Source organism: Oncorhynchus keta, chromosome 33 (genome assembly GCF_023373465.1).
Source record: "Oncorhynchus keta strain PuntledgeMale-10-30-2019 chromosome 33, Oket_V2, whole genome shotgun sequence".
Lineage (NCBI taxonomy): Eukaryota > Metazoa > Chordata > Actinopteri > Salmoniformes > Salmonidae > Oncorhynchus > Oncorhynchus keta.
Window position 1 is genome coordinate 1,519,164 of NC_068453.1, and position 60,948 is coordinate 1,580,111.

Genomic DNA, 60,948 nt, shown 5'->3' on the forward strand with positions numbered 1-60,948 from the left:
GAAAATCGCAAATGAAATTAAATCAATATGCTAGTTCTCAAGCTTAGCCTTTTGTTAACAACACTGTCATCTCAGATTTTCAAAAATATGCTTCTCAACCATACCAAACTCGCATTTAGCGTTAGCATTTAGCGTTTAGCGTTAGCATAGCAGGCAACATTTTCACAAAAACCAGCAAAAACATTCAATAAATCATTTACCTTTGAAGAACTTCGGATGTTTTCAATGAGGAGACTCTCAGTTAGATAGCAAATGTTCAGTTTTCCTGAAAGATTATTTGTGCAGGAGAAATCGGACCATTTTCTGCGTCATGTTTGGCTACCAAAAAAAAACGAAAATTCAGTTATAAAAACGCCGAGCTTTTTCCAAAATAACTCCATAATATCGACTGAAACATGGCAAACATAGTTTAGAATCAATCCTCAAGGTGTTTTTCTACATATGTCTTCAATGATGTATCGTTCCTGGAAGTCTGCTTCTCCCTCTGTATCGTATGGTGAAATGAGTGCCACTGGGAGTTACGCAGAATTTTAGACAAAGGACACCGGACGGCCCCCTGGCAAATGTAGTCTCTTATGGCCAATCTTCCAATGATATGCCTGCAAATACGTCACAATGCTGCAGACATCTTGGACGAACGGCAGAGCGCATAAGCTCGTTCACAGCATATTCACAGCCATATAAGGTGACGATAGTAAAACAGAGCGTCAAAAATCCTGCTCATTTCCTGTTTGAAGTTTCATCTTGGTTTCGCCTGTAAGATCAGTTCTGGGGCACTTACAGATAATATATTTTCTTTCCAAAGCTGGCAATTATATGCATAGTCGAGCATCTTTTCGTGACAAAATATTGCACATTTTTTAATCCAATAATGACATAGCGCCCCCATAGGTTGAAGAGGTTAAACCATGTGAAGTCACCACATATGTGGGAGGTGGAACTAAATGGTGGTTTAAGGCATATTGAGCAGGGCTAGAGGCTCTACAGTGAAATTAGACAGTAATCACTAACCAGGACAGTAATGGACAAGGCATATTGATATTAGATAGAGGCATGCATAGCCGGGTGATCAATAGGGAACCAATTGGCAAAATAGGTATAGTGGCCCAAGAAATTGGCTGATGGATCTATACAACTAACAGTCCAATATGCTCTAGACAGCTAGCGGGCCACGGCTAGTGGGCCGTGGCTAGCAGATGGGCATTCAGGGGATGTTGTGATGTAGAGGCCAGTTGAGTACTCCCTCGTAGTCCAGTCATGAAGGATCAGCGGGGTTCCATGCCCCATACCGGCAGTAGCTGGGGCATGTAGCCCAGGAGTGGCTGATGGGCCTCTTTAGCTAGCCGGGAGAAAGAGCCTAGCATGGGCTAGCTCTAGGCTAATTTGTGCTTGCATCGGGACCGACGTTAACCGGAGTAGTCACTCAGATATCAGCTAGCTAGCTGCTATGATCCAGTGTCACGCCTTGACCTTAGTTATCTTTGTTTTCTTTATTATTTTGGTTAGGTCAGGGTGTGACGAGGGTGATATATGTGTTTTTGTCCTGTCTAGGGTTTTTGTATATTTATGGGTTCCAGTCTAGGTGTTTTTATGTCTATGGTTGCCTAGATTGGTTCCCAATCAGAGGCAACTGTTTATCGTTGTCTCTGATTGGGGACCATATTTAGGTAGCCATATTCCTTGGGTATTTTGTGGGTTATTGTCTATGTGTAGTTGCGTCTGTGTCTTCACTCGTTGTTCATAGCGTCACGTTCGTTTTGTTGTTTTGGTTGGTTAGTTGGTTTAAGTGTTCTTCGTGTTCTTCCTTCATTAAAAGAAGAATGTATTCTAATCACGCTGCACTTTGGTCTCCTCACTATGACGAATGTGACAGAACCCACCAACTAAGGACCAAGCAGCGTGCTAAAAAGGAGTGGACATCTTGGACCTGGGAGAAAGAGGAGTAGAGGACATCCTGGACCTGGGAGGAGGTAATGGCAGGGGACAAGACCCTGCCATGGAAGCAGGTGGAGATAGCACAGGAGGAACGGTGTTGATATGAGGGTACACGGGTGGCACGGAAGCCCGAGAGGCAGCCCCAAGATTTCTTGGGGGGGAAGCACACGAGGAGATTGGCTGAGTCAGGTAGGAGACCTGAGCCAATTCCTCGTGCTTACCGTGGGGAGCGTGTAACTGGTCAGGCACCGTGTTATGCAGAGATGTGCACGGTGTCTCCAGTGCACTATTCTAGCCCGGTGCGCTCTATTCCAGCTCCTCGCATTTGCCTGGCTAGAATGGTCATCCAGCCAGGACGTATTGAGCCAGCTCTATGTTCTGGATCTCCAATGTGTCTCCACGGTCCAGTGTATCCTGTGCCTCTTCCCCGCACTCGCCCTGAGGTGGCAAAATACGCACCAGGCCTACAGTACGTACAGTGCGCCTCCAGGGTTCAGTACGCCCTGCTCCTGCATCTCGCACTCGCCCTTAGGTGCGTGTCCCCAGCCCGGTACCACCAGTGCTGGCACCACGCACCAGGCCTATAGTGCACCTCGGCAGTCCAGTACGCTCTATTCCTGCTCCCCGCACTCGCCCTGAGGTGCGTGTCCCCAACCCGGTACCACCAGTGCTGGCACCACGCACCAGGCCTATAGTGCACCTCGGCAGTCCAGTACGCCCTGTTCCTCCTCCCCACACTCGCCCTAAGGTGCGTGTCACCAGCCCGGTACCACCAGTTCCGGCACCACGCACCAGGCTTCCAGTGCGCCTCCGGGGTCCAGTACGCCCTGTTCCTGCTACTCGCACTCGCCCTGAGATGCAAGTCCCCAGCCCGGGGCCACAGTCCGGAACCTCCAACGACTTGCCACAGTCCGGAACCTCCAACGACGGGCCACAGACCGGGATCTCCAGCGACGGACCACAGCCCGGGGTCTCCAGCGACGGTCCCCAGCCTGGGGTCTCCAGCAACGGTCCCCAGTCCAAAACATCCAGCGATGATACACGCAGCGAGGGTCCCCAGCCCGGGGCCTATGGCGAGGATCTGCAGTCCAGAGTCTTCGACGATAATCCACGGGTCAGTGCTACAAGAGCGGACTCCGAGTAAAGAAGGGGGGCGGTGTCCAGAACCAGAGCCACCACCGAGGTTAGATGCCCACATAGACCTACCCATATAGGTTTAGGTTTGCGGCCGGGAGTCCGCACCTTTGGGGGGTACTGTCGCGCCCTGACCTTAGTTAGCTTTGTTTTCGTTATTATTTTGTTTAGGTCAGGGTGTGACGAGGGTGATACACAATGGGGAGAACAAGTATTTGATACACTGCAGATTTTGCAGGTTTTCCTACTTACAAAGCATGTAGAGGTCTGTCATTTTTATCATATGTACACTTCAACTGTGAGAGACGGAAACCCCCCACACAAAAGATCCAGAAAATCATATTGTATGATTTTTAAGTAATTGATTTGAATTTTATTGCATGACATAAGTATTTGATACATCAGAAAAGCAGAACTTAATATTTGGTTCAGAAACCTTTGTTTGCAATTACAGAGATCATACGTTTCCTGTAGTTCTTGACCACGTTTGCACACAATGCAGCAGGGATTTTGGCCCACACCTCCATACAGACCTTCTCCAGATCCTTCAGGTTTCGGGGCTGTCGCTGGGAAATACAGACTTTCAGCTCCCTCCAAAGATGTTCTATTGGGTTCAGGTCTGGAGACTGGCTAGGCCACTCCAGGACCTTGAGATGCTTCTTACGGAGCCACTCCTTAGTTGTCCTGGCTGTGTGTTTTGGGTCATTGTCACGCTGGAAGACCCAGCCACGACCCATCTTCAATGCTCTTACTGGGGGAAGGAGGTTGTTGGCCAAGATCTCGTGATACATGGCCCCATCCATCCTCCCCTCAATACGGTGCAGTCTTCCTGTCCCATTTGCAGAAAAGCACCCCCAAAGAATGATGTTTCCACCTCCGTGCTTCACGGTTGGGATGGTGTTCTTGGGGTTGTACTCGTCCTTCTTCTTCCTCCAAACACGGCGAGTGTAGTTTAGACCAAAAAGCTCTATTTTTGTCTCATCAGACCACATGACCTTCTCCCATTCCTCCTCTGGATCATCCAGATGGTCATTGGCAAACTTCAGACAGGCCTAGACATGCGCTGGCTTGAGCAGGGGGACCTTGCGCTGCAGGATTTTATTCCATGACGGCGTAGTGTGTTACTAATGGTTTTCTTTGAGACTGTGGTCCCAGCTCTCTTCAGGTCATTGACCAGGTCCTGCCGTGTAGTTCTGGGCTGATTCCTCACCTTCCTCATGATCATTGATGCCCCACGAGGTGAGATCTCGCATGGATCCCCAGACCGAGGGTGATTGACCGTCATCTTGAACTTCTTCCATTTTCTTGGTTCATCCGGACCCTTCCCATCTGTTCGTGGTGGTTTAGGTCGATGCTTCTGATGCCCGGGACCTCAAGCTACATCCCTGCGCCTTCTTCTCTCACTGCCTCACTGCGGAAAATAACTATGATGTGGGGAATCGTGAGCTTCTCACGGTGACGATGGCGGAAGGGAAGCACTGGCTGGAGGGTGTGGAACACCCATTCATCGTGTGGACTGATGCAGAGTTCCACCGCTATAGCCCCACGGGTACCACCCCGGAGCCCGAGATCATCCTTCCCACCTCGCAGAGGTCCCAGCCAAACCTTGGGGGGGCTGATAATCGGATCCTTGTGCCTTACACTGTCCACTCTGTGGTCTTGGAGTGGGTCCATTCCTCCAGGCTTGCATGCCACCCGGGCTCCCGTCGGACCCTGGCCTCCGTGCGACAACACTTTTGGTGACCTATGATGGTTCCGGATGTCGCCGCGTTTGTCTCCGCCTGCTTGGTCTGTGCTCAGAGTAAGACTCGGCAAGCTCTGGCTGGTCTTCTGCATCCACTGCCTGTCCCTCACCGTCCCTGGTCCCACATATCTCTGAATTCCGTCATGGGTCTTCCCCCCCATCTGAGGGCAACACTGCCATCCTGACTGTGGTCAACCAGTTTTCCAAGGCCACTCACTTCATTCCCCTCCCCAAACTAGCCACAGCCAAGGAGACGGCCCAGCTCATGGTGTAGCACTTCTTCCGGAGCCATGGACTGCCCATGGACTTGGTCTCCGACCGGGGGGCTCAGTTCTCGTCCCAGTTCTGTAAGGCATTCTGCACCCTCATTGGGTCGTCAGCCAGCCTGTCCTCTGGGTTCCACCCCCAGTCCAATGGCCAGTCGGAGCCAGCAAACCAGGATCTTGAGACTACTCTGCGCAGCCTGGTCTCTGCCAACCCCACCTCCTGGAACCAGCAGCTGGTGTGGGTCGAGTACGCCCGCAACACCCTTCCCTGTTCTGTCACGGGCCATTCTCTGTCTGAGTGTTCCCTGGGGTATCAGCCCCCACACTTCCCTGAGCAGGAGAAAGAGGTCGGCGTACCTTCTTCCCATGTCACACCCTGATCTGTTTCACCTGTCCTTGTTATTGTCTCCACCCCCTCCAGGTGTCACTTGTTTTCCCCAGTGTGTTTATCCCTGTGTTTCCTGTCTCTCTGTGCCAGTTCGTCTTGTATGTCCAAGTCAACCAGCGTGTTTTCCCGTTCTCCTGCTTTTGCTATTTTTCCTTTTTCTAGTCTTCCCGGATTTGAGTCTAGCCTGTTTCTGGACTCTGTACCCGGATGCCTGACCATTCTGCATGCCTTGACATCGAGCCTGCCTGCCACTCTGTACCTGCTGGACTCTGATCTGGTTTTGACCTTTTGCCTGTCCATGACCATTCTCTTGCCTCCTTTTTGGATTATTAAACATCTAAGACTCCAACCATCTGCCTCCTGTGTCTGCATCTGGGTCTCGCCTTGAGTTATGATATCCCAGATGTTTGTATGGCGCTGTCATCGTACCTGGAGGAGAGCCCGGTCGGCCTTCCTCAAGAACCCCTCCATGTATCGACGACATGTGGATCGCCATCGGACCCCGGCATCATCATCATCAGGTGTCGCCCATCTTCCCCATTATCCTCTGTGCATTTATACCTGCGTTCTGTTTGTCCATTGCCAGTTCATCTTGTTTTTCAAGTCAACCAGTGTTTTTGTTATCAGCTCCTGCTTTTCCCAGGCTCCATTATTCTCGCCCTCCTATTTTTGACCCTTGCCTGTCCTGACTCTGAGCCCACCTGCATGACCACTCTGCCTGCCCCTGAATTTACTGCCTCTTTAAAAACATAGCTGATATGGCTGACTTGCATAAACAAATGTGGTTTCTAATAATAATGGAGATGTACAAACTATGGAACAAGGGGACTACACGCGGATGAGAGGCAATCCGTGATTTCTATTAAAACATTAATGAGCAAGCTAGGATGGACGTAGTCAATATAACTATTTGTTTAGCACTTCTGAAATGTACAGAGACTGAATTCATAACATGGGCCATTCTTACAGTGTTCTCCCTGTACACCAAGTCAGAACCGTGGGATAAATAATGGGGGCATATAAGCAGACAATGAAAGTTCTTACAAAATTTGATGATTACATTTCTCTAAAACAGGTTATAAACTACATGTGCACCACCAAGTCAGAACATTGGGCGAAATTAAGAAGGGGGAAAAAAGACCAAATTATTAGCGTGAGGCACATGGACTACTAACAGCTTTCTACACAACTATACATTTCTTAGCTACAGTATTGTTACTGTAATTTAATTATGCCAATGTGCTTTCATCAATTGAAAGCCCTTAATCTATTTTATGAGAATTTGTAAGATTTCTTGTTTGCATAAAATAGACGCAGACCAGTCTTTCAATAATAGGTAATAGAATTTATTCTCGGAGTGCGCTGCCACTTAATCACGTGCAGCAGTTTATATACAGATCATGACGTCATTTCCGTGCTTTAACAGGATCCCCTCCTCTTGACCGGGACAAAGTAAGGTGAAAAGTTCATTCTAACTGACTAACACACTCCCAGATAACTTTTGACCCCTCAACATTATTGATCACCACTGAACTGACAGTTTTAATTAACAGAAAACCTAGAAATGCACTCACTGCCTTATCTAAAAACCCCAGAGCTAAGTTTCAGTAGGGTCAACCATAGGCTAACGACCTTATGTGTTTACACAGTCCACAACCCATTTGTTTCTGCCAAGTTGGAATGGTGTTCATTAACTTTTTATTACTCCTTGTCCGTGTCACACAATCCCTTGTTATGAACTCATATTGTTAATCACTTATAAAACAGCGTATAAGTTTACTTAGTTACAATTCTATTTAAAATGGGGATATTGTTTATTCATTTATCCATAATAATTTCAACAAGTATACATATCTACCTGGCATAGTACATTTTTTATGCAGCATACAAGAAATGTTTGGACTCACCTTGTTGTGTTGTGCTCACTTGAACAGGAAGGTGGCACGGCAGTCTTTCATGGGCAAATTTTGCCATCAAAGTCTGGCATTCTCTGGATTTATGGTGCTTTCAAGACAACTTGGGAACTCTGAAAAAAACAAGTTCCAGTCATGAGGACGTCATTGATCTTCAGGTCATAGCTCTAGAAAGAGGCCTGAGTTCCCGAGTTTGATGACCGGTCAAAACGTATTCCCAGTCAGAGCTCGTTTTTTTACGGAATTCCCAGTTGTCTTGAACTCACTGAAGTCAAGTTTTCACAGTTCAGAGTTAAGTTGTTTTGAGTGCGGCACAAATCATGCTTCATTGACAGCGTGGCCAATGTTGAATGTTTATCATTTTAAACTTGGAAAAGAGACACTTAATCCCAGATTTGCGACACACAGCCACTCCACTGAATAGCAGGCTAGTGATTGCTTTGCAATGCTTGCAGTTAGCCACTGTCACTGATTCCTTGTTGAATGTGTAATGTGTAACGTTTATGTCCAATGGCCGATGAGCACCGATATGTTTTATCTATAATTTATCTTCATTATTTCTCTACATATGACAAGGATTAAAAAGGATTTGCAGCCGGCCGCAACATGGAGACTCATGGGGCAGTGCACAATTGGCCCAGCTTCGTCTGGGTTAGGGGAGGGTTTCTTCGGCAGGGATGTCCTTCTCCCATCGCGCACTAGTGACTCTTGTGGTGGGTCGGGAGCAGTGCACGCTGACATCGTCGCCAGGTGTGGTGTTTCCTCCAACACATTGGTGCAGCTGGCTTCCTGGATAAGTGGGCATTGTGTCAAGAAGCAGTCCGGCTTGGTTGGGTTGTGTTTCTGAGGACGCACGGCTTTTGACCTACGCCTCTCCCGAGTCCGTACGGGAGTTACAGCGATGAGACAAGACTGTAACTACCAATTGGATACCACGAAATTGGGGAGAAAAAGGGGTAAAAAAAATTCAACAATCACAAATGGCACCCAGTTGTCAATGGTTTTAGTGGAGCTGTGGGTCTCCTTGCTCCCCAGCAGGAAAATTGAACACTACACCTTATTGTGACGTTGTATTGAAAACTATTGACTTAGGGGTGTGAATGCTTATGTATATGAGATATTTCTGTATTTCATTTTCAATAAATGTGCACCATTTGCAATAAATGTGCACCAGTCATGGGGTATTGTGTGTAGATTGGTAAGAAAAAAAATCGAGTCCATTTTGAATTCAGGCTGAATATGAATACTTTGAGGGCAGTGCACTGTACATCATTGATGGAGTGTGCATGGTTACTGGCTAATGAATTCGATGGGCTGTGCTAGACTTTAAGTAGTGCATAATAAGAAAATATATATGATTCCTCCCAAATACAGTTTTCATTGTAGACTCGTTTTTTTTAGCGGCTTGCGTTTGCTGTTTACATCGGTCGGGGGACATCCAATCTGCTTCCATCTGGTGTCTCGCATCACAAGCGGGTGTAACCAATCAGAGACGACAGCTGGCAGCCGCCGCCAAGCTTGTGTACTGCGAAAAGGGGTCCGACTAGTGCTGTCGCTTCCATTGACAGAAAGTAGAGCGATTTTCGCTCGGCCCTTTTTATTTTTACTTTTTGTTCCCCGACAGTACATGTAAAAGGTAAATACATATTTTGTTTTACACATTTCCCTAACGAAATGAGCTACTATAGATAAGACTTCGTGTACTTTCGATCTAGTTAGCCAGCTAATGTAATGGTAGCCAGTCAGCAGCTAGCTAGTAAGCTAACGTTAGGTAGCCTAGCTATTAGCCTAACGTTACTTTCTAGCAAACACTTGTTTTTTTAGCCAGTGTTTACGATAATTATACTGTAATTTATGATAAATGTATGAAGCCTCAACACTACGTAATATATTAGCTCAATAGTCATGTACAATTTGCATTGAGAATAAATAAATTGTACATGATTGCCTTCGAGGCTAAACAACGTTTAGCATTAACTCTATCTGCTATTTTGTATATAAATTATACTTTTGGCCATGTAGTGTATGTAACATTATGTGGACACCTGCTCGTCGAACATCAAATTCCAAAATCATGTGCATTAATATGGAATTGGTCCACCCTTTGCGCCTATACCGATACCCCCGCTATTGTTAATTTACTGCTGCTCTTTAATTATGTTTTTTTATTTTAATTTTTTTATTTTTACTTATCTTTTATGTAACACATTTTTCTTAACTGCATTGTTGGTTAAGGGCTTGTGAGTAAGCATTTCACTGTAAGGTCTACTACACCTGTTGTATTCGGTGCATGTGACATATCATTTTATTTGATTTTGATAATAGCCTCCACTCTTTTGGGAAGGATTTTCACTAGATGTTGGAACATTGCTGCAGTGACATAGTGAGGTCGGACGATTAGGCATTCCAATTAATTCCAAAGGTGTTTGATGGGGTTGAGGTCAGGGCTCTGTGCAGGCCAGTCAAGTTCTTCCACATCGATCCCATTTATGTATGGATCTGGCATTGTTCATGGGGGCATTGTCATGCTTAAAGGTGAAAGAGCCTTCCCCAAACTGTAGCCATAAACTTGGAATCACAGAATCATCTGGAATGTTGTTGTAAGATTTCCCTTCACTGGAACTAAGGGGCCTAGCCTGAACCATGAGAAACAGCCCCAGACCATTATTCCTCCAAACTTTACAGTTGGCACTATGCATCCGGGCCGGTAGAATTCTCCTGTCATCCGCCAAACCCAGATTCTTTGTCAGACTGCCAGATGGTGAAGGGTGATTTGTCACTGCTCCAGAGGCCAATAGCGGCAAGCTTTACATCACTCCAGCTGACACTTGGCATTGCGCATGGTGATATTAGGCATGTGTGCAGCTGCTCGGCCATGGAAACCAATTTCGTGAATCTCGAGTCCCATTCGGTGAGCTTGTGTGGCCTACCACTTCACGGCTGAGCCGTTGTTGCTCCTAGACATTTCCACTTTACAATAACACCACTTGACCCGGGCAGCTCTAGCAGGGCAGAAATTTGACGAACTGACTTGTTGGAAGGGTGGCATCCTATGATGGTGCCACGTTGAAAGTCACTGAGCTCTTCAGTAAGGCCATTCCACTGCCAATGTTTGTCTATGGTCGATTGCATGTCTGTGTGCTCGATTTTATACACCAGTAATTATACACCTGAAATAGCCAAATCCAGTAATTTGAAGGGGTGTCCACACTAGAGGTCGACCGATACCAATTATTGGAGGACCAAAAAAAGCTGATACCGATTAATCGGCCAATTTTATATGTATATATATTTTTTTACATTTTTGTGCATGTGTGTAATAGAGGTTGGCCGATTAATCGGAATGGCCGATTAATTAGGGCCGATTTCAAGTTTTCATAACAATCGGAAGTCGGTATTTTTGGGTGCCGATTTAAATTTTTTAATTCATTTACATGTTTTTTATACCTTTTAACTAGGCAAGTCAGTTAAGAACACATTCTTATTTTCAATGACGGCCTAGGAACGGTGGGTTAACTGCCTTGTTCAGGGGCAGAACGACAGATTTTCGACGCGTCATGGCTGGTATAACCGAAGTGAAATGGCTAACTAGTTAGCACGTGATAATAGAGTTTCAAACGTCACTCCCTCTGAGCCTTCTAGTAGTTGTTCCCCTTACTCTGCATGGGTAACGCTGCTTCGATGGTGGCAGTTGTCGTTGTGTTGCTGGTTCGAGCCCAGGGAAGGGAGCAAAACTGTAACACTGGCAATTTTATTTATTTGAATTTAACATTTATTTAACTAGGCAAGTCAACAAATTCTTATTTTTTTGTTATTGACAGCCTAGGAACAGTGGGTTAACTGCCTGTTCAGGGGCAGAACGACAGATTTGTACCTTGTCAGCTCGGGGATTTGAACTTGCAACCTTCCGGTTACTAGCCCAACACTCTAAACACTAGGCTACCCTGCGCTTCTTAAATTATCACCCGTTTGGCAAAATACTGAAGTGCCTATAAGAACATCCAATAGTCAAAGGTTAATGAAATACAAATGGTATAGAGGGAAATAGTCCTATAATTCCTATAATAACTACAACCAAAAACTTCTTACCTGTATATGAATATTCAAGACTCGTCTTAAAAGGAACCACCAACTTTCATATGTTCTCATGTTCTGTGCAAGGAACTGAAATGTTAGCACATATTGCACTTTTACTTTCTTCTCCAACACTTTGTTTTTGCATTATTTAAACCAAATTGAATATGTTTCATTATTTACTTGAGGCTAAATTGATTTTATGAGTTATGATTAATATGATTTCATGTATTATATTAAGTTAAAATAAGTGTTCATTCAGTATTGTTGTTATTGTCATTATTTAAAAAATAAAACAAATTTTTAAAAAATCGGCCGATTTAATCGGTATCTCAAATAAATCATTAAACATGTTCAATTTGGTTTAAGTAATGCAAAAACAGTGTTGGAGAAAAAAGTGAAAGTGCAATATGTGCCATGTAAAAAAATACAAATGAAGCTAAGATTTAAGTTTCTTGCTCATAACATGAGAACATATGAAAGCTGGTGGTTCAATATTCCCAGTTCTTCAATATTCCCAGTTAAGTTTTAGGTTGTAGTTATTATTGGAGTCATGACGCGTCGACTATTTCTCTCTCTACCATTTGTATTTCATATACTTTTTATTATTGGATGTTCTTATAGGCACTTTAGTATTACCAGGCTAATCTCGGGAGTTGATAGGCTTGAAGTCATAAACAGCGCTGTGCTTCAAGCATTGCTAAGAGCTGATGGCAAAATGCAGTAAAGTGCTGTTTGAATTAATGCGTACGAGTTTGCTGCTGCCTTCCACCACGCAGTCAGACTGCTCTATCAAATATCAAATCATATAATTAATTATATAATTTACACAGAAATACGAGCCTTTGGTCATTAATATGGTCAAATCTGGAAACTATCATTTGGAAAAGAAAACATTTATTCTTTCAATGAGATACGGAACCGTTCCATATTTTGTTGAACGGGTGGCAACCCTATGTTTAAATATTGCTGTTACATTGCACAACCTTCAATGTTATGTCATAATTATATAAAAGTCTGGCAAATTTACTTACGGTCTTTGTTAGGAAGAAATGGTCGTCACACAGTTCGCAAAGAGCCAGGTGGCCCAAACTGCTGCATATACCCTGACTGCTTGCACACAAGGCAAGAGAAGTGACACAATTCCCCTAGTTAATATTGCCTGCTAGCATGAATTTATTTTAACTAAATATGCAGGTTTAAAAATATACTTGTGTATTGATTTAAAGCATTGATTATGGTTAGGTATATTGGTGCAACGACAGTGCTTTTTTTCACGAACAAGCTAGTTAACTACACATGGTTGATATTACTAATTTAACTAGTGATTATGATAAGATTGATAGCTTATAAAAATAAAAAAAGTTTAATGCTAGCTAGCAACTTACCTTGGCTCTTGCTGCACTCGCGTAAAAGGTAGTCGGTCTGTCACGCATTCTCCTCGTGGAGTGCAATGAAATTGGCCATAATCGGTGTCCAAAAATGCCGGTTACCGATTGTTATCATAAATCGGCCATGCCGATTTAATCGGTCAACCTCTAGTTGTAAATGACTATTGTAGCTGGAAACGGCAGATTTTTTTATGTTTTATCTACATAGGCGTTGAGGCCCATTATCAGCGACCATCACTCCTGTTCCAATGGCACGTTGTGTTTGCTAATCCAAGTTGATCATTTTAAAAGGCTAATTGATCGTTAGAAAACCCTTATGCAATTATGTTGCCACAGCTGAAAATTGTTGTTCTGATTTAAAGAAGCAATACAACTGACTAGTTGAGTTTCTGGGGCATCAGAATTTGTGGGTTAGATTACAGGCTCAAAATGGCCAGAAATAAAATAACTTTCCTCTGAAACTCGTCAGTCTATTCTTGTTATGAGAAATGAAGGCTATTCCATCACAAACCCTGACCTCAATCCTATAGAACATTTGTGGGCAGAACTGAAGAAGTGTGTGCGAGCAAGGAGGCCTACAAACCTGCTCGGTTACACCAGCTCTGATCCTAACTGGCCTAAAACAGGGAATGTTTACTTGGATTAATGTCAGGAATTGTTTAAAACTGAGTTTAAATGTATTTGGCTAAGGTGTATGTAAAACTTCTGACTTCAACTGTATGTATGTATGTATGTCGGTATGTCGTATGTATGTATATAATTTATAGACGTGTGTTTGTGTGTGTGTGTTTTGGGTCACTTAGAAATGACCTTGTTTTTGAAAGAAAATCCATTACAATAACATCAAATTGATCAGAAATGTTGTAAATTACTATTGTAAATGACTATTGTAGCTGAAAACAGCTGTTTTTTTCAAATGGAATATCTGTATAGGTGTACAGAGGATTGATTTGCACTTTTTGCACCGAAGTACGTTCATCTCTAGGAGACAGAAAGAGTCTCCTTCCTGAGCAGTATGACGGCTGCGTGGTCCTATGGTGTTTATCCTTGAGTACTATTGTTTGTACAGATGAACGTGGTACCTTCAGGCATTTGGAAATTGCTCCCAAGGATGAACCATTTTTTTTCTGAGGTCTTGGCTGATTTATTTAGATTTTCCCATGATGTCAAGCATAAAGGCACTGAGTTTCAAGGTAGGCCTTGAAATACATCCACAGGTACACCTCCAATTGACTCAGGCTGATTGACATCATTTATCAGAGGCTTCTAAAGCCATGACAATTTTATGGAATTTTCCAAGCTGTTTAAAGGAACAGTCAACTTAGTGTATGTAAACTTCTGACCCACTGGAATTATGATACAGTGAATTAATAGTTCAATTATCCATCTGTAAACAATTGTTGGAAAAAGTACTTGTCATGCACAAAGTAGATAAAGTAGTCCTAACCTACTTGCCAAAACTATAGTTTGTTAACAAGACATTTGAGGATTGGTTGAAAAACTAGTTTTAATGACTCCAACCTAAGTGTATGTGAACTTCCGACTTCAGCTATATATATTATATCTCTATCTAGCTAGATAGATAACGTTGGTTAGCCTGCGCACTTATACAAATCAATCAATTGTGTTCATTTGGTAGCCATGAAGAAGTTGACGTACATTCACGTGAAGTCAAAATAGCCCTTCACTAACAAAAGTTAGTTCATTTTATGTCAGAGGGGCTAGTTGGACAGCAAAGTTGTCGTTTTGTTTAGCCTGGGCCTACTCTACTGAGATTGAAGCGACAAGCTTTCAGATTTCAGTGTGACATCTGCTCCTGCACAAGCAGCCTGGACATTTCATCTTGTAGCAGAGGGGAGGGGCATAGGCGACTATGGGTAGTGGGTAGTGTTTGTCTGAGTTTACTACTGTGCAATATGAATTTCTGAGTGTGTTTATGCTTCTTTGTCACCAGACATGTTCTCTCATCACAGGGGGGGTGTGTTTGTAGCCTAGTGGTTAGAGCGTTGGACTAGTAACCGAAAGGTTGCAAGTTTGAATCCCCAAGCTGACAAGGTACAAATCTGTCCTTCTGCCCCTGAACAGGCAGTTAACCCACTGTTCCTAGGCCGTCATTGAAAATAAGAATTTGTTCTTAACTGACTTACCTGGTAAAATAAAAACAGACTGATGCTTGGTGCTCATTTGACTGTTTACCTTGCTTTGTTATTAATATTAGGCCTTTATTTGATTATGGTTCCTTCCATGTGACTGGACTTAAAACTGAGGGTGCACCCACCCGCATTTGCTAATGACCCATCTGCAGCCTCTGTGAAATAGTGAATCTGAGGCCCGCACCCAACCCTAACCCGCTAATAGAGAATTTGTGCTGTAGGCTACAGCCAGAGATGGGGGAATCATTTTTTTGACAGGGGATGCAGGATTTTCTTTGCCTGATTTAGATATGTTTCTGCTTATAATTTGGGACATTTTGGTAGGATATATGTAAAAAAATATATTTTTAAAAAACTGCAAATATCACATTTACATAAGTATTCAGACCATTTACCTTTGGTGCAATTACATCCTCGGGTCTTCTTGGGTATGACGTTACAAGCTTGGCACCTGTATTTGGAGAGTTATTCTCTGCAGATCCTCTCAAGCTCTGTGAGGTTGGATAGGGAGCGTCGCTGCTCAGCTATTGTCAGGTCTCTCCAGAGATGCTCGATCGCGTTCAAGTCCAGGCTCTGTCTGGTCACTCTACCATAAAGGCCTGATGGGTGGAGTATTGCAGAGATGGTTGTCCTTCTGGAAGGTTCTCCCATCTACACAAAGGAATTCTAGAGCTCTGTCAGTGACCATTGGGTTCTTGCTTACCTCCCTGACCAAGGCCCTTCTCCCCCGATTGCTCAGTTTGGCTGGGCGGCCAGGTCCAGGAAGAGTCTTGGTGGTTCCAAACTACTTCCATTTAAGAATGATTGAGGCCACTGTGTTCTTGGGGACCTACAATGCTGCAAAGTCTTTTGTTACCTTTCCCCAGATCTTTACATAGACACAATCCTGTCTTGGAGCTCTATGGACAATTCCTTCGACCTCATTGCTTGGTTTTTGCTCTGACATGCGCTGTCAACTGTCGGACCTAATATAGATAGTGTGCCTCTCCAAATCATGTCCAATCAATTTGAATTTACCACAGGTGGACTTTAACCTCTTGCTCCTACCTGACACGCAGGCGTCCCATCTAGACATCTGGAAATGCGCTACGCTAAATGCTAATAGTACTAGTTAAAACTCAAACGTTCATTAAAATACACATGCAGGGTATTGAATTAAAGCTACACTCGTTGTGAATCCAGGAAACAAGTCAGATTTTTAAAATGCTTTTCGGCGAAAGCATGAGAAGCTATTATCTGATAGCATGTAACACCCCAAAAGACCCGCAGGGGACGTAAACAAAATAATTAGCATATTCGTCGCTACACAAACCGCACAAATAAAATATAAAACATTCATTACCTTTGACCATCTTCTTTGTTGGCACTCCTAGATGTCCCATAATCACTATTGGGTCTTACTTTTCACTAACCTCATTAACCTCATTGCAACTCCCCTCCAAGTCTCCGACCACTACCTTGTATCCTTTTCCCTCTCGCTCTCAACCAACACTTCCCACACTGCCCCTACTCGGATGGTATCGCGCCATCCCAACCTTCGCTCTCTCTCCCCCGCTACTCTCTCCTCTTCCATCCTATCATCTCTTCCCTCTGCTCAAACCTCCAAATCTCCTGATTCTGCCTCCTCAACCCTCCTCTCCTCCCTTTCTGCATCCTTTGACTCTCTATGTCCCCTATCCTCCAGGCCGGCTCGGTCCTCCCCTCCCGCTCCGTGGCTCGACGACTCATTGCGAGCTCACAGAACAGGGCTCCGGGCAGCCGAGCGGAAATGGGGGAAAACTCGCCTCCCTGCGGACCTGGCATCCTTTCACTCCCTCCTCTCTACATTTTCCTCCTCTGTCTCTGCTGCTAAAGCCACTTTCTACCACTCTAAATTCCAAGCATCTGCCTGTAACCATAGGAAGCTCTTTGCCACCTTCTCCTTCCTCCTGAATCCCCCCTCCTCCCTCTCTGCAGATGACTTCGTCAACCATTTTGAAAAGAAGGTCGACGACATCCAATCCTCGTTTGCTAAGTCAAACGACACCGCTGGTTCTGCTCACACTGCCCTACCCTGTGCTCTGACCTCTTTCTCCCCTCTCTCTCCAGATGAAATCTCGCGTCTTGTGACGGCCGGCCGCCCAACAACCTGCCCGCTTGACCCTATCCCCTCCTCTCTTCTCCAGACCATTTCCGGAGACCTTCTCCCTTACCTCACCTCGCTCATCAGCTCATCCCTGACCGCTGGCTACGTCCCTTCCGTCTTCAAGAGAGCGAGAGTTGCACCCCTTCTGAAAAAACCTACACTCGATCCCTCCGATGTCAACAACTACAGACCAGTATCCCTTCTTTATTTTCTCTCCAAAACTCTTGAACGTGCCGTCCTTGGCCAGCTCTCCCGCTATCTCTCTCAGAATGACCTTCTTGATCCAAATCAGTCAGGTTTCAAGACTAGTCATTCAACTGAGACTGCTCTTCTCTGTATCACGGAGGCGCTCCGCACTGCTGAAGCTAACTCTCTCTCCTCTGCTCTCATCTTTCTAGACCTATCGGCTGCCTTCGATACTGTGAACCATCAGATCCTCCTCTCCACCCTCTCCGATTTGGGCATCTCCGGCGCGGCCCACGCTTGGATTGCGTCCTACCTGACAGGTCGCTCCTACCAGGTGGCGTGGCGAGAATCTGTCTCCTCACCACGCGCTCTCACCACTGGTGTCCCCCAGGGCTCTGTTCTAGGCCCTCTCCTATTCTCGCTATACACCAAGTCACTTGGCTCTGTCATAACCTCACATGGTCTCTCCTATCATTGCTATGCAGACGACACACAATTAATCTTCTCCTTTCCCCTTCTGATGACCAGGTGGCGAGTCTGCATGTCTGGCAGACATATCAGTGTGGATGACGGATCACCACCTCAAGCTGAACCTCGGCAAGACGGAGCTGCTCTTCCTCCCGGGGAAGGACTGCCCGTTCCATGATCTCGCCATCACGGTTGACAACTCCATTGTGTCCTCCTCCCAGAGCGCTAAGAACCTTGGCGTGATCCTGGACAACACCCTGTCGTTCTCAACTAACATCAAGGCGGTGGCCTGTTCCTGTAGGTTCATGCTCTACAACATCCGCAGAGTACGACCCTGCCTCACACAGGAAGCGGCGCAGGTCCTAATCCAGGCACTTGTCATCTCCCGTCTGGATTACTGCAACTCGCTGTTGGCTGGGCTCCCTGCCTGTGCCATTAAACCCCTACAACTCATCCAGAACGCCGCAGCCCGTCTGGTGTTCAACCTTCCCAAGTTCTCTCACGTCACCCCGCTCCTCCGCTCTCTCCACTGGCTTCCAGTTGAAGCTCGCATCCGCTACAAGACCATGGTGCTTGCCTACGGAGCTGTGAGGGGAACGGCACCTCAGTACCTCCAGGCTCTGATCAGGCCCTACACCCAAACAAGGGCACTGCGTTCATCCACCTCTGGCCTGCTCGCCTCCCTACCACTGAGGAAGTACAGTTCCCGCTCAGCCCAGTCAAAACTGTTCACTGCTCTGGCCCCCAATGGTGGAACAAACTCCCTCACGACGCCAGGACAGCGGAGTCAATCACCACCTTCCGGAGACACCTGAAACCCCACCTCTTTAAGGAATACCTAGGATAGGATAAAGTAATCCTTCTCACCTCCCCCCTTAAAATATTTAGATGCACTATTGTAAAGTGGCTGTTCCACTGGATGTCATAAGGTGAATGCACCAATTTGTAAGTCGCTCTGGATAAGAGCGTCTGCTAAATGACTTAAATGTAAATGTAAATGTAATCACGAGGCGATGTATATTCTTTAGCTGTCCGTCTGGAAATAATGTCCGGGTAAATCTCAATCAAAATATCCGGTTGGAGACCTGAACAAATGGCTTGTCTCTTCTTCGTTTGACCAAGAAACAAAGCCTAATGACAAGACTGTTGACATTGTGTGGAAGCTGTAGGCATTGCAACCTCAGCCCCATTTATTGTGGTTCGCCTTTATCAATGGGTTGAAGTGGCGGATGGATATATATTTCCATTTTCAGTGATCAGATTTTCCTGCGCTTTTCGATGAAACGCACGTTCTGTTATAGTCACAGCCGTGATTTAACCAGTTTTATAAACGTCTGAGTGTTTTCTATCCACACATACTAATCATATGCATATATTATATTCCTGGCATGAGCAGCAGGGCGCTGAAATGTTGCGTGATTTTTAACAGAATGTTCGAAAAAGTAGGGGGTAGGAGTAACAGGTTAATCAAGTTGTAGAAACATCTCAAGGATGATAAATGGAAACAGGATCCACTTGAGCTCAATTTTGAGTCTCATACCAAAGGGTCTGAATACTTATGTAAATAAGGTATTTTGTTTTATTTTTTATGAATGTGCTAAAACATAAATCTGTTTTCGCTTTAGATTGATATGGGGATGGGGTGGGGGGATATTGAATTTTAGACTAAGGCTGTAATGTAACTATGTTGAAAAGGTAAAGGGGCCTGAATACTTTCCTAAGGCATTGTGTATATATTGCAAGAGTTATCTTCAGTGTGTAATTTTATTTCTGCATTTCAAAAATTGTGTTCCATGTATGAAATACAGCCTGCCAGAGGTTTCACACAGTGCTCACTCCATGAAAATATTAACACACAAACAATACTTTTGAGAAAATGTTTGTTCAATCTGAAAATGCATTGCATATCATTCAAACGCGAGTTGCAGTATTCAAAACACCAGACACTCATTGGTGTATATTGGATATATTACAGTTAAGATGGGAAGTTTACTAACTTTTTTTACACGTGCAAATTGGGGCCCATAGGCAGTTAACATTCAAATATATGTTTCATCGAGATCCAGACTTTTATTTGACGTGAAAAAGAAACAATGTCATTGTATATTAAGCAACATAAATATGTGGTTTGCATCACTTAACACCCAATGTTAAATACTGTATATGAAATGTGATGTTTTTTTCAAGTGGCAAAGAAAAATTGTAGAAAAATAACGTGTTTCTATACTGTGGCTTCTCTTGACATCTGAGAATTTTGCATCCATTGAATTTTGGAAATGCACCTTTTTTTCAAATCTTACGAGACTGTTTCGTAAGAGCAGAACTGCTGTGTTTACAAGCTGCGGAGGTGTGCCACTTACTGACGATTTCTGGTTTGGTAATTACAAAGATGGGCCACCGGATGGTATCAAGTGTTTAAAAAAAATAACAATTATGATCTCATCTAGAAGAGTGGTGTTATTTTATGTTTTGATCGTGTACAGACTTACCAAGTGTTTAAAGACACTGTTACACTTTAATGCCTGATGTTGCATAAATCTAATGTTTCCATCATCTCATCAGTGGGAGAGGTGGGAGAGAGAGATGGAGAGTTGCAAGTGCAGAGAAAGTGAGAGAGACCTCCAGCCACTTTGGAGCTTCTCTAGTTCTTCTTATAGGTTCTGTCCATGTTGGACAAAAGCCCATTATGTGAAGTGCCCTCTGGGGCCCACGGGGGAGCTATTGTTTGGCAGGAATGTGGGCGCCACCTCCTTTCTATCTACCATTGATCCTTTGAATGGAATCTCCCTCTCCGGGCCCTTCTAGGCTCACCAGCTGTTCGCTTCTTTATGAGCCTCCCGGGGTCCTCAACAAGCTTTGAGCACAAAGGCTGAGGCACTCCCATTCCTGTACCATACAGGGGTATACGGTATTACTGGCATTGCACACAGGGCCACTTGCTTTCCAAATGTAAAAAAACAAAAGGCTAACACAGTACTAGGGAATTGCCTTAGTGGATGCTAGCTGAATGCTAAGAAGCGGAGGCGAACAAACTAATTGCAAGGACAGACAGCCCAGCTCAAAGTTGTACAACTCTCAAAATGTTTGCTGCATGCACAAATCAAATTTGAGATAACAGGGATCTTTACACAGGGGGGAATTGATTCCCTGCTGTAACCAAGAAGCTTGATCTTGAAATATTGCCACTAGCTAGCAAGTTAGCAAACCAAATGCATAGCTGGAGCCATGTGATGGGAAGAATCTATTTGGCACATCTTGCATTTTTTAACTTATAAGATATTTAGCTGGCAGCCAGTAGTGAATTTCAAGTCTAAGTTGATCACCTCTTGCACTGCACAACAGCGTATCGTCACGTCATGAAAGCTACGTTTACTCCGTGAGCTCTTTGAAAAAATACTAGGCCTTATACCGGGGTATTTTGGAAAATGGCCACGCAATGGTTTTTCAATACAGTCGCTATTGCTGAAACTAGGTCAGATGCAACACATCTGAATCCAACCGACCCAAATCCTCCAACGTTGTTCAACTCCACAGGCGCAAATGTTAATGCACAGAAGGGTGTGAAACTACTGCTGTGTGTGTGTTTTAACTATACTTGAGTGGAGCAGAAGTCAACACACTTTTGGGACATTCAGGGGAATGATGGATGCTATATATATGGATGGATGGATGATTGGTCGACCGATTTATGTTTTTCCAATGCCGATACCGATGTATTTGAGGACCATAAAAAGCCGATGCCGATTTTTCTATATATTTGCAATATTGACAATTATCACAATACTGAATGAACACTTATTTTAAGTTAATACATCAATGAAATCTATTTGGTCTCAAATAATGAAATATATTCAATTTGGTTTAAATAATGCAAAAATAAAGTGTTGGAGTAGAAAGTTCAAGTGCAATATTTGCCATGTAAAATAGCGAACGTTTCAGTTCCTTGCTCAGAACATGAGAACATATGAAAGCTGGTGGTTCCTTTTAACATGAGTCTTCAATATTCCCAGCTAAGAACTTTTAGGTTGTAGTTATTATAGGAATTATAGGACTATTTCTCTCTATACCATTTGTATTTCATATATATTTGACTATTGTATGTTCTTATAGGCACTATAGTATTGCTAGCCTAATCTCGGGAGTTGATAGGCTTGAAGTCATAAACAGCGCTGTGCTTTAAGCACAACGAAGAGCTGCTGGCAAATGCAGGAAAGGGCTGTTTGAGTGAATGCTTACAAGCCTACCACCGCTCAAGTCGGACTGCTCTATCAAATCATAGACTTAATTATAATATTAGACACAGAAATACGAGCGTTACGTCATTAATATGGTCAAATATTAAATCGGCCGAATGATTGGTATCGGCTTTTTTGGTCTTCCAATAATCGGTATCGGTATTGGCGTTGAAAAATAATAATCGGTCGACCTCTATTTTTGACCCCCCCCTCCCCTTTTGTTCAGGGACACATTATTCCATTTCTCTTCGTCACATGTCTGTGGCTCTTGCTCAGTTCATGTCTGTTGTTGAATCTTATGGTCATACAAATATTTACACATGTTAACTTTGCTGAAAATAAACGTAGTTGACAGTGAGAGGACATTTCTTTTTTTTTTTGCTGAGTTTAGTTAGCATATGGGAACAAGTTTATACAAATGTGTCCTACCCTGTCGGAAAACGGTATAATACAAAATTCTCCAGACTTTCAAGGGAGACGTGACAGTGACATGATTTTAGAGATATGGCAACGCAAGACTCGGTACATGCAAATGTTATCATTGCTTTCTTGTGCTAAAAACACATCAGCGGTGTATTCGTTAGTGCAAACTGTAGAAAAACATTTTGGAACAGAACGCTGCAATGAAAACTGCAGTTTCTCATTAGACAAACTCAGGTGGGGCCCTCTCCATTTTGTCCCGTTTGCTTTTGTTTGGTTCCTAGTGAATACACTACTGGCAAAATGTTAGATTACAGGTGTGATATGGGTTAATTATGCAACTCAGATTCTGTGATTAGGTTTCAAAGTCAAATATTTCAGTATTCTGAACGACCTCTATTCAGGACTGAGGTCCTACTGTACTTAATTATAAGAGGGATTTGCATTGTGTCGATTTGAAGCTAGTGTGTGTAAATGCTCTGATTGGCCACAAAATGTGGAAATATACCTTTGGAAATGTGCGCAGTATGACTCAATTCAATTCATTTAATATTGTGCAGCCTACATAGGCTATTATTTGCATCCACAGTTTGCCTGGTTTTAGTTTAGGTATTCTTTTGAACAGTGACCTTTTTTTTGTTAGCCTACATTTGATACAAGACAGACTACAGACGCTGACTGGAGGCGTTCTCTGTTCAACCCCCTTCCCAGACCAGGCAGGCTAGAACAAGCAATCACCCATCCACACAGTGCCTCTCCCTGTCAACCAGAGAGTAGCATTACATGGAGATGGTCATGCCTTTGGGGAGGGGTGTGTGTGTGTGTGTGTGTGTGTGTGTGTGTGTGTGTGTGTGCGCGCATCGGTGGCGGTCTTCCTAGGCCAGGCGTTCGCTCAGTGAAATGTGGTGTTCCCACATTGTCTGGAGGGAAGGCAGGTGGACTTCCTCTGCACTCGCCTGGCAGGGGCTCTCAAGTTTCCATTGGCTGGTAACAAAATAGGGAGAGCGCATTTGTGAGGGGGGCACTGGATCCCAGGCTACACGAGGTGCTGAGAGGCACGTGCTCTTCAAGTAAATGAATGTGCCTTTTTCCTTCTCTTCTCTCTACATCTTGTTTAGACGTAATGGGATTGGTTGTGTGTCGCGGATTAGCCAATTTGCCAAGAGCAGGGGAAGGGGAGGGTCGAGACTCTGTTCTGGGCCAGTAAAAAGACTCACTACCTCTCTCCTCTGTCCTACTGGAAGTTGCTCGCTAGCTTAATGTCTGTGGGGGTTAGGCAAGACTGGTCGGCACACTAGCTGGGACTGAGAAACGGGGAGAGCGAGCCATGGAGGTCTTGTTGGGTCCCTTCTGCAGAGAGACAGGTAAACAAGAGTTGCTTGTTCCAACGGTAATGGCAAGACGATTTTTAGCAACTTTTAGTGACTTCACGCACTTGCCTCCTGTTCTCCCAATTGTTAGTCTGGACTCTTACACAAATATGTAGTTTGCTAGTTCTGCCTATGTGGTTAGGCTGTGTTCCTTTCTGAGTAAACTTCGTGTTAATTTATCATAGCTTGATTTTAAGGTTTGATTACGGTTATTGAGTTTTTTTCTGAATCTCTGATTACTGGGCACTTAATGTGATGTTTTATGTTTTGTTGCCCTCTGGGGTTTGCTTGACTGTAGTTACACAAAGTGTGTGCGTTTTTGTTTTTATATTAGTTTAGCCTGTAACGGCAGTTTTCCGCTGTATTAAATAAAATGTGGATGTCGATTAAGGAAGCCCCCTCACCTCTGATTCAGAGGGGTTGGCTTAAATGCGGAAGACACATTTCAGTTGAAGGCATTCAGTTGTACAACTGACTAGGTATCCCCCTTTCCCTTTCTAATAAACAAAACAATTGAGTAATGTATCGCACGAGAAGGGACGGTGCACCAGCAAGAACATCAATAATATTGAAGACAAGCATGAGATCATTGATTTAAAAATCCTCAGGAAAGTGGTGTTTTTGCATTTTGAGATAACTCCCCTCTACATCTAATCTTTAAATGGACCTTGCATTCTACCTGGAAGCACCTTATCAGGTCATTATAATATACGAAGGCCTAAGTGACTCTAGGTGAGTCTGATGTTTCTCTCCTAGCACCACTGAAATCTGCTTCTTTTTTTAAAAATTCATTTTAAAGCAATCCATGAAACCTCATTGTTTTTAGTAAGTCTGTTGCGTGTGTGTGTTCCTAATATGTTTGAGTGAAAAAGGGGGAGAGTGACAGCTGCTCACCTCATTGTTGTGCCTTAAAGGAGAGAGTGGTGGCCACATTCCAGTGTTGAGACTGGGAGAGGTTGGGGCCCTCCTTTCTGTTGGGCCTGATGAAGGCGCAAGGCACCACCGACACACTCTGACCCTGCTGCCTGGCACTGGACCAGCCTGCCTCCATCCTGGACCTCACTGGATGAAGCTAGTAGGGCCTGGGGTGTTTCAAATATAATTGCCTATAACCAGGGTCCAGAGTTGTTCCTTGTCAGGTGGTCAAATTTTATCATTGCTTACATATTTTGCAGATGTTATCGCAAGTGTAGAGAGATGCTTATGTTCTAAGCTCCAACAGTGTAGTAATACCTAACAATACAAAAAAATACACGCAAACCCGAAAAGACAAAGAAGGGAATTAAGAAATATATAAATATTAGAACAAGCAAATGTCAGAGTTCGGAATATAAATATGTTGTATGTATATAATGTGTGTGTATATAGACATTACGGCCAGTATATGGTCTTTCTATGACACTGGGTGCTGTAGATGTCCTGTAGGGCAGGCAGTGTGCCCCCAGTGATGCGTTGGGCAGACCTCACCACCCTCTGGACTGCCCTGCGGTTGCGGACTGTGCAATTGCCGTACCAGGCAGTGATACAGCCCGACTGGATGCTCTCAGTGGTGCAGGTTGAAGAGGCGCTTTTGCGCCTTCGTCACCACACTATCTGTGTGGATGGACCATTTCATTTTATCAGTGATGTGCACACTGAAGAACTTGAAGCTTTTCACCCTCCACTGCGGCCTCGTCGATGGGGTCATGCGCCCTCTGCTGTCTCCTGAACTCCATGATCAGCTCCTTTGTTTTGTTGACTTTGAAGGTTAGGTTATTTTCCTGGCACCACTCTGCCAGGACCTTCAACTTCTCCCTGTATGCTTCTTGTCATTGTTAGTAATCAGGCCAACCACTGTTGTCGTCCGCAAACTTGATTGTGTTAGAGACGTGCGTGGCCATGCAGTCATGGGTGAACACTGAACAGGGAGTTCAGGAGGGAGGGAGTACACACCCTTGTGAGGCCCCCGTACTGAGGATCAGCGTAGTGGATTTGTTGTTACCTCGCTTTTTCGGCACGCCAGGAAGTCCAGGACTCAGTTGCACAGGGCGGGGTTCTGACCCAGGCCCCTGAGGTTAGCCCAAAGAATCAGGCCCTGCTCGATATCCCAGAAAAACAAAACAGCTCAAAGTCCTAGGCTGTAGTGCTAGCCCCACTTCTAATAATGGAAGGCTGTAGGTGGTGGGGCATTCACGGTGTACACTAGTTGAGGATTGTTTGTGTGGGTAGGAGTTGTATGATTGGGGAGGGGTTTCATCCACATCCTGCCAAAAATTTTCTCTACTTAGTGTGTTTGTTAATCTTTCTTTACTCTTTCATCAGTACAACCTTTGCACATGTACTTACACATCATGACCAAAAATATGTGGACACCTGCTCATCGAACTTCTCATTACAAAATCATGGGCATTGACATGGAGTTACTGCTACAACAGCCTCCATTCTTCTGGGAAGGCTTTCCCTAGATGTTGGAACATTGCTACAGGGACTTGATTCCATCCAGGCACAAGAGCATTAGTGAGGTCGGGCTCTGATGTTAGGCGATTAGGCCTGGCTCACAGTCGGAGTTCCAATTCATCCCAAAAGGGTGTTGAGGTCAGGGCTCTGTGCAGCCCAGTCAAGTTCTTCCACACCGATCTCAATAAACCATTTCTGTATGGGTCTCGCTTTGTGCATGAGGGCATTGTCATGCTTAAACAGGAAAAGGCCTTCCCCAAACTGATGCCACAAAGTTGGAAGCACAGAATAATCTAGCATGTCACTGTATGTTGTAGCATTAACATTTCCCTTCACTGGAACTAAGGAGCCTAGCCCGAACCATGAAAAACAGGGCCAGACTATTATTCCTCCTCCACCAAAATGTACAGTTGGCACTATGCATTGGAGCAGGTAGCATTCTCCTGGCGTCCGTCAGACTGCCAGTTGCTGAAGTGTGATTCGTCACTCCAGAGAACGCGTTTCCACTACCCCCATATCGAATGGCGGCGAGCTTTACACATCTCCAGCCGATGCTTGGCATTCCGCATGGTTACCTTAGGCTTGTGTGCGGCCGCGCGGCCATGGAAACCCATTTCATGAAGCTCTCGAACAGTTCTTGTGCCGCTATTGCTTCCAGAGGCAGTTTGGAACTCGGTAGTGAGTGTTGCAACCGAGAACAGATGATTTGAACACTCTGCGCGCTTCAGCAGTCGGCGGTCCCGTTCTGTTCTCTTGTGTGGCCTACCACTTCGCTACTGAGCCTTTTGCTGTACCTAGATGTTTCCACATCACAATAACAACGCTTACAGTTGACCGGGGAAGCTCTAGCAGAGCAGAAATTTTACGAACTGACTTGTTGAAAAGGTGGCGTTCTATGACGGTGCCATGTTGAAAGTCACTGAGCTCTTCAGTAAGGCCATTCTACTGCTAATGTTTTGTCTATGGAGATTGCATGGCGGTGTCCTCGATTTTATACATCTGTCAACAGCGGGCGTGTTTCAAATAGCCGAATCCACGAATTTGAAGGGGCGCCTTTTGTATATACAGTGCATTCGGAAATTATTCAGATCCCTTGAGTTTTTCAAAATTTTGTTATGTTAACCTTACTCTAAAATGCAATTGAATCAATCTGCACACACTACCTCATAATGACCAAGCAAAAATAGGTTTTTAGAAATGTTTGCAAATGTGTAAAACAAACTGATAACACATTTATTATTTAGACCCTTTACTCAGTACATTTGTTGAAGCACCTTTTGGCAGAGATTACAGCCTCAAGTTTTCTTGGCACACTTGTATTTGGGGAGTCTCTGCAGATCCTCTCAAGGTCTATCAGCATCGATGCTCTCTCCAGAGATGTTGAATCCACTCAAGGACATTCAGAGACTTGTCCTGAAGCCACTCCTGCATTGTCTTGGCTGTGTGCTTAGGTTCGTTGTCCTGTTGGAAGGTGAACATTCTGGAGCAGGTTTTCATCAAAGATCTCTGTTTTTTGCTCTGTTTATCTTTCCCTCGATCCTGACTAGTCTCCCAGTCCCTGCCGCTATAAAACATTCCCACGGCATGATGCTGCCACCACAATGCCTGGGGATGGTGCCCTGTTTCCTCCAGACGTGATGCTTGGGATTCAGGCCAAGGACTTCAATCTTGGTTTCATCAGACCAGGGAATCTTGTTCGTCGTGGTCTGAGAGCGCTTTAGGTGCCTTTTGGCAAACTCTCAAGTGGTCTATCGTGCCTTTTACGGAGGAGTGGCTTCTGTCTGGCAGCTCTACCATAAAGGCCTGATGGGTGGAGTATTGCAGAGATGGTTGTCCTTCTGGAAGGTTCTCCCATCTACACAAAGGAATTCTAGAGCTCTGTCAGTGACCACCGGGTTCTTGGTCACCTCCCTGACCAAGGCCCTTTTCCCCCGATTGCTGTTTGGCTGGGTGGCCAGCTCTAGGAAGAGTCTTTGTGGTTCCAAACTTCTACCGTTTAAGAATGATGGAGGCCACTGTGTTCTTGGCGACTTTCAATGCTGCAGAGATGTTTTGGTACCTTTCCCTAGATCTGTGCCTCGACACAATCCTGTCTCGGAGCTCTACAGACAATTACTTCAACCTCATGTGGGACCTTATATGGACAGGTGTGTGCCGTTCCAAATCATGTCCAATCAATTGATTTTACCACAGGTGGACTCCAATCAAGTTATCAAAACAATGACCATCAATGGAAACAGGATGCACGTGATCTCAATTTCGAATCTCATAGCAAAGTGTCTGAATACTTATGTAAACAAGGTACTTCTGTTTTTCTTTTTTATAATTTTGCTAAAATTTCTAACCTGTTCACTTTGTCATTATGGGATGTCTGTGTGTGTCTGTATATTGATGAGGAAATGCTTTATTTAATCAATTTTAGAGTAAGGCTGCAAAGTAACACTGCTTTTTCAACATTTTATGTCGCGCTCCAAGTTATTAACATGTTAATTCAAATCACTGCCCTATGGAGAGAAAATAAGCTACATTTGCCGATCAAGTCATGTGGTTTGGAACAACTCCTTACACCTGTGTGAATGTGCACTCTTCCGTTCACTTCCACAGCTCTGACTTTCAAGACCGTTGGGCCAGGTGTGAATGAAACCTACTAAACCAGTTTGAATTTAATTGCAATGGAAAGTGGCAACCATCCACAAAGTCCCATCAGTGGCTAATTTAAAGATACACTATACAGAAATCGACAAACAAGTGTAGTGTAGAGAATCATTGTACCGTCTAAACTTGTCCATAATCAAAAATAATGTATTTTCAGCCGTTTGAAGCTGGTGTACAAAACAGGAACAGTCATGTATGTGGGTTTTTACATAATGTTGTAGGTTAACAGGAAGGACACCAATATCACATATGCCTTGCTGATATCGATATAATGATGCTTTTATCCAAAGCAACTTATTCATGAATGCATATTTTTTTCGTATGGGTGCCCTCAGCGGGAATGGAACACAAAAACCAGGCATAAAACAATGCTTCTTTAAAACCTTACTAAACCAATTGGATGGTCTTTCTTTATCAATTGGTCAAATATACATTTGTGTAGACAGACATTGGATATTTTTTGCCCAATGAGGAACACTTCAGATAGTTTATCCCTTTACCATGTTTTTCAGGCAATATATCACTTGTGATGCCGTCCGACGACAGCCCAGCAACAAATATCACACTAGAAGCAGTCAATGCCAATGTGAGGACCCAGATGGTGAGTGTTTTGTACAAATGTATTAATCAAATCTATTTTATAAAGCCCTTTTTTTTTGTCTCCGTGCGTTAAGTATGCCCAGCCTACACAGTCAAAAGTTTGGACACACCTACTCATTCCAGGGTTTTCCTTTATTTTGTACTATTTTCTACATTGTAGCATAGTTGTGGAGACATCAAAACTATGAAATAACACATGGAATCATGTATTCACCAAAAAAGTGTTAAACCAATCAAAATATATTTGTCATTGAAGAGCACTTTTTCCCAGTCTGGTCCATCGACAGTGGGGTTTGTGCCAATAGGTGACTTTGTTGCTGGTGATGTCTGGTGAGGACCTGCCTTACAACAAGCCCTCAGTCCAGCCTCTCTCAGCCTATTGCGGACAGTCTGAGCACTGATGGAAGGATTGTGCATTCCTGGGGTAACTTGGGCAGTCGTTGTTGCCATCCTGTACCTGTCCCGCAGGTGTGATGTTCAGATGTACTGATCCTGTGCAGGTGTTAAACGTGATCTGCCACTGCGAGGACGATCAGCTGTCTGTCCTGTCTCCCTGTAGCGCTGTCTTAGGGGTCTCACAGTACGGACATTGCAATTTATTGCCCTGGCCACATCTGCAGTCCTCATACCTCCTTGCAGCATGCCTCAGGCATGTTCACGCAGATGAGCAGGGACCCTGGGCATCTTTCTTTTGGTGTTTTTTCAGTCAGTAGAAAGGCCTCTTTAGTGTCCTAAGTTTTCATAACTGTGATCTTAATTGCCTACCGTCTGTAAGCTGTTAGTGTCTTAACCTCTCTGGTACGCTAGCTTCCCACCTCGACAACAGCCAGTGAAATTGCAGGGCACCAAATTCAAAACCTTTTTGGGGGGGAGGGGGAGTGCAGTCAAGGGCACACTCCAACACTCAGACATATTTTACAAATGAAGCATTTGTGTTTAGCAAGTTCGCCAAATCAGATGCAGTAGGGGATGAGCAGTGATGATCTCTTGATAACTAGTACTTTTTGGTGTCAGAGAAAATGTATGGAGTAAAAAGTACATTATTTTCTTTAAGAATGTAGTGAAGTAAAAGTAGTCAAAAATATAAATAGCTAAGTACAGCTACGACTTCAGTAAAAAAATAGTTTAAAGATCTACTTCAGTACTTTACACCACTGGGGAATTGTACCAAAACATGTCTATAGCATTGGAGGTCCTCAAGAACACAGTGGCCTCCATCATTCTTAAATGGAAGAAGTTTGGAAACACCAAGACCCTTCTTTGAGCTGGCTGCCCTGCAAAACCGAGCAATCTGGGGAAAAGGGCCTTGGTCAGGGAGGTGACCAAGAACCCAATGGTCACTCTGACAGAGCTCTAGAGTTCCTTTGTGGAGATGGAAGAATCTTCCAGAAGGACAACCATCTCTGCAATACTCCACCCATCAGGCCTTTATGTTAGTGTCCAGACGGAAGCCACTCTTCAGTAAAAGGCACATGACAGCCCGCTTGGAGTTTGCCAAAAGACTCTCCGACCATGAGAAACAAGATTCTCTGGTCAATGAAACCAAGATTGAACTCTTTGGCCTGAATGCCAAGCGTCATGTCTGAAGGAAACCTGGCACCATCCCTACGGTCAAGCATGGTGGTGGCGGCATCATGCTGTGGGGATGTTTGTCAGCGGCAGGAAGACAAGTCAGGATCGAGGCAAAGCTGAAAGGAGCAAACCACCGAGAGATCCTTGATGAAAACCTGCTTCAGAGTGCTCAGAACCTCAGACTGTGTCGAAGGTTCACCTTGTAACAGGACTACGACCCTAAGCACACAGCCAAGACAATGTCATTGAATGGCCCAGCCAGAGCTCGGACTTGAATCCGATCGAACATCTCTGGAGAGACCTGAAAATAGCTGTGCAGCGACACTCCCATCCAACCTGACAGAGCTTGAGAGGATCTGCAGAGAAGAATGGGAGAAGCTCCCCAAATACAGGTGTACCAGGCTTGTAGCATCATACTCGAAGACTTGAGGCTGTAATTGCTGTCAGAGGCTTCAATAAAGTACTGAGTGAAGGGTCTGAATAGTTATGTAAATGTGATAATGCTGTTTTTGCAAAAAAAATCCAAATACCTAATTTTGTTTTGTCTTTATGGGATATAGTGTGTTGATTGATGAGGTGAGAAACTATTTAAGAATAAGGCTGTAACGTAAAACTAAATGTATAAAAATTCAATGGGTCTGGGCCTCCCGAGAGGTGTCACTACAGACCCAGGTTCGATCCCTGTGATGTCCTTGGTCCATTGCGCTCTAGCGACTGCTTGTGGCAGGCCAGGTGCATGCATGCTAAGGTCCCCACTTGTATGGCATTTCTTCTGACACATTGGTGCGGCTGGCTTCCGGGTTAAGCAAGCAGTGTGTCAAGAAACAGTGCAGCTTGGCAGAGTCATGTTTCGGAGGACACATGACTCTAGACCTTCGCCACTCACGATTCCGTACAGGAGTTGCAGCGATGAGGCAAGACTAACTACCAATTGGCTATCACGATATTGGGGAGAAAAAGGGGTAAAAACAAACAAAAAAAGAATACAACTAAATATTTAAGTCAAGGGGTCTGAATACTTTCCGAATGCACTATAAGTGTGATTGAGTTGAGCCTTTAGACTAGTAAATTGGCTTTTTTCTTATCAACCCACTATAATTTTAAGTTCACGGAAATTGAGCCCTGTTGCAGATTTTTTTTATTAATGAAAGCCCTCTGTTGGGATTCTTTTTTTTCTTCGTAGTTAAGAGTCGATGATCAGAGGTGTATTCCCCAGGTACCAAAGAAAACATTCTGTCTGAATTTTCAAATTCTCGTTTTCAATTCAAAAACGTTTTCCATTGCAAAGTGTTTTGCTACGGTGGGTGTTAATGAATACACCCCAGGTCTCCCATCCTCTTGCATTTGTGGCACCCAGTGAAGTGTAAAAGAAAGGCCTGGCCGAGAGGAGAAGAAGAAACGGTGTGTGGGGGGCTACAGACTGTGACTAGCTTGCTATAATTACCTGGGGGTATTTATTAGCATTCTGCTGCATCCATCTGATCTCGCCTCGTCTCTTTTGTTCAGCTCTGGCTTCGAGACACTTCTGCGTAGCAGGACTCTCAAATATTACACCCAACCTGCTCCATGCTCAGTCACCACACAAGAGAATCAATCGCCCACTTCTTGGCAAAGAATCTGTTCTCAATGACTCACCTGGATAGTGTTCATTAGGGCGTCAAACAGAATATGTTTTGAAACTGAAAACAAAAATAAGCTCTTCATATTGGATGAGTCCAGGATGTCCTTTATTTGGTGCATAATGAACAGCACCCTGGCTACCAATATTCTTTGAATCACCTGACATCCTTGCATCTGTTCAATCATGTCCATTGCGCAACATTTTGCTACGATGTGCCCAAATGAACATGAGCCTGCAATCTGATGGCACCCCTCTGTTTCTTATTTATTTTCTGTGTAGATCATCAGCACAGCAGAGAGGGTTTCTCACACAGGGAATGTCCTCATAGGTACCCCCTGCACACACACGCCAACTATGATTGACCAGGGATGCAAACAGGATGCCAACAAGTGGACCCCAGGGTGAGCTGTTACATACACTTTTTTCCGTTTGCTCAAGTACATACACATTTTCTCACACACACACACACAACTGCATTGTTTGCTCGAGTACACACTGCTCTGTTTTGTTGCACATTATCATGGTTGTAAAGAGGTATTTTCTTTGATCTGTTTCCAGAACATGACAAGAATTTAAGTAAAGTACCATCCACTGTATTTATGTTTTATTAGCGAACATCACTTTTTTTGTTTTTTATTCCCAGGGCCAAGAAGCGAACGCATGATTTCATTGACTCGTATTTCTCTGACCGGTGGGTTGATTCTGTTATTCTGGCTACTGTTGTTAATATTCACACACACACACACACACACACACACACACACACACACACACACACACCCAGCAGGGATTGCTAGGTAGAGATTTCCAATCTAATGTATTTATTGCGGCCTGTAAGTTGGCCTATGGATTTACAGATAATATACACTGCATTCAGTAAGTATTTAGAACCATTGACCTTTTCCACATTTTCAGCCTTATTTGAAAATTGATTACAAATACATCCACATCAATCTACACACAATACTCCATAATGACAAAGCGAGAATTTTTTTTTAATGTTTGCTAATTTGTAAAAACAGAAATGGCAGCATCATGATGTGGCAGGTACTAGGCGACTGGTCAGGATTGAGGGAAAGATGAACTGAGAAAAGTACAGAGATCCTTGATGAAAACCTGCTCCAGAGTGCTCAGGACCTCAGACTGGGCCAAATGTTCATCTTCCAACACGACATCAACCCTAAGCACACAGCCAAAACAACGCAGGAGTTCATTTTTTTTATTTTACCTTTATTTAACTAGGCAAGTCAGTTAAGAACAAGTTCTTATTTTCAATGAAGGCTTAGGAACAGTTTGTTAGCTGCCTTGTTCAGGGGCACAACGACAGATTTTTACTTTGTATGATTAATTATATATATTTTTTTTATTTTTTAAATGCATTCTTTATTTCTAAAAACCTGTTTTCACTTTGTCATTATGGGGTATTGTGTGTGTGTGTATTGATGACTTGTTGTCATATCTTAATCTATTTTAGAATAAGGCTGTAACAAGATTTTGTTAAGGGGTATGAATACATTCCGAATACACTGTATAAAGTAAAAGTATATAGAGGAATAATATATAAATATTAAATGAAAGGAAGAGTGCAGGAAGACTATCCAGTCAAACAAGTCACAGATAGTGAGATGGCATAGAAAGTGGGATAGAGGTAGGAGAATTGGTGAGAAAGGGAGTAAGAGGGCAAGAGAAACTGAGTCCAAGAGAGATGCTTTGTCATTCTCTCACAGCATCTCATTGAGCTGAAGCGTCTCATTACTTCCAAAGCAAACCAGCTCATTAGGCAATGGAATTAGTTTTAATCTAGGAGGACTGACTACTGACACACACACAGTAACATTGTCTTGTATATTGAATTAATCTTAAACAGTTCGATTTCTCTGTCTGTGTTGCAGGGATGCGCTGTGCTCAGGAGACTCTTCAGCCAGGTAACTGCCCGGCTCAGAATGTAGATGGAGGTGAAATGGTGCAATTGTAGTAGGGGGGGGGCTGCTGCTCAAGAGCTCAGCTGCAGTCTGGCATTTTTTTTGTTGTTATTCCAGAATGCATCTGTCTTACCCCCACACCCGAAAGATCACGCAACTGCTGACTCACTACAGCAGAACACTGACTCTCTCTCACCATGCCTCCCCCTCTCTCCTGCCTTTTGTTCCCTTCCTGTCATCTCCTCTGGATACCATTTATATTTCATTGTCCCATTTCTTCTCCTGTGCGGTCTCTTTTTCTCTCGTAACATGACTGCAGGTTTTTTGTGTGTGTTCAGGTGAGCAGATTATGTAACCATCAGAGACTGTGTAGGTACTGTATGTTTGTATGTACATGTGTAGTATGTACAGTGCCAGTCAAGAGTTTGGACACAACTACTCATTCAAGGGGTTTACTCTATTTTTACTATTTTCTACATTGTCAAATAATAGTGAAGACATCAAAACTATGAAAAAACACATGGAATCATGTAGTAACCACAAAATGTTAAAACAAAATATATTTGAGATTCTTCAATGGAGCCACCTTCATGACAGTTTTGCACACTCTTGGCATTCTCTCAACCAGCTACATTAGGTAGTCACCTGGAATGCATTTCAATTAACAGTTATGCCTAGTTATTGGTACATTTGTGGAATTTCTTTCATTCTTAATGCATTTCAGACAATCAGTTGTGTTGTGACAAGGTAGGGATTTTATTACAGAAGATAGCCCTATTTGGTAAAAGACCAAGTCCATATTATGGCGAAACCAGCTCAAATAAGCAAAGAGAAACAACAGTCCAACATTTCAAGAACTTTGAAAGTTTCTTCAAGTGCAGTCGCAAAAACCAAGCGCTATGATGAAACTGGCTCTCATGAGGATTGCCACAGGAAAGGAAGACACAGAGTTACCTCTGCAGCAGAAGATAAGATCATTAGATTTAACTGCACCTCAGATTGCAGGCCAAATAAATGCTTCAGAGTTCAAGTAACAGACACATCTCAACATCAACTGTTCAGAGGAGACAGCGTGAATCAGGCCTTCATGGTTGAATTGCTGAGAAGAAACCTCCACTAAAGGACACCAATAGTAAGAAGAGACTTGCTTGGGCCAAGAAACACAAGCAGTGGACTTTAGACCAGTGGAAATCTGTAGTTTGGTCTGTTTAGTCCAAATTTTTGATTTTTGTTTCCAACCACCATGTCTTTGTGAGACGCAGAGTAGGTGAGCGGATGATCTCTGCATGTGTGGTTCCAAGCTTGAAGCATGGAGGAGGTGTGGGGGTGCTTTGCTGTTGACACTGTCTGTGATTTATTTAGAATTCAAGGCACACTTAACCAGCATTGCTACCACAGCATTCTGCAGCGATACGCCAGGGTGAAGGATGCACTGCAGAGTAAAGGAAAAGTAGCCAACAAGTGCTCAGCATATGTGGGAACTTCTTCAAGACTGTTGGAAAACCATTCCAGGTGAAGCTGGTTGAGAGAATGCCAAGAGTGTGCAAAACTGTCATCAAGGCCCTATCGCAACAGGCCGTGATTGGGAGTCACATAGGGCGGTGCACAATTGACCCAGCGTCATCCAGATTAGGGTTTGGCTGGGGTAGGCCGTCATTGTAAATAAGAATTTGTTCTTAACTAACCTGCCTAGTTAAATAAAATAAAAGGTTAAGGTTGGATACTTAGAAGAATATAAAATATATTTACATTTACATTTTTGACTGGAACTGTACGTGTGTCAGGGCCAGAGCGTGTTAGCGCTGCACCATTCATCAAATTCAGATTTGAAATTGTAATCTTGACGTGCAATATCCATATTGCAAGAGGCTGCAATTTTCTCATTTCTTTGACACTCTGTTAATACAACAAAATCTGGACTACGGTACCTCCTCCAATTAGAAGCGCTAAACTCCGTTCATTCACTCTCTAGATGTACAGAGAATGCTGACTAATCACAAGCAGGCTCTCTCACTCTGCATGGCATGCACATGCTGGCCAATAAGTGTCCTCACTTAGTGTGCAGTTAGATGCTGGTGAGGAGAGAAAGGGTATTTAATCCTTTGAAGACTAGCCATCCCCTTCTTTGACGATTGCATGGTAAAAAAAAAAAGTGCAGACTGCAGAAAAGCCCCTCAGTCACCTGCAACCAGCCATCAAGTGTAATGGCCTACGGAAAATAAATCCTGACCAGTGGAGGCTGCTGAAGGGTGGACGGCTCATAATGGTTCGAATAGAGCGAATGGCATGAAACCCATCAATCAGCTTGCATCATTTGTATGGATATATACAGTGATGATTTTAGCATGTAAATCTAAAAAAGTGGGATGCATACCAGCAAAGCCACTACACTACCCAACACTAAACGGTGACAAATGGTGCCAACAAAATGTTAGGGCCTACATAAAGCTGTCCCAACATCTTACCACTGCTACACTTGGCTATAAGCAGAGCCTTGTCTTGCAGTGAAACAGTTCATTCAGCCTCATTTACTGCCTTTAAAAAACAAAAAACGCTGATATGGCTGACTTGCTTAAACAAATGTGGTTTCTAATGACAATTTAGATGTACAAACTATGGCATAAGGGGACGACAAGTGTATTAGGTGCAATCTGTAATTTCGATTAAGACATTAATGAGCGAGCTAGAACGGACATAATCAACTATTTGTTTAGCACTTTTGAAATATACAGCGACAGAACATTCAGAACATGGGCTGTTCTTACAGTATTCTCCCTGTACACCAAGTCAGAACTGTAGGATAAATAAAGGGGGCATACACGCAGACAATGAAAGCTCTTACAATATTCAATCATTACATTTCTCTAAAGCAGGTTACAGGCAGTTCTGAGTTAAGTTGTTTTGAGAGCTGCACAAATCATGCTTCATTGACAGCATGGTCCATGTTGAATGTTTATAATTTTAAAATTGGAAAAGAGACTCTTACTCCCAGATTTGGGACCACACAGCCACTCTCACTGATTCCTTCCAAACCAGTCATTGTTGAATTTGCGATTTCCAACATGTCTAATGTTTATGGCCGATGAACACCAGTACGTTTTATCTATAATTTCTCTTCATATGACAAGGATTAAAAAGGATTTGCCAGTAGATTGTCGACTTGATTCAGGATGTTTAAAGTATGATGTTGACGTGATCATTTCAATCAAAGCCGCTGTACATAACTTGATTTGATGTAATTTTATCTGTGGCCAATGACCCTGAGCCTTCTTGGATGAGCACTTCTAATGTAACTCTATGGCAGCACCCAAGGTTTACCTTTAGACTTGGTGGTGATGTAGTGTCCCCATGAGTGGCAGAACACTGAGCCAATCACGACATAACACTTTGTATTTTCTACTGGCTTGCCCCACCACCACCGAAAGCATTGAACCAGGCTGGAACACCTGCATTTGGGAGCTGCCTTATTCCAGAAAACAAAAGAGACCATGTTTGTATGCGGCTTTATTAACTCAATTATGTATTTTTTTGTTGTTAGTAAACTGATATGCTGGTATTAATCAAATCAAGTTAGTCGTTACATGCGCCGAATACAACACAGTGAAATGCTTACTTACAAAGCCCTTAACCTCTCTGGGATATGTGGGACGCTAGCATCCCACCTGGCCAAAAGCCAGTGAAAATGCAGAGCGCCAAATTCGAATAAATTACGATAAAAATCAAACTTTCGTGAAATCAAGATACTAAATTAAAGCAACACTTGTTGTGAATCCAGCCAACATGTCAGATTTCAAGAAGGCTTTTCGTCGAAAGCAAACAATGCTATTATCTGAGGGTAGCACCTCCGTAAACAAAGAGAAAGCATATTTAAGAAATAAAAATATAAATCATGCCTTACCTTTGACAAGCTTCTTTTGTTGGCACTCCAATATGTCCCATAAACATCACAAATGGTCCTTTTGTTCGATTTAATTCTGTTTATATATATATATCCAGAATGTCAATTTATTTGGTGCGTTTGATCCAGAGAAACACCGGTTCCTACTTGTGCAACGTGACTACAAAATATCTCAAAAGTTACCTGTAAACTTTGCCAAAACATTTCAAACTACTTTTGTAATACAATTTTAGGTATTTTTTTTAACATGAATAATCGATAAAATTGAAGACGGGGTGATCTGTGTTCAATACAGGAGGAAAACAAACTGAGGCTAGCTTTCTGGTCACGCACCTCTAACAGTACCTCTAACACTTTTTTCCAAATTAGCTCTAAAATATCGACAGAAACATGGCAAACGTTGTTTAGAATCAATCAAGGTGTTTTTCACATAACAATTCGATAATATATCCGTCGGGAATATTGGTTTCTCATAAGAAGCGATTGGAAAAATGGCTACTTGTGTACTTTACGCAAGATTTTCTGCAGGAGCCATCATGTGACCACTTGCTAAATGTGGTCCCTTATGGCTATTCTTCAACATGCGTAAAAATACGTCACAATGCTGTAGACACATTGGGGAATACGTAGAAAACGTAAGCTCATTCACAGCCATATAAGGAGTCATTGGCATGTGGCGGTTTAAAAAAAAAAAAAAAATGCGGCACTTCCTGATTGGATTTTTATCTGGGTTTCGCCTGTAACATCAGTTCTGTTGCACTCACAGACAATATCTTTGCAGTTTTGGAAACGAGTGTTTTCTATCCAAAGCTGTCAATTATATGCATAGTCGAGCATCTTTTCGTGAAAAAATATCTTGTTTAAAACGGGAACGGAGCGAGACATGATGTCCCAGATGTGCTCAATTGGATTCAGGTCTGGGGAACGGGCGGGCCAGTCCATAGCATCAATGCCTTCCTCTTGCAGGAACTACACTCCAGCCACATGAGGTCGAGCATTGTCTTGCTTTAGGAGGAACCCAGGGCCAACCGCACCAGCATATGGTCTCACAATGGATCTGAGGATCTCATCTCGGTACCTAATGGCAGTCAAGCTACCTCTGGCGAACCCCCCAAAGAAATGCCACCCCACACCATGACTGACCCACTTCCCTAACCGGTCATGCTGAAGGATGTTGCAGGCAGCAGAACGTTCTCCATGGCGTCTCCAGACTCTGTCACGTGCTCAGTGTGAACCTCCTTTCATCTGTGAAGAGCACAGGGCGCCAGTGGCGAATTTGCCAATCTTGGTGTTTTCTGGCAAATGCCAAACGTCCTGCACCTGTGGATGTCGGGCCCTCATACCACCCTCATGGAGTCTGTTTCTGACCGTTTGAGCAGACACATGCACATTTGTGGCATGCTGGAGGTCATTTTGCAGCGCTCTGGCAGTGCTCCTCCTGCTCCTCCTTGCACAAAGGCGGAGGTAGCGGTCCTGCTGCTGGGTTGTTGCCCTCCTACGGCCTCCTCCACGTCTCCTGATGTACTGGCCTGTCTCCTGGTAGCGCCTCCATGCTCTGGACACTACAAACTACAGACACAGCAAACCTTCTTGCCACAGCTCGCATTGATGTGCCATCCTGGATGAGCTGCACTACCTGAGCCACGTGTGTGGGTTGTAGACTCCGTCTCATGCTACCACTAGAGTGAAAGCACCGCCAGCATTCAAAAGTGACCAAAACATCAGCAAGGAAGCATAAGAACTGAGAAGTGGTCTGTGGTCACCACCTGCAGAACCACTCCTTTATTGGGGGTGTCTTGCTAATTGCCTATAATTTCCACCTGTTGTCTATTCCATTTGCACAACAGCATGTGAGAAATGTATTGTCAATCAGTGTTGCTTCCTAAGTGGACAGTTTGATTTGACAGAAGTGTTTGGCTTGGAGTTACATTGTGTTGTTTAAGTGTTCCCTTTATTTTTTTGAGCAGTATATATATATATATATATATACAGACAGACAGACAGACATAGGCTATTGTATTCTCATACAAACACAAACAGACCCTCACTCACAATGACTAGCTAACATACATACTTTACCCATTTCATTACATCTTTATACACACAAACAGACATACAAAACATACACATACACACACACACAGAGACAGCATACATACACACACAGAGACAGACAGAGGCTATGGTCGTTCTCATACAAACACAAACAGACCCTCACTCACAATGACTAGCTAACGTGTACTTTACCCATTTCATTACATCTTTATATATTGCAAATAGAATGTAAAAACAATCACAAATAATATTTTATATTAATTTCAAACAACTGCATTAGCATGAGAACAACTTAACAGTCCAAAACAATGTCCTCTCCGTTCAAAAAATATGCCTCAGTTTCAGAATCAAAGCTTTGGGAGCTAATGGAGTCTTCAAAATGCAGATCTGTCTCACTTTCACAATCAATTTCCTCTAAAATTGTTTCTACATTCATATATCTAGTCTTAGAATTAGCTTTCCTTGACTTATTCGCCATGATGTTGGATAAATAAACAGCTGAAGATGCAAGTCACCGAAATACTGCTGTGCGCTCCTTCACGGTTGAATTGGCAATGGCGAAAGAACGGTCCTTATGCCAGCGTTCAATGGAAAGGTTTGTCTTACAACAAAGAACCATGGGGTATTGCCGTTTTACCTCTGCTCATTGGCTATCTACCCAGATAGTCTTGAAATCTATCAGTGGTCATTGGGTTAAAATACAGTCAATCAACGAGACAGTGGTCATATAATTGGTGCACAATGGGCTCATCACTTGTTGTCTTCCAATCGTTTTTTCCGTGTCAATCCGTCCCGCAAAATGACGAATCAAGTTTGGTTGTTTAACAAAAAAACAGTTGATTGCAAGGAAACCAAACATGACTGGATAAAGTCAGGGAAAGTCTGTCTATTTTACGTTGGATGTTACGTCAAATTGAATGACACGGAATTCAACGAGATGAGCGTTCACAAAATGGAAAAAATATATATATAAAAAATGGATTTAACCGAACAAAAGACCATTCATTGTGTAACAATGAGCCTTGGGATTGCAACCAGAGCAAGATCTTCAAAGGTAAACAATTTATTTCAATCTGTGCAATTACGGAAGTGCTGGTTGAATAAGTAGTTTGATATGGCTCAGATAATTGCAGCGTATTCTTTCGCAATGAATCATTTTTTAAATCTGACAACGCAATTGGATTAGCAAGATTCTATCTAGCCTTTCGAACCATGTGTGAGACTTGTATTTTCATGAATGTTTAATATATTATGTTGCGATCACTGTATTGTTATCGAATTTAATCCCGCTAACGGGTTCGGTGCATAGAGAGGTTAATGGCAAAATAACATGCAAGACAGGCAAGCTGTTTCGGGACTATATCTTGTGGAAGGATGAAACGGTATGAAGAAATTCATCAAAATAACGTTTCTTGTGAGAATGTCAATAAATTTTTGAATATGTTGGTAACCCGTTGTATAAAAGTGATAACGCCCTTGAAGCTGCTGTTTGGAGGATATACAGTTGAAGTCGGAAGTTTACATACACTTAGGTTGGAGTCATTAACTCATTTTTCAACCACTCCACAAATTTCTTGTTAAACCATTTTAAAGGCAATGCTACCAAATACTAATTGAGTGAATGTAAACTTCTGACCCACTGGGAATGTGATGAAATAAATAAAAGCTGAGATAAATAATTCTCTCTACTATTATTCTGACATTTCACATTCTTAAAATAAAGTGGGGATCCTAACTGACCTAAGACAGGGAATCTTTACGAGGATTAAATGTCAGGAATTGTGAAACTGAGTTTAAATGTAGTTGGCTAAGGTGTATGTAAACTTCCGACTTCAACTGTAGCCTGTAACAATGTTGGAAAATATGTTTATTTTGTTGTTGTATTCGGTTACAGTAGGTTTGCAGTATGTTTGCATTTTGCTAAAGAGAAAAGGTGCCTCTGTGGTTTCGGCGTCACTGAGTGTGTGCGTCTTCCTCACACCATGACTACTCTCCCTGTACCCATTATGGCACATTCACCACCATTTTTCCAGCCTGTTTCTCGTCTTCTCTCTCTAATTCTTCCCAAATTATCCAAGCTACAGTAGCTGCGGTTCTGGAACTAATTTGTCCTGACAACTGTAACCCTAAGCTTCCACCGCAGCGGCTTGCCATCCCCACCTCATACACTACACACACACGGTCTTCCTATTTGCGTGTGTGTGTGTGCTCCTCAGAGATCCAGTTATGTAATGAGCGGCTCTGCAGTCTCCTACTCTCTATTCTACTGCGTGTTAGAAGGAACTGTACTGTGCCTATAGTTTGAGGGTTGGGGGATGTTTGTGAATGGACATTTCGATTGCTCACTCACTTAGGCGCACACACGCAGCTATATCTTTACATGTCTCTGTCCTGTCCACTTACATAGTCTTCCTTGTCTTCATCTATATCTATTCTCTCGCTCTCCCCTTCTCTCTGTTCTTCTCTGTGTTCTTACTGTCACGCCTACAGTACAAGTCAAAAGCTTGGACAGCTATTCATTCAAGGGTTTTAATTTATTTTTACTATTTTCTACACGGTTGAATAATAGTGAAGACATCAAAACTGAAATAACACATACGGAATCATGTAGTAACCACAAAAGTGTTAAAATATATTATAGATTCTTCAAAGTAGCCACCCTTTGCTGTGACAGCTTTGCACACTCTTGACATTCTCTCAACCAGCTTCATGAGGTAGTCGCCTGGAATGCTTGTCCAACAGTCTTGAGTTCCCACATACAGTGCCTTGCGAAAGTATTCGGCCCCCTTGAACTTTGACCTTTTGCCACATTTCAGGCTTCAAACATAAAGATATAAAACTGTATTTTTTTGTGAAGAATCAACAACAAGTGGGACACAATCATGAAGTGGAATGACATTTATTGGATATTTCAAACTTTTTTTAACAAATCAAAAACTGAAATTGGGCGTGCAAAATTATTCAGCCCCCTTAAGTTAATACGTTGTAGCGCCACCTTTTGCTGCGATTACAGCTGTAAGTCGCTTGGGGTATGTCTCTATCAGTTTTGCACATCGAGAGACTGAAATGTTTTCCCATTCCCCCTTGCAAAACAGCTCGAGCTCAGTGAGGTTGGATGGAGAGCATTTGTGAACAGCAGTGTTCAGTTCTTTCCACAGATTCTCGATTGGATTCAGGTCTGGACTTTGACTTGGCCATTCTAACACCTGGATATGTTTATTTTTGAACCATTCCATTGTAGATTTTGCTTTATGTTTTGGATCATTGTCTTGTTGGAAGACAAATCTCCGTCCCAGTCTCAGGTCTTTTGCAGACTCCATCAGGTTCTTCCAGAATGGTCCTGTATTTGGCTCCATCCATCTTCCCATCAATTTTAACCATCTTCCCTGTCCCTGCTGAAGAAAAGCAGGCCCAAACCATGATGATGCCACCACCATGTTTGACAGTGGGGATGGTGTGTTCAGGGTGATAAGCTGTTTTGCTTTTACGCCAAACATAACATTTTGCATTGTTGCCAAAAAGTTAAATTTTGGTTTCATCTGACCAGAGCACCTTCTTCCACATGTTTGGTGTGTCTCCCAGGTGGCTTGTGGCAAACTTTAAACAACACTTTTTATGGGTATCTTTAAGAAATTGATTTCTTCTTGCCACTCTTCCATAAAGGCCAGATTTGTGCAATATACGACTGATTGTTGTCCCATGGACAGAGTCTCCCACCTCAGCTGTAGATCTCTGCAGTTCATCCAGAGTGATCATGGGCCTCTTGGCTGCATCTCTGATCAGTCTTCTCCTTGTATGAGCTGAAAGTTTAGAGGGACGGCCAGGTCTTGGTAGATTTGCAGTGGTCTGATACTCCTTCCATTTCAATATTATCGCTTGCACAGTGCTCCTTGGGATGTTTAAAGCTTGGGAAATCTTTTTGTATCCAAACCGGCTTTAAACTTCTTCATAACAGTATCTTGGACCTGCCTGGTGTGTTCCTTGTTCTTCATGATGCTCTCTGCACTTTTAATGGACCTCTGAGACTATCACAGTGCAGGTGCATTTATACGGAGACTTGATTACACACAGGTGGATTGTATTTATCATCATTAGTGATTTAGGTCAACATTGGATCATTCAGAGATCCTCACTGAACTTCTGGAGAGAGTTTGCTGCACTGAAAGTAAAGGGGCTGAATAATTTTGCAGGCCCAATTTTTCAGTTTTTTAATTTGTTAAAAAAGTTTGAAATATCCAATAAATGTCGTTCCACTTCATGATTGTGTCCCACTTGTTGTTGATTCTTCACAAAAAAATACAGTTTTATATCTTTATGTTTGAAGCCTGAAATGTGGCAAAAGGTCGCAAAGTTCAAGGGGGCCGAATACTTTCGCAAGGCACTGTATGCTGAGCACTTGTTGGCTGCTTTTCCTTCACTCTGCGGTCCATCTCATCCCAAACCATCTCAAGTTCAGGTGGTTAAGTTCAGGTGGTTGTGGAGGCCAGGTCATCTGATGCAGCACTCCATCACTCTCCTACTTGGTCAGATAGCCCTTACGCAGCCTGGAGGTGTGCTTTGGGTCACTGTCCTATTGAAAAACAAATGATAGTCCCACTAAGTGCAACCAGATGGGATTGCGCATCGCTGCAGAATGATGTGGTAGACATGCTGGTTGAATTCTAAATAAATCACTGACTGTGTCACCAGAAAAGCACCATCACACCACCACCACCATGCTCCTCTGCAGCAAAGATAACTCTTGGTCTTCTTTTCCTGTGGCGGTCCTCATGAGAGCCAGTTTCTTCATCAGCGCTTGATGGTGTTTGTGACTGCACTTGAAGACACTTTCAAAGCTCTTGACATTTTACTGTTTAACTGACCTTCAAATCTTTAAGTAATGATGGACTGTCATTTCTCTTTGCTTATTTGAGATGTTCTTGCCATAATATGGACTTAGCCCTATTTGATAAAAGACCATCTTCTGTTTACCAACCCTACCTTGTCACAACACACCTGATTTGGCTCAAACACATTAGGAAGGAAAGAAATTCCATAAATGTACATTTTAACAAGACACACCTGTTGATTTGAAATGCATTCCAGGTGACTACCGCATGAATCTGGTTGAGAGAATGTCTATTGTGCAAAGCTGTCATCAAGGCAAAGGGTGGCTACTTTGAAGAATTTCTATATTTTGATCTGTTTAACACTTTCTGGTTACTACATTATTCCATATGTGTTGATGTCTTCACCATTATTCTGTAATGTATAAAATAATAAAAATAAAGAAAAACACTGCAATGAGTAGGTGTGTCCTAACTTTTGACATGCGCTCATGCATATGCACATTCTGCTTGCGCCTCTTGCTGTGTGTGACATTTTCTACATCATAGTTGGTATTGCTAATTGCACGTTGCCAAATGTAACGCATCTGTGTTGTGCTCTACGACTGTCTAACAACCCTAATGTTACATAATCCGCTCACCTGAACATACACACAAAATGTCTATATATCAACCCCCCCCCTCTCACCCTCTTCTTTGTGGCGATATCTCTTTTTAGCCTGATTTTTCTTCTTTTTCTCCATGCCCCACTACCCCCTTTCGGTTTCCCTTGGTGTGTAAATCACAGAGAGCCCCTGATTTAAGCGAGCGATTTTTATCACTGCTCTGTGGGCGGAGCGTCACGTGTAGCTTAACGGTTCATCATCAGTCAATCATCAATTTTATCCCATTTTGTATTCACATTTGCCAAAAGTTAACCATGTTTCTGCTGATTTGAGAATGAGATGACTGTACGTGCGTGCATGCACACGCGCACACAGTGATCCTTGTGAAATGATAAACAATAGTGCTTCACTTGCATGTGGAGGTGGTGGTTTGTAATGAAATGCAAGAATCCCTCTCTTCCCTGTCCCTGGGCTAGTGAGCTAGAGAAACCACATTACACTGGAACTGTTGTGAGAAAGCGGACATGTGTGCCTAAAACACAGCATATACCAGATGACTTGTGTTGCAGCATGCCATGACTCCTGACATAGAGCACATCAGCATTCGACAGACAGTGCTTTGTTTTTTGTACTGTCCTGAATGGCTGGGGCTATGAGCACAAATACATAGCTAGTTCTTTCCATTGAGGTCTATCAGCAAGGTTTGTGTGTGCCTCGTGATGACTCCAACACCATCACGTTTTTGCCGATGAAACAACAGTGATAGGACTGATCACCGACAATGAGACCTGAGAAAGTCAGAGACTTGGCCGTGTGGTGCCAGAACAACAACAACATCCCTCAATGTGATCAAGACAAAGGAGATGATTGTGGAGTGGAGGAGAAGGAGGACAGAGCACGCCCCCGATTGCAATCGATGGGGCTGTTGTTGAGCAGGTTGAGAGCTTCAAGTTCCTTGGTGTTCACATCACCAACAAACTATCACGGTCCAAACATACCAAGACAGTCGTGAAGAGGGCACGACAATGGCTATTGCCCCTCAGGAAGTGGAAAAAGTTTCGGCATGGATCCTCAGATCCTCAAAATGTTCTACAGCTGCACCATCGAGCATTCTCTTGGTTGCATCACCGCCTGGTATGGCAACTGCGCCGCCTCCGACCGCACTACAGAGGGTAGTGTGTACGGCCCAGTACATCACCAAGCTTCCAGCCATCCAGGACCTCTACACCAGGCGGTGTCAGAGGAAGGCCTTAAAATTTGTCAGACTCCAGCCACCCTAGTCAGACTATTCTCGCTGCTACCGCACGGCAAGCGGTGCCGGAGCGCCAAGTCGTGGCCCAAAACGCTTCTTAACAGCTTCTACCCGCAAGCCATAAAACTCCTGAACAGCTAATCAAAGGGCTACCCAGACCCCTCTTTCACGCTACTGCTACTCTGTTTATCTATTTATAGTCACTAAGTTTACCTACATGTACAGTTTAAGTTGGAAGTTTACATTTAGGTTGGAGTCATTAACTTGTTTTTCAACCACTCCACAAATTTCTTGTTAACAAAATATAGTTTTGGCATGTCTTTTAAGATATCTACTTTGTGCATGACACAAGTCATTTTTCCAACAATTGTTTACAGACATTATTTCATTTATTCACTATCACAATTCCAGTGGGTCAGAAGTTTACATACACTAAGTTGACTGTGCCTTTAAACAGCTTGGAAAATTCCAGAAAATTAGGTCATAGCTTATCAGAAGTTTCTAAAGCCAACTGACATAATTTGAGTGAATTGGAGGTGTACCTGTGGATGTATTTCAAGGCCTTACCTTCAAACTCAGTGCCTCTTTGCTTGACATCATGGGAAAATCAAAAAGAAATCAGCCAAGACCTCAGAAAATAAATTGTAGACGCCCACAAGTCTGGTTCATCCTTGGGAGCAATTTCCAAACCCCTGAAGGTACCACATTCATCTGTACAAACAATAGTACACAAGTATAAACACCATGGGACAAAGCAGCCATCATACCGCTCAGGAAGGAGACGCTTTCTGTCTCCTAGAGATGAACGTACTTTGGTGCGAAAAGTGCAAATCAATCCCAGAACAACAGCAAAGGACCTTGTGAAGATGCTGGAGGAAACCGGTACAAAAGTATCTTTTTCCACAGTAAAACGAGTCCTATATTGACACAACCTGAAAGGCCGCTCAGCAAGGAAGTTGCCACTGCTCCAAAACCACCATAAAAAAGCCAGACTACGGTTTGCAACTGCACATTGGGACAAAGATTGTACTTTTTGGAGAAATGTCCTCTCATCTGATGAAACAAAAATATAACTGTTTTGCCATACTGACCATCGTTAAGTTTGGAGGAAAAAGGGGGAGGCTTGCAAGCCAAAGAACACCATCCCAACCGTGAAGCATGGGGGTGGCAGCATCATGTTGTGGGGGTGCTTTGCTGCAGGAGGGACTGGTGCACTTCACAAAATAAATGGCATCACGAGGAAGGAAAATCATGTGGATATATTGTAGAAACATCACAAGACATCAGTCAGGAAGTTAAAGCTTGGTCGCAAAAGGGTCTTCCAAATGGACAATGTCCCCAAGCATACTTCCAAAGTTGTGGCAAAATGGCTTAATGACAACAAAGTCAAGGTATTGGAGTGCCCATCACAAAGCCCTGACCTCAATCTCATAGAACATTTCTGGGCAGAACTGAAAAAACAAGTGCGAGCAAGGTGTCCTACAAAACTGACTCAGTTACACCAGCTCTATCAGGAGGAATGGGCCAACATTCACCTAACATGCTGTGAGAAGCTTGTGGAAGGCTACCCAAAACATTTGACCCAAGTTAAACAATTTATAGGCAATGCTACCAAACACTCAATTAGTATATGTAAACTTCTGACCAACTGGGAATGTGATGAACGAAATAAAAGCTGAAATCTCATTCTCTCTACTATTATTCTGACAGTTCACATTCTTAAAGTAAAGTGGTGATCCTAACTGACCTAAGACAGGGAATGTTTACTAGGATTAAATGTCAGGAATTGTGAAACTGAGTTTAAATGTATTTAGCTAAGGTGTATGTAAACTTCCGACTTCAACCCGTACATATTACCTCTTCTAACCGGTGTCCCCAGACATTGACTCTGCACTGGTACTCCCAGAGAGAGACACACACACATTCTCAAGAATTGAGTCTTCCTTCAAATCTGCACTCATTTGATATAAATGTCTCACGGGAGGATAAAAATACGTCTGGTGTGGGGGTTCTCGATGCAACCCAAGTCAATTCTTTAGGAGTGTAGGGGTAGAAAATGTTGCTCCAACCACAACCATGTTTCTGTCCCAAATGTCACCATGTTCCCTGAATAGTGCACTACTTTTGATCCTCATGGGGTGCACTATATAGGGAATAGGATGCCATTTGGAACGCAGGCCATTACTATTGTCTATTCCCAATAGTGCTATTACCCTTCTGCATTGTTTTAAATACACTTTAAATATGAGTACACATCGACAGAATTGCGCCGAATGTGTACCGAGTATAAAACCATACACTAATTTGAAGCATCAACGAGCAGTGCGTCTAATGCGCGCATGTCACGTGATTCTGTGACCGCACATTGGAGGAGAGTGTCAAAGCAGTGCACTATGGTCTTCACATACATGCCAAGCTCCATCATGCTTATGTTAATGTGTCATGGTTTTCACAAGTGTGCTTTTGCTTGTGAAAGTGTTGGAGTGATTTCATCGTTTTACATTAGTATGGAATTATTGTATACATTGTTTTGTCTGATCCTCTGAGTCCATTGAGTGTTTATATTGTTTGAGTGTGAGGTGAGATTTTGACAAGTAAGTGTGGAGTTGGAGGTGTTGCGTGTGTGTTTAGAGTGTGTGTGTGCTTTTGCGCAAGTTGCGTGTGCCGTGTCATCTTTTGTATGCATTTCACTTTACTGTTTTACGCCTACTGTATCCTGTACATGTGACAAATATACAATTTAATTTGTGTAACAGCGAGTTCTAGATGTTGTGACCGTCTGGTCATTAATGTGTCGGTTGCTTCTTTGTGATCTCTCCACCACAGCAAGCGACTGAAGGGCGATAAGAACGGGAAGGGCCTGAGGCATTTCTCCATGAAAGTGTGTGAGAAGGTGCAGAAGAAAGGCACCACGTCCTACAACGAGGTGGCCGACGAACTGGTGGCCGAGTTCACCCACTCCACCAACGTCATGGCCACAGACTCGGTGAGTCCGTAAATAATATGGTAATTTAGCAGACGCTTTCATCCAAAACCACTTACGGTTGACAGTGACACATATTCAGTATATGTGGCCCATGCAGGAATCAAACATACAACCCTGGGTTGTGTTCATTAGGCACCAAACAGAAGAAAATGGAATGAAATGGGGGGGCTACCTGGACTTGTGCAATGAGAAACGGTGCTTGGCTTCAGTTATATTTTCCATTGCGTGCCCTAATGAACACAACCGTGGTCATCTAACCCATTGTGCCAATAGAATGATAAAGTATTGTAGGGGGTTGTTGAGCTGATCAAGCCAGGTGGACAGATTTCTGACTATACTTTAGCCAATGCCTCTCACGTCCCTTTTCATATATACAGTGCCTTGCGAAAGTATTCGGCCCCCTTGAACTTTGCGACCTTTTGCCACATTTCAGGCTTCAAACATAAAGATATAAAATTGTATTTTTTTGTGGAGAATCAACAACAAGTGGGACACAATCATGAAGTGGAACGACATTTATTGGATATTTCTAACTTTTTTAACAAATCAAAAACTGAAAAATTGGGCGTGCAATTATATACTTTGTAGCGCCACATTTTGCTGCGATTACAGCTATAAGTCGCTTGGGGTATGTCTATCAGTTTTGCACATCGAGAGACTGACATTTTTTCCCATTCCTCCTTACATAACAGCTCGAGCTCAGTGAGGTTGGATGGAGAGCATTTGTGAACAGCAGTTTTCAGTTCTTTCCACAGATTCTCGATTGGATTCAGGTCTGGACTTTGACTTTGCCATTCTAACATCTGGATATGTTTATTTTTTAACCATTCCATTGTATATTTTGCTTTATGTTTTGGATCATTGTCTTGTTGGAAGACAAATCTCCGTCCCAGTCTCAGGTCTTTTGCAGACTCCATCAGGTTTTCATCCAGAATGGTCCTGTATTTAGCTCCATCCATCTTCCCATCAATTTTAACCATCTTCCCTGTCCCTGCTGAAGAAAAGCAGGCCCAAACCATGATGCTGCCACCACCATGTTTGACAGTGGGGATGGTGTGTTCAGGGTGATGAGCTGTGTTGCTTTTACACCAAACATAACGTTTTGCATTGTTGCCAAAAAGTTCAATTTTGGTTTCATCTGACCAGAGCACCTTCTTCCACATGTTTGGTGTGTCTCCCAGGTGGCTTATGGCAAACTTTAAACGACACTTTTTATTGATATCTTTAAGAAATGGCTTTCTTCTTGCCACTCTTCCATAAAGGCCAGATTTGTGCAATATACGACTGATTGTTGTCCTATGGACAGTCTTCCACCTCAGCTGTAGATCTCTGCAGTTCATCCAGAGTGATCATGGGCCTCTTGGCTGCATCTCTGATCAGTCTTCTCCTTGTATGAGCTGAAAGTTTAGAGGGACAGCCAGGACTTGGTAGATTTGCAGTGGTCTGATACTCCTTCCATTTCAATATTATTGCTTGCACAGTGTCCCTTGGGATGTTTAAAGCTTGGGAAATCTTTTTGTATCCAAATCCGGCTTTAAACTTCTTCACAACAGTATCTCGGACCTGCCTGGTGTGTTCCTTGTTCTTCATGATGCTCTCTGCGCTTTTAATGGACCTCTGAGACTATCACAGTGCAGGTGCATTTATACGGAGACTTGATTACACACAGGTGGATTGTATTTATCATCATTAGTCATTTAGGTCAACATTGGATCATTCAGAGATCCTCACTGAACTTCTGGAGAGAGTTTGCTGCACTGAAAGTAAAGGGGCTGAATAATTTTGCACGCCCAATTTTTCAGTTTTTTAATTTGTTAAAAAAGTTTGAAATATCCAATAAATGTCATTCCACTTCATGATTGTGTCCCACTTGTTGTTGATTCTTCACAAAAAAATACAGTTTTATATCTATGTTTGAAGCCTGAAATGTGGCAAAAGGTCAAAGTTCAAGGGGGCTGAATACTTTCACAAGGCACTGTAACTAAAGAACAAACCGATCTGGCCAACAGGCTAGCCTGTTGGTTATTTTAATTTTTACATTTGTTATGTAAATTTTTTTTCTGTTTTTGAGAAAATTGTTGTACTCAGTGCACTATTGGGAATGAGACCCTGGTCTCAATTGGGCTACCCTGAATAAATAATATAAGTTTGTTTTTCCATTCATAAACTGTTCAAGATAACCACTTAACGAATTACACATTTGAGCTCGTAGAGACTATGGAATGTTGTTTATGTTGCAAACGGTTCCCTTGCGTCCTAAAACATTGTGTTGGAGGAGTCCAACTGAAAGTTAGGCTGTTTTAATAGTGGGGAGGGGGCCAACCGCTGAATACTTTCCGGTATTTATAATAACATGGCCCCTTAAAAATAGCTTGGCCCCAGACCTAATCTGCTTACTTCCTGTGGAATGTTAAACAGTATCATTCATTAAAAACAGATTAACCATGAGGGCTAGCAGTTAGTGCGCCGCAGGAGGGGTAGCGAGTAGTCCTGGCCAGGGACACACACACCATGGGACAGTTACTAATGAGATGCCCCTTGACCCCCCTCCAAGACAAGCTTAGAATCATAACCTCTTCTCTGCTAGTATCTGTTTCCTTGCTCTTCTCTTATGTCATCTCTTTTCTTTACTCGCTTCTTTTCTCTTTCCTCACGCTATCCCTCTCCCTCCCCAGCAGGTGTATGACCAGAAGAACATCCGCAGGCGTGTGTATGATGCTCTCAACGTGCTGATGGCCATGAACATCATCTCCAAGAAGAAGAAGGAGATCCGCTGGATCGGCCTGCCCACCAACTCGGCCCAGGAGTGTCAAAACCTGGAGGTGATCATACACACACACACACACACACACACACACACACACACACACACAGACAGACATACTTTAAACCAGCAGAGCTCTCTGGGAGCTGAATGTGAGCCTTGACAGCCACTCCTTGACATCTGTCACTGTCACCTCTCTAGATATACACACAATACCCTATAATTACAAATAACTTTTTTTTTTCTCACATTTTTGTAGATTTATTAAAAATAAACAGAACTACCTTATTTATTCAGACCCTTTGCTATGAGACTTGAAATTGAGCTCAGATGCATCCTGTTTCCATTGATCATCCTTGATGTTTCTCCCCAAGAACACAGTGGCCTCCATTCTTAGAAGGAAGATGTTTGGAACAATCAAGACTCTTCCTAGAGCTGGCCGCCCAGCCAAACTGAGCAATTGGGGGAGAAGGGCCTTGGTCAGGGAGGCAACCATGAACCAGATGGTTACTCTGACAGAGCTCCAGAGAGCCTCTGTGGAGATGAGAGAACCTTCCAGAAGGACAACCATCTCTGAAACACTCCACCAATCAGGCCTTTATGGTAGAGTGGCCAGACGGAAGCCACTCCTCAGTTAAAGGTACATGACAGCCCATGAGAAACAAGATTATCTGGTCTGATAAAACCAAGATTGAACTCTTTGGCCTGAATGCTAAGCGTCATGTCTGGAGGAAACCTGACACCATCCCTACGGTTAAGAATGCTGGTTGCAGCATCGTGCTCTAGGGATGTTTTTCAGCGACAGGGACTGTGAGACTAGTCAGGATCAAGGGAAAGATGAACAGAGAAAAGTCTTGAGAGATCCTTGAAGAAAACCTTCTCCATAGCGCTCAGGACCTCAGACTGGGGTGAAGGTTCACCTCCCAACAGGATAATGACCCTAAGCAAACAGCCAAGACAATGCAGAAGTAGCTTCCGGACAAGTCTCTGAATGTCCTTGAGTGACCCAGTCAGAGCCCGGACTTGAACCCAATCAAACTCTCTGATCTCTGGAGAGACCTGACAATAGCGGTGCAGCTACGCTCCCCATCCATCCTGACAGAGCTTGAGAGGATCTGCAGAGAAGAATGGGAGAAACTCTCCAAATACAGGTGTAATCCCTGCCAAAGGTGCTTCAACAAAGTACTGATTAAATGGTCTGAATATTTATGTAGGTGTTATATTTCAGTTTATATATATAAAGACATTTGCTAACACTTCTAAAAACCTGTTTTTGCTTTGTCAGATTGATGATGGGGGGGGGTAGACAATTGAATCCATTTTAGAATTTAGGCTGTGACGTAGCAAATTGTGGAAAAAGTCAAAGGGCCTGAATATAATTTCCGAATGCACTATATATCATGTGTCAACTTTCTGCAGAGCATAGATTTGTACGATAAAACAGAGACCCATTCTGGTGGAGGACTGGGCATGATGGTGACAATGAGAAAGAGGGGTAGTGGGGAGACAGAGTGGAGTACTCCTTCCGCTGGGCTGTTTTGACAGAAGAGCACTTTAGCATGCCATCACTACTGTCTGACAATACAAATAGTAATTGTCTTGCTTTACACTGGTCAGTTACTTAAATAACGATAGTCTGAGTGGTTGATATGGGTAGGGCTCTTTTGGAGCAAGGGGTGAAGTGGGGTTTGGATGCTGACCATCTACATCTAGTCATTAATTTCCAGACCATGTCATGACCGTGGCTGCCATCTGGAGCCTTCAAGAAACACTCAAAAATAACTATATATGCTGATCTAGATACTGTTGAAGCCGATGTTTCTTTTTAAATTGCTTGTTTGTTTTGCATTAGGAATGCTTTGAGATTCTTTATGTAATGTATTATTTTATTACTGTTAGACAGTTATGTTATACCAGTCATTTCTAAAATACTTGAACCGTTTCCCCAATCAGGTGGAGAAACAGAAACGCCTGAAGAGGATCAGACAGAAGAGAACTCAGCTGGAAGAACTCATACTGCAGGTACGGAGCAGTCTCTGGTGTGTGTGTGTGTGTGTGTGTGTTTTGAATGCATTCGTGGGTGTGCACATGTTTATCTTTTTTCGGATACCTTGGTCGTGAGTGATGAGCTAGGCAGCTGTCCGTCTATAAATCCATTGAAAAACACCACACTTGTTAGCATCTCGTTAGCATATGACGGGGAACCTTTGTGTGACCCCGTGGAGTTCCCAGAAGGCCAGAGAGTGTGGGAGGGGTCAAGGATCTATTGATTGATTACTTCTCCCTGAGAGAAGGACTCTGCGATCACCAAATTTTATTTGCAGTCTTTTTCTTTAAATGTACCGCACCACAGATAGTTTTCATTAATTCATTGTATCTCTGATTGATTGGTGTGTTGGCTCCCTACTGCTCTGACCTGGTGACGGTAACTTACTCTAAAGCTAGATTTAAGCTTCAACCGAAGCTCCGATTCCTCTGAGGTTTTCACTTAGCATTGATTTAGCCATGATATGCTACAGCCAGGCGTTTTTCCTGAACACATAACCTGACCAGGATAGACTTGTTGCCCCATGACATATCATGATGGAGTTCCACTCATGAAACATACACTCTCAACCTTCAGAGAATGAAAATGTGTGTTTGTGTATGTGGGGATAGATGTTTTTAGAGTATGTATCGATAGGATTAGCTGTAGTTGTAGTAACAATGTGTCTGTGTGGATAGTTGTGTTCGAAAGTTCAGGACCAATGGAAGATTAATGAAATACCATAGCAAGGCGAACTAAATAGATGTGTTTCTGAATATTGCTCATCTCTTCTCAAACAGCAAATCGCATTCAAGAACCTTGTGCAGAGAAACAAAGTCAGTGAAACTTCCTCCCTGGCCCCTCCCCCTTCCGGCTCTGTCATCCAGCTCCCCTTCATCATCCTCAACACAGACGTACGCACCGTCATAGACTGCTCCATCTCCAGTGACAAGTATGTGTCACTGCAATGTCTTCACCCTAATGCAAAGACAACTCTAGGTCACTCACTACTGAATTGCTACTCTAATTGCCACTGTAGTATAATACACATGTTCATTGCGCCTTTATCATTGAAACGCCAACATTTCTCCTACAGTGCTAAAAGTAAATTCAGGTAGAATCACAAGGTTTTACCATGATTATCATTACATGTCATTTATACAGATGGCTACAATACAAACCTGCTTTCTCACAGTAATCCTCCAACTCTCTGTAGGTAGCCAGTACAAACATATTTTCACAATTTCATCAAAATCAATGTCATTGCACATTTTTACCTGATAAAGTAGAATCCTGTTGAATTTTTTTTAAAGTACCATTTATATTCCTAAAACAGATTGAAAATTATACTTTTGCTGCCTTCCTAGCTTTTTGATTTATAGCCGAGTGTCAAAACACCGGTTTTATATGTCTAAATACATAATCAGTTTGCTGGAATAAGTTCAAAAGGCATAATTCAAAAGGCACTCACACATCTGAGCTATTTGAGCTATCTTTTTTGCAGGTGCATGGTTACAGTTGAATAAAATGAGAAAAAAGAAGGAACCAGCACACTGCTCTTGATAGTATCACTGCTCTTTAATAAGCTTTACCGTAATTTCTCGACTATTAAGCGCACTGAATTATAAAATAAAATATGTATTTTGTACGTAAATAAGCCGCAAATGTCTATAAGCCGCAGGTGCCTACCGGTACATTGAAACAAATGAACTTTACTTTACACAGCCTTTAAACGAAACACGGCTTGTAACAAAAATAAATAGGCTTTAACGAAGCACGGCTTGTAACAACAATTAAACTGTAGCCTACCAAGAAAGTCATTGGTCACTATCTTCCTCCTCCTGTGCACTGAAACCACTGAAGTCATCTCCTTCGGTGTCAGAGTTGAATAGCCTCAGAATTGCTTCATCCGATGTTGGATCGTTTTCATTGTCGCTCTCGTCACTTTCATCCGGAGGCAAATTCCCCGCTGAACTGCCCTCAACAACGCGCAGCAGTCCAGCCTTTCGAAACCCGTTGATGATCGTGGATTTTTTTTGACCATGCTCCATGCTGTCAGGACCCACTGGCAGACTTGACCATAAGTGGCTCTTCGCATGCGGCCCGTTTTAGTGAAGGATTTCTCCCCACTTGTCATCCAAGCCTCCCACTGAACACGGAGCGCCACCTTAAATGCACGATTTACACTGATGTCGAGTGGCTGCAAATACTTTGTTGTGCCCCCAGGAATCACAGCTGCAATTGAGTTTGTCCTCTTGATGGCTTCTTTCACAGAATCTGTTATGTGGGCCCTCATGCTGTCCAACACGAGCAATGCCTTGTTCTTGTGAAAGAATCCTCCCGGTCGCTTGCCGTAACACTCCGTATGCCATTCATGCATTAGGCCTTCCGTCATCCATCCTTTCTTGTTCACTTTCATAACAATTCCTCTCTGGTATTTTTCTTTTGGCATCGTCATGCGTTTAAAAATCAACATCGTTGGAAGCTTTTCTCCCGATGCCGTGCAGCTCAGACCACAGATGAAGTGTGTTTTTTCATGCCCAGTTGTTTTCGCCTTTCCTGTTGACAGTCCGAGTGAGAGGCAGGTCAAACGTCGGAGGAACCTCATCCATATTTATGATGTCGTGCGGGCCGATAGAATGCTCCTCTATCTTTGCATCAGTGAATTTGGGGAAGTTTGAAACTTTTTCCTCGTAGTCAGGAGGGAGCTGCTGACAGACTCGTCCGTACCCTGATGAACAGGCCTTTACGTCTCATAAATCTTAGACACCACGATGGTCCACCTCCTAAAATCCTCAAACTTCATTATGGTGGCGATTTGTTTTGGCTTTCAGTCGGATCTGCACAGTTGAAACACCTCGGCCGTCTGCTCTCTGTGTGTTGACCCAGTCTTCAAGCTCATTTTCTAGTTCGGGCCATCTGCTTTTCTTCCCTCTGAAAGCTTTTGTTGTCTTTTTGCACTGAGTCAGTTCCTCACGCTGCTGTTTCCAACGTCTTATCATCGACTCAATAAGGCCAAGCTCCCGTGCAACAGCTCTATTTCCTTTTCCAACAGCCAGATCGATCGCCTTCAACTTGAAAGCTGCATCATATGCATTTCTCTGTGTCTTTGCCATGATGAGGGTGACAAAATGACTACCGTAATCAGAATGATGGGAAGTTTGAGCGCGCTCGATTTACGTCACATTATGTGACGGTGCTCAGTTCTTTGGCGGCATGAATCTTGTGAAAGCGGGAAAAATCCATAAATTAGCCGCGTCATTGTATAAACCGCGAGGAAAAAAGTAGCGGCTTATAGTCCGGAAATTACGGTACATATCGGCCTCACAACCTTCATCGGAGACCAATACATAAAAGTTACCCCCTACACATTGTGTTCAGATTACTTGTATTTTGCTATATTAGTACCTTCATAAACTGCACACACACCAATATTTACCAAGCAGTCACTCAACTGGAATTGATTAGCTTGTTCTGTGTTACTGTAATCAATAGCATGTGCAAATGAATCACTCACATCGATATTGTGTTGAAACCAATGGAAGAAATATTCAGCTTCATATCTCCAGCATCAACATATGTGAAAATGGCATGTTTGTTTTTTAGTAAAAAAGAATGACATCAACCAATTAGTAGGCGATGTCGACTCACAATTGGTCAAACTCACACGAACCCTAACCCTTTTCTATGAATTGTTCAGCTGTCTAATGGCTTGGGGGTAGAAGCTCCGAAGCACAATTTAACAATGCACTCTAGACTAGAGTCCATAGGTTCTGTGCAGCAGTCTGAACATTTTGACGTCCTTACTGTAGATGCGAATACCTTTTCAACTTTGACAACACCTTTGAGATCCATGACGACATAGAGATTCTGAAGCGCATGGGGATGTCCCTGGGCCTGGAGAGTGGGAAGTGCACCGCAGACAATCTCATTGTTGCCAAGTCCCTCATCCCCAGGTCTCTGGAGACCTACGTCATAGGTGAGAGTGGGAAAATGACCTTCATTGACAAGCTTTTTTGACATGTGTGAGCGTGTGCAGGCCATTTCTGTAATTTCAATCTCCCCTTTCACAGGCATAGCAAGAGGCACCAGTCAAACAAGGTAGATTACCTTTCATAACTTTTAAATCAAAATTTGATTTAAACACAATCCACTACCACACAGGAACATCCTTTTCCCTTTATAGTGCACTACTTTTGACCAGGGCCCAGAGGGCTCTGTTCAAAAGTAGTGCACTATATAGGGAAAATGGTGCCATTTGGGATGTATCCAGGAAGTGATCCAGTTTTTGTGTGGCAAAATGTGTATTTACACACCTTACTGATAACAGAAAATCTCAAGCCACACAGGGATCATAAAATATAAATTACTTAAGGTGACATGATTGATTTTAATTTGAGAACTGAAGTGACTGACCAGTGGTGTGGGTTGTCATGGTTCAGCTCTTTCCCAGGTGACCTAGACTCCGCCTCTTTGAATGGAAGTCGGAGCTTCAGCCACAGTTGCACCGCCCTCTCAGAGTCTCGAGGCCAGACGCCCAGCTCCTTCAACGAGGAAGAGGAGGACGATGATGATGAACCCTCTTCCCCAGAGTGACTGACGGACAAACAGACAGCCGGGCAGGCATCAGTGATACACCATACCGCTCGCTCTCTGGGACAGGACTCTTGTCTCCCACTCTGTTCACAGGGGGAATGTAAGTTCTCTGGGCATGCGGCCAGATATACAGGAAATAAGCTGCCAATCATTCAGGTCTATAATAAGATATTTTAGAAGCATTTATATCTCGGTCTCCCTCTTAATTTCTCCATTGTAGTTATTTTTTGTAAATTACTTCCGTGTCGCTTTCTGCCAAGAGAGGGGATAGCTGCGTAATCTCAACTCCTCGAAAAATGGTTCGTTGTCTTTAGATGGAGTGCAATGTTTTGTAGGTGTTTTCTTCTAGACGTAAGCACTAGGAGCAGTGCGGCTATGCATCAAAACGCTCACACTGTCTCGACGCACCAGACTTGGCGACTGAACATTTTTCGTGATTATTAAAGATGTCTTAAATATTTATTTTCTTTTTACATTGAAACATGTCAAACGTATATGAATAGTATGCGTGTTGATGTAGGCTAGTGGTTTTGCATTCTGTTCTAACTTTAACGCAACAACAAACAAACGTTACTTATGATACTCCTTTATTCTTTTTGCAGTTTACTGTTAGCCACTTGATGCAACTGTGTGGAAAGATACCAGCAGCAAACTTTTGCCCAGGTATTAGCTCTACCTTGTCTAGAAACAAGGGTACATTATGAGTAAATGTAGTTCTCTTTTAAGTGTGAACCATTATTAGTCTGTCTCTCATCAATGCCTTTTTTAATATAATCCTTGAGCCAACATTCTGTTAAATGCGTCCTTGATATGTTGTCATGAACCTTGAGCTCGTTAGGCCCTACACTCAGTGGACATTCCACTTGGGGAAACGTGTGTACTCTCTTTTAGGAGGTTATGCTATGTAGTTGCAGAAATGACTGGGTCTGTAAATATATGTAAATAAACATCCATTTTGGTTAAACCTGTATTTTCTCAAAGTGAAGTATTTATCGCATGGACACCACATTTCATTGGATCAGTAAGCCTTCTATTTAGGACAGTGTTTCTTAGTCCTGGTCCTGGGGACCCAAAGGGGTGCACATTTTTATCTTACACACCTGATTCCACTAATCAAAGATTTGATATTGAGTTGATTAGTGGAATTGGGTGTGGTGCTACTGCCCAAAACATTTTTTGCAGCCTTTGGGTCCCCAGGACCAGGATTAAGAAACACTGATTTAGAAAATGTTATCTTGGTCTAATGGTTAAGCTGTTGGTTTGGTTAGTGTCTAAATTATGTGGGTACAAAATGTTATGAAGAGTTCTTTAATCTTTGAGTTTTATCCTTGT

At 43.2% G+C, this 60,948-nt stretch overlaps 1 protein-coding gene across 5 annotated transcripts; it reads left to right on the forward strand.

Moving 5' to 3' along the window:
- Nucleotides 1-23,537: 23,537 nt before the first annotated feature.
- On the forward strand, nt 23,538-60,584 carry LOC118366022 (transcription factor Dp-2-like). Of its 5 annotated transcripts, none has more exons than XM_035748328.2 (12): nt 23,545-23,822; nt 29,406-29,494; nt 32,966-33,087; nt 33,330-33,377; nt 34,579-34,611; nt 50,071-50,230; nt 52,906-53,052; nt 54,948-55,016; nt 55,821-55,972; nt 58,833-58,999; nt 59,094-59,121; nt 59,463-60,584. In XM_035748328.2, the coding sequence occupies exons 2-12, from the start codon at nt 29,423-29,425 to the stop codon at nt 59,614-59,616; spliced, it is 1,152 nt and encodes a 383-aa protein (XP_035604221.1). In that variant the 5' UTR covers nt 23,545-23,822; nt 29,406-29,422; the 3' UTR covers nt 59,617-60,584. The 5 variants fall into 5 exon arrangements, with proteins under 5 accessions (XP_035604222.1, XP_035604223.1, XP_035604221.1 ...); XM_035748326.2 differs by having other exon boundaries at nt 23,547-23,796; XM_035748327.2 differs by having other exon boundaries at nt 23,549-23,796; nt 52,909-53,052.
- The last annotated feature ends 364 nt before the right edge of the window (nt 60,585-60,948 follow it).

What these genes read in the sequence shown, in the direction of transcription:
- LOC118366022 (XM_035748326.2), top strand. Translation starts at nt 23,760, where the DNA reads ATGGAGGTCTTGTTGGGTCCCTTCTGCAGAGAGACAG. An exon ending in CCAATGTGAGGACCCAGATG is followed by an intron (nt 29,495 to 32,965) that starts GTGAGTGTTTTG and finishes TTTTCTGTGTAG; the next exon opens with ATCATCAGCACAGCAGAGAG. An exon ending in TCTGGAGACCTACGTCATAG is followed by an intron (nt 59,000 to 59,093) that starts GTGAGAGTGGGA and finishes CCCCTTTCACAG; the next exon opens with GCATAGCAAGAGGCACCAGT.